General features: G+C 45.8%; 1 protein-coding gene and 1 long non-coding RNA gene across 2 annotated transcripts; one reads left to right on the top strand and one right to left on the bottom strand.

The window, feature by feature from the left end:
* Window positions 1-4,374: 4,374 nt before the first annotated feature.
* LOC144124273 (uncharacterized) lies at window positions 4,375-45,617 on the bottom strand. Its single transcript, XM_077656914.1, has 8 exons — window positions 45,558-45,617; window positions 40,909-41,007; window positions 31,012-31,207; window positions 30,005-30,153; window positions 27,654-27,899; window positions 25,301-25,444; window positions 22,746-22,900; window positions 4,375-5,783 (listed from the first exon to the last, which is right to left on the bottom strand). The coding sequence occupies exons 1-8, from the start codon at window positions 45,615-45,617 to the stop codon at window positions 5,543-5,545; spliced, it is 1,290 nt and encodes a 429-aa protein (XP_077513040.1). The 3' UTR covers window positions 4,375-5,542.
* Window positions 10,290-14,326, top strand: LOC144115803 (uncharacterized). The gene is made up of 3 exons (XR_013311553.1): window positions 10,290-10,377; window positions 12,035-12,233; window positions 13,868-14,326. It is a non-coding gene; the product is annotated as an uncharacterized LOC144115803 (long non-coding RNA).
* Window positions 45,618-72,089: the final 26,472 nt, after the last annotated feature.

Raw genomic sequence — 72,089 nt, forward strand, 5'->3', positions numbered from 1 at the left:
ATTACTATGCATCAACAGTGACGAAGTGATTGTACGCGCAAAAAACGAGGACAGTACAAAGGACACAAGAAAGGCACCGACGTCAACTATAAGGTTCATGGGAAAAAAACGCGAGAAATATATACATGGGACATAAACAAAACAAATAATTTGCATGATATCACATCTTACCTATTTTTGGTGTCCACTTTCTTTTTTCGCTTGCGTAGTAATTTGCGCTGTGCAATTATGTCGACAATGTATCACTAACTCTCCCAGGTTTCCACTGTGTCGACGTTGTGCCTTAGGCGGTGCGGGCTGGGCAGCATTGTTTTTCTTTCTTTTTCTTTGCCCACACTATTATATGTACAACTCAAGAACAAAGGGGCACATATTTTCAAAGGAGGCCCTCCAGACAGTAACGTCGACCGTACAACTTTGTGTGGCTGTGCAGCCAAGGCTAAACAAGAGAGGGAGGGAAACGGTCCTTTGTTCCCGTGCCGCGCATCCTTATCCCGAACAAAGATACCCGACCTCTGATGCCATTTGACCAAGACCGTACCCTCTTTGTCCCGGCTCTTTTTTCCTTCACCCTTCCACAACCATAGCCCAAATAAAGGAAACCCCACTCGCAACGACAAGTACAAAAAGGCTTTCTTCCCTTTATAGCTTATCCTTGGCTCCATAGCCGCAGAAAGCTGTTCGGTCGACGCGCTTGGCTGGAGGGCTGCTTTTGAGGGGAATATACTGCTTCGTTCTTGAGTTGTACCCGACTATAGTTGGTGATCCACGTCCTTTATTTGTGTCACACGCATTAGGCAAGCTAGCGAGCCGAAGTTCAACTTCCTGTGGTTGTGGAAAACCGAGCAAGGGGCAGGCAGAGAAGGAAGCATGCCGAACTACCCCAGCCAACATCTCCCCCCACGCACGACGGGGACAAGCAGCCGGGTTTGCCATGGTTTGTTTATAACCCTTTGAAGGCAGGCATGGCGACAAAGCAGGCTTCATGCAGCACGGGTCAAGAAAGGACCTGACACATATCTCAACATCTCAACCAAAACCAGGGGGCAAGATGGGAAGACACTTTCTGGTAGCCTGGTAGCAGAATCTGAACTACTCAGAAGATGGCGGCAGTGGAGCTGCCACCTTAAGTGTGTTGATTGCTGTCCATTCACTGCAGCAAGTGTGCCAGAGACTGCACATAAGAATGTGCTTTCTGCACAGGATGATGCAATACATTTCAACAACCCTGGAGCTGAAACTACAAAGCTCTGGTTCAAAGCACTCAAAATTTCGCAGGGCAATGCTCAGTGTGCACTGCTTACAATCAGGCCAACTTTACGAAAACAAATATATGGCTGGTAGAGATACTGCAATTTTTTGTGAAAGTTGAATATAAACCAGCAACAATATAATTCTAAATTAATCTCATTAATGTATTTTTTGTTAAGATACTAACTTGTCCAAAACCACGTATAACCATGGTTTGCAAGAACTGAAGTTTAGCACAAACATCGTGTTTTGCAGTATATTTCATTGCATTAGTCATTCAGGATTAAAACTTGACTAGTTGGATATCAACCAGAAGCTTTACACCCATACAAACTAGGCTCTGAAAAATGAAGTCCGGTCAGCTGACAAGATGAGCATAACCTCGGACTATGTGACTGAAGTGGTGTTGACATCTGCCAGTCGGAAATGACGGAAGTACTAGTACACTGCACAGCAGTCTCAGAACTGACCATTGCAACTTATCTCTGTGTTGCTTTCGAGCCCAAGTTCGTAGCCTCCATCGCACGTGCTCTTGTCCGCGCTCTCACGTGGTTTAGTGTCCGACTTCTCTCTTCGAGTGCGATAGTTCTGCATGTTTGGTTGGCTCGCCGCTTGCTTGACATAAATGAAAATGAAAACAGACGCTTTCTCCGAGACGGCGATAACAGGCGATGATTCCAAGCAGACATGTCATACACGCTACGTAATCACTGGATGCTTACAAGCGACGCAACGAAATAAGTGCGTACATGTTTCATCAGTGACGACCTTCTTTTGGGTGTTCCTTGTGCATGCATAACCAATGCATAACACGGAAACATTGAACAGCATGCATACATTCCTACAGTGGGCTAATGTAGGTATAGCACGGATCAGAACGCAAATTTTTTTTTAAAGAAGCCAGAGCCAGTGAACAGCACCGCATTAAGTTTATGCCTCCACATATTTTATCGCAGTTCATTCCAAATGGGAAGACGCACAGGCCACCTCCTCTCATCAATGCACGTCGACATTTTCTTTTCGTCCGCCGTAGAAATCTGCTGTTTTTTCTTTATCAACACACGCAACCCGCAAGAGCCGGTTATCTCAGTAAATGTCAACTCAAGTCATCAAACAGTAGCTGGGCTCACTTTTCCAAGCATGGCTTAGCCCAGTTTCCAGAGTTCAATATGCAGTAGCAGTTTTTCTATTGGGCTTAGCCAAATCTGACAAGTTTTGAAGCCTCAGTAATTTAGCAAAACAAACCGCAACACACAATTTCTGTGTTGTGATTTGCATGCAAAGAAACTAGTGGTACTTGCAAAAGAGCCTGTAAGGTTGTTGGTGCAAAGAATGTGCACAAATACTACTTGTGAAATGAAGATGTATTGGTACCAGCTGAGAATACAGCTGCATATCAAGCAGCAGAAAGTACTTTCTCGCATTCCGATTTAGGACGGTAGCCACAGCCACACACACCCACTCTCGATGGCACACTTCTAAGCAAAAGAAAACATCGAACAATAAAAGTAATGATAATGTTGAAATGCTTTAATCTGAGCTAGAAGGTGGACATTTTTTGAAGATGTGAGTGGAACAAAAGGATATGTACAAGACAGAAAGTGCACAACTCTGACTAGTAACTAATATTTGATGCTGGAAGAAATGCACATATATATGATTTTAACACATGAAGTACCACTTAATGATTTTATCAGGAGATCTCTCACTTCACTTCATCCCATGTATGTTGGGCTTTTGAGCCCCGTGGTCAAAAACCCATCCTGCCATATTGATCAGCCCATTCGAAACTCGTGAAAAGAGAAATTGTGCATTCAGTTTTATAAATGTTCTAAAGAAATCATGTCAGCACAGGCTGGAGCAAAGTTTCCACAACCAAGTAGATCGCTTGACACAGGCCGGTTACCCTTCAGAAGTTTTGGTTTCAGTTGCAGAAAAACTGCAGAAAAAGTTGGTCTGATGTCAATAGTAAAATTAAAAAGGATAAAAGGAAAAGAAGTTGCCATTGTGCCATATCTACATCAGGTCTCGCACACCCTGGAGAGAATTAGAAAGCATGGGGGGGTTTATGTTGTGTTTTCGGCACCTATTCGATTGTCCAGTCTGGTTAAGTTAATTCGGCCAACAGTGAACCACGCGGCTGCATGAAAAGGCATGCAAAACAATTTGTCCCCTGCCCGGAGGGAGTCATCTACTCTTTGCCGCTATCTTGTGGGAAGCAATACGGCCGATGCATCAACGAAAGAATAAAGGAGCATGATTATAATCTCTCATGTGACCCCATAGTAGGCCATGTAGCCATACACTGTAGAGACTGCAAAAGTGATGATGATGACGAAGATGGCATCAATGCCTGCAAGCCATTGTACAACGAGTGTGTTGAGATAGGTAGGAACCGCAACTCACTGACAAGAGAAATTATAGGAGCACACCATAGCAAGGCTCCCGGAAGAATGTATACGCGCACCCTCCGTATTGCTGTCAGAAAGAGAAAAAACGATACCTCGACTGCGAATGCTGACACGCATGTGCTTAATATATAGTTTTTTTTATTTGTGACTTGTATCCATTGCTTTCCATTTCTGGACGCCAGTCGGGTACTTATTCCGACTGGCAGTTAATAAAGATATCAGTTGTGAGTTAGCGCTGTATTGTGTCCTTCTTCTACGTCCCGTTCGTTGCACTGTAGTCGCGGAGTATCGAAACCACCTCGCCCAACAACTTACCTTGTCGAACATATAAAAGTGCCAAAATTTGTTTTGAAGTAAAACTTGCATCATGCAGTGTTCGCATTTGGAGTGCAAGTCTTGCACATGAGTACGAGTGCTTTAATAATAAGTGAAGCTGAAGGCTCATATCGGTATATTTCAACAATGGCAAACAGCCCCTACTTCGGGTGCCATCTTAATTCTGCTACTATTAAACACTGACATCATGCAGTTCAATGTTGCACCAGTAGTCTTGGTGATGTGTGGCACAATGGAATGCCCCTTCAGCAGAGTAGAATGTTCAACTTCGACATTCCATGTGCAGCCATGTTGAGGCATAAAAAGATGACCGCACACAGGAAGACAGCTTGTGGTGGACGAACCACATTTATTGGACGTCCCGGTAGCCGCGGCTGGTGAGCCGGCGGAGCAGGCTGTTGACGTTGTTAGAAAGGTCGGTTGCCCAGCGCGTTCTCTGTTGCGCGAGGCAGATCTTCTTCATCAGCGCTCCCCCCTAGCGCGATGCACGATAAAAGAAAAAACAGTATGTAAAAGTTTGTACAGGTTCTCAAGTCCAGGACACAGTTAGCTTTGTGAAGGCTGGGTCAGAGCTGGGGAAGGCTGTTGGGCGGAAGAGCTCTGGCGGTCGAGCCTGGCTGCCTCGCAAAGGGCGAGGGGAGCCAAAAGATGAGGATGAAGGAAGCACAAGGCAGGAAAAGTCATCGAGGAATGGGAGGCGAGCTAGGCGTTCTTCAGTTGGACAGCCTACGGGTGGGGCCGGCGGTTGGGGGGTAGTTTTGCGCTGGCTCAGTTGGTGCGGGCGAAGATATGGCATGGGGAAGACATTTCATTTCATTTATTTTCTCCTTAAGGGCCCGAGGGCATTACATAAGGGGGGGGCGAATTAACATGATGTACAAAATCTTGAACGTGGAAAAATGTGAAGAGCAAAATACAAAATACAATGAAGGCAAGCAAAAACAAAAGCAAGGAAAAAATACAGTAAAAAATGCAGACATACATCTAAGTCAAATAACAGCAAACAAGCAAGCGCAAAAGAAAATTACACCAAGGCGCAGAAATGGAACCAAACTAAGTAACAAAAGAGTACAAAGGGTACAGTCTATTCAGGATGGCTGAAGTTTTAGTTTATTGCGGAATTGTTTTCTGTCTGTGCATTCGGCTATGTTATCGGGTAAGGAATTCCATAAGACTATTGCATAAAAGTGGACATAGAAGTGGAGCCGATGCCTCGGCCACGGGCAATGGCGAAACAACGGCGGATGGCACTGAGCATGAGGTCTGCGGGGTGAGGCATGTGCTGCCTTGTTAGGTAGTAGTCGAAACGGGCGACGGGGTGTACCGGATAGCTGCAAAAGTGAGCTCACCGGGTCACCAGTTTGTTGCGCCCATCAGCATGAGGCCGGCATGATGAAGGAAAAATGATTGCTTTTAATGGCTGGAATGCTAGAACGTCTGATGGCATGTAGCCGAGAGGCACGTGACACTGGCACGAGAAGTGAGCTCAGTTCGGCCGCACTTCGACGACTGGTGCGCAAGGCCGCTGCTGCTGCTACAAGCTCTTAGTGAGGGAGGCACCTGGTTGAGCAGATGAGTGCTCGCACTGGCACCCGGCCATCATGTGTGGGGACCCACACTAGCTGACCACCGCCAGGTAAAACTGTCCCACGTAGCTCCATTCTGAAAGTCACGCTAGCTGCAGTGGCTGGAAACACAGGCCGCTGGCAGCCATAGCACGGAGTGGCCTTGCGTAGCACCTGTAACATCCTTCGTGGCACATCCTTGGCTATCGACTCCAAATTGCTGCAAGGGACCAACCAGACAATGTCAGCATTGGCTACCATGACAGAAACCTTGAGAGCAGAATAGTTTTTTGGGTTACTAAAGTTAGCAAGAAATGAGGCACACACACAAATGTACTTCAGCACTGAATTAAGAGTTAGCTGCAACTCACCTTTTCTATCTGGAATAAAGCATAATAGTTAATGTTCACTTGGGTGGAATTTTTAATGTCACATTTAGAGTGGCAACCTAGTTCTTGCAAGTGCCACCCACACGACTCCAGAGGAAGTAGGATTGGCTGCAAGCTACATGCAAGTGGCCATGGTATTAACCAACACTTTACACAGCCGTGCTGTTGCCGTGAGTCATCTCTCTCTTGGGATCATATCTGCCTGAATAAATTCCACAGGAACGCCACATCTAAACACAAAGGTGGTCATGCTGTTACGGAAGATCTGTGCTACTCCAAGTGTTTCAGTCATGTCAGCCACAGTAGACTGAAAATTGTTGGCCTCAAAAGATCTTTACAGAGGTAGCCATTCATATCTGTATCCAGGTTAGAAGCCACATAGTCTCCATGACAGCTAAACGCAGGATTTCTCATTGCTTTAAAGGGACAGTGAGGAGAACTCTATCAAATTTTTTTTGTTAGCAGAATCTGATATTTCGGCATTTCATGGCTTTGTGGCTGCTTGTCCGGGAGCGAAAGATGCATTTATTTCAAAGAAATTGGATTCGAAGTTGAAAAAGTTTTTCCCGCCGCTCCGATTCAGACTCAAGAACTCTTATGACGTCATAGGACGGAGTGACGTGAAATGTGACGTAAAAGCAGACTCCGTGATTTCTGACTGGCTATCGGTGCGTTCTAGCAGCTGCCGAAATGAAAGCTATCGCCGCCGCACGTTGAAGGCATCTATCGGGGTACAGTGCTCTAGAACCATGGAACCTCCATGTCTAGAACCTTGGGCACTGTAATCGGGGGTCGGTACCGTCACTTCGTTTACGTTTGCATCGGCGTCTTGCCAGCGTGGTGGTGGTGGTAGTGGTTTTTTATTAAGATAATAGTAAAAAGGCATGGAGGCAGCTAACTACAGGTTTCAGGGTTTGTTTTGAGTCTCTGAACTAGAAGCTGCACATTTAGCACTCGTCACCGAAATCAAGGTGCATAGGGGAATGTTTCTTTTTTTTTTAATATCTAGTGCCAATCAATTAGTTTTTTTTAAAGAAAATTACTTATAAAGCAGCATAAAAAACAACATATATATATATATATATATATATATATATATATATATATATATATATATATATATATATATATATATATGCGAACGAGTAAACACATGCAATGTGAATAACGCCATAGACTTCCATAGCGTTGGCCGGGACCGCACCGGCAGAATTAAAATTAAGCGGATTTTCGAATTACGGAGTTCGAATCAAAGAGCTTTTACCGTATACACAGAACGGTCCAAGAATTCCGTGCAGCTATACTCAACAGCTGATTTCACACTTAGGTGCTCCAAAAGCATTATTAAATTTAGTCAATGACTAGCCACAGTGACGACTGTAAGCATCCATGGTCTTTGTTTTTTTCATTTTGGGCATTGAAGACCTTTGTACTGAGGCCAGTTAAAGCCACCCTTGAAGCGCTGGAGGTACTTTTTCAGGCAAGTTCGCCCTGGCAGAACCATAATAGATTGTCCGCGGAGATGTTCATACAACTTCGGGCTTCGCATCCTCATCAGCTAGCATACATTCCAAAATCCACTCATCATCGTATCGCGTCCCCTTGTGTGATTTTCATCTTGCAGCAAGGAAACATGTAACTCTACAGCCAGCTGCTGCTTTGAGGGAAGAGATGTAAATTTGCTGTTAAATGTCTCTTCACTAAGAGCCTCATTTCGCTCTTTCATGTGAGCCACCTGTATCCTTGTATTTGCCAATAGTTTCTTAGTTCTTGACAGGCTTCGAGAAATGTTCTTGGACTGTTTCTTTTCATCAGATTTCCTGGCAATTTCACTTGTGCTTTTCTTTTTTCTGCACGCTTGGTTTTGAGCCAGAATCTTTTGGTACTTGCAGAAAGTGCAGGACTCACCTTCGGACCTCACAGATAATAAACACTTCTCAGCAAAATCATGCCTTTGTAGGAGATATGCTCTCCCGAGGCCGGCTTTATGCCGCATGCACCACAAAGATTTGTCAAGGCAACTTCTTTGATCAAGGTTTCGGCCTCTTCGCAAGTTAATTGTGACGATGTGTTTTGACTTTTCCCTTCCACTGAGGTAAACCGTGGCTGCCACTGATTGTCCATCAAGTAAAGGCTTCGCAAATGCTACTATCTTTTCAATGAAGAGGTTAGCGAAGTTATTCAGCCTCACAATGGACGTACGCTAATGAATCGACTGGCACGGATGGCACTTTCATCCATGTCACTGCATGGAATAGCGACGTTGAAGAACGGATATGCGGACGATCGTTGGTGGTTCGCGGCCGTTCACCAACATTTTGCACTTCGCCAGCAGCGCTTCCTTCTGCAGAAACACGGCGTGGGGTGGTGCACTTCAGTTACTGCAGCTCCGCTATTGGCGCCAGATGCTTCCATGCTCACCGATTCAGCATTCTCAACGGCTGAGCACAACTCGGAGGCATTCCGACGCAGCACGCCTGTGACGCTTTGCTGGAGGCTCTTGTTGGCGCAGATTTCTTGTTTTTCTCTTTGCTGACACTTTAGGCAGAATGTGTTCTGGGTAATGCGTGAATATCGAAGGCACGGCGTCGGGTTTCAGACGCGGTTTATCGCGGGGAAGCTCGCTGGTAACACCATTTACGGTAACTGAACATGCGCTCGATAACTGCTCTCAAAATGTTTCTCGCAAACCACACCAGCTGGCGTCAGCCTTGTGTCCTCTCTTTTGATGTTTCTTTCCCATTCTGCAAGCCGCGTAGCATCAGATGGTGCAGCAAACATGGAAACACGTTCCTTGTTCGAGCGGTAACCGCTTTTACACAGTGGCACAAAGCAAGCCTTCTCTTTGCACTGTAGCTTTGGCATCTTTTTTTGCTGTCACATGTAGCTCCTTAAGTGATGGGTACGGGAAAAAACATTCGGAAATTCAGTCCACGATTTTACGGCACGCTGAAAACACGCGCCACGGATACACGCTCGCCCGTAACCGATGCAATCACCGTAGAACTGCAGGGAGCAGCGGATGCGATGACTTGCATGCGTAAGCACCCGCACAGGACAACAAAAACTGCACCTCGGTCAACAAAAGTACGTGCACAAGCAGGTTAATCGCGCACTCACAAGACCATGTTAATTGCTGCCTTCCGACGCGAGAAAACCACGTCGTCTGCTGCGGCAGTACGATGGATGGATGGATGGATACGGCTGAACCCTTTACATCGGGCGGTGGCTCAAGCCACCTAGCCATGTCTTGTGAAATTTAATAATAATAATAATTGGTTTTTGGGGAAAGGAAATGGCGCAGTATCTGTCTCATACATCGTTGGACACCCGAACCGCGCCGTAAGGGAATGCATAAAGCAGGGAGTGAAAGAAGAAAGGAAGAGGAGGTGCAGTAGTGGAGGGCTCCGGAATCTGAAATTTTACTCCTGTCTTGCTTTTAGCCACCAATCAGATAACCTTCACTTGGTTACTTCTAACCTCTTAAAATCCACTTTCCCTTCACTATCCCTAAACCCCAATGCCTTGGGTAAGTCAGCCCCGCTGCCTTCCACTGTAGGGTGAAGCCCTTTACAGAAGAGTATCAAGTGTTCAGCCGTTTCCTCCTCCTCTCCGCACGCAATGCACAAAGTGTCTATCTCCTGGTACCTGACTCTATACGTCTTAGTCCGCAAAACTCCAGTCCTAGCCTCAAACAACAAAGAACTTCCCCTACAATTATCATAGATATTTTCTTTGACAATTTCCTGTTTAAAGGCCCGGTATGTTTCCAGTGCCGATTTCGTCAGCATCCCTGTTTTCCACAAAGCTCTCTCTGTTCCTTTAACCTTTTTCTTAACCGATAAATGCTGATTTGCCGCCTTACTGCTGTCCAGATATTTGCTTGTCAATTTTCTAGTTCGCTTTCTCCATTTCGTGTCAACATTCTTTATATACAGGTATCTGAAAACTTTCCTAGCCCACCGCTTTTCCTCCATCCTTCTCAATCGTTCCTCAAATGCTATCTTACTGCTAGCCTCTCTGCTCTCGAAAGACGCCCATCCCATATCCCCCTGTACCCCCTGATTTGGTGTATTGCCATGTGCTCCCAAAGCTAACCTCCCTACTCCCCGTTGCCTAATTTCCAGCCACCATCTCCCATTGCGCAGTGCTGGCGCTCGGCACACTAGCCAGTATATTCTAGGCACTATAATAGTAAGCCCCTCTAACTATACTTACGTAAAGAGCGGACACTCAAGCCGTTTTTGCAACCGAGCAAAAAAAAAGGTCTGACCACCCGCCAGGTGGCTTGTTCACTTTCACTCTACTTCAAAGGTCGATAGCTTATCACATGTCCACCGGGTTCCATCCAAGCGTTGCGTCGGTCATGTGCCGCCGGTTACGCCCACCTCACCGCGCTTTTCAACGCGTCGCCTCGTTTTTCCGGCAAGTTGTTTCCTTTTCCCTGCAGGATTAATTTTGATGTTTCTTGAGCTCAGAACATTGTAGCAAGTCGTTTGTTATGCTGCGTGTACGCATTATGCACGTGTAGCATATAATATGAGCCGTGAGCCATCCGTTTGTCTTTTCCGGAACTGCATGTGAATTACTTCGAAAGCGTAATTTTCCAAAAGACACTCGCAACACGTTCGGTTTAAAACAAAATTTATCGATGGCTCACCCGTATCGTAACACAAGCCTTTTATATGACATGGGTCGAACAGTGTAATGCACATTTTAAATCGACCACGTGAAAATACCATTGTCACATGGGAAGCGGGCAGTTTTGATCGTGATCGATCAGATCCTAATCGGGCCTCAATATGCCCCGATCGCGTTTCAGCCGCGTTTAGGAATAGTTGACTGCCATCGGAGCATCGGAATCGAGCTGCCCGATTGCGTTCGAAACCTACTACGTGCTTTTTAGGTGTCAGAGTGCTAGGAAACGAACAGCAAGAGAGAGAAGCCTAAAACGTAAACAGAAATGCTTGTTTTAGACTGCAGTACAAGAAATGATAATGCGTTTTATTCAGGCATAATTTCTCATATATGTGTCAATACCGCCGACATGATGTGTTTCAGAGAATTCCAGGTGATCGGCATTGATAGGTATGTTTCTTAGCCATAATACCAAACACGTTTTGGCGGGCTAGTTGGTTAAGCATCTTGAACAAACAGCGCGAACAAAGTCGTTCGCTTTCTTGTCTTTTGTGCTCGTCTTTGTTCGCGCTGTTTGTTCAACATAATACCAAATTGAATATTTTTTTTTTCTGGAAAAAGTACTATACAAGGACTCTTTTCTGCCAACTTTGCAAATTTTGTTGGGTGTTTCGGACCTACTTAGTGACATCTTTTGCGCTAGGGCTGTTCTACTCCCGATCCTTGGTCCGCTATAACAGCGATCATTTTCCATCGCGATTGAAAGTCGGATCCCGGTCGAGGACTCGATCACAATCGAAAGTGCCCACGGGAAGGGGTATAAGAAAATCGTTGCGGATACTGCGATCTACGCAATCTTTACCACAGTGTGCGATCACTGTAGAATGAAAGTTTATCTCTGGTCCGTACCGCATATAGGTACGGTCTGGAAGAAAACCAGAGACAACCATCGACAACAGTCATTGCTTTATAGACAAAAAATCAGTTTACGTCAGCTCGCTTCCGCAAGGGATTGAAGCTAGTTAGAATTTTTCATAAACGATATGCTTGCCTGCAATCATTATAAATAACTGTCATCAGCGAGTTTATTTTTCTTTTCTGTCTGTTTTTGCTGCGATATATTTCTCTTTGCCGTTTGATGACTGCAACAATCTTTACAGTCTGTACACAAGCCCACAATAATATGCCACGGAGCGGATTAAATTACGGGTGCTACTGCTGCGTTTCATGGTGTGGGAACAACGGGCAAAGACAAAGGAAGCCGGGGACGAAGCTCTTATGCATTCCTCATGACAGCAGGTGATTGACGCCTGCTCTGTGTACTTTAAAGAAAATATAAAACAGTGCTGCCAATCTCTTGTTAGAACCGGCTACTATGCGAGTTTTTTTTAGTCAGCCAGTGAAGCGAATAATTACAGTTTATACTGCGCCATAATTATTTCAGGTCGAAGGCTTGGATCGAGTGTGCCAAGAGGGGCGACCTATTGGAAAAGTCGCCGACCCAGCTGTATACGCCACGTACCGCACCTGCGGGGACCATTTCACCGCAGATGACTTCATGGACCCCGGGATGACTTCGCTGAAGAAGATGGCTATTCCTACTGCTCAGTCTACAGGATACTCGGATTGTCAGCTCGCTGAAGGTAATTTTCAGTGTGCGCTTCTCGTATATTTAAACGCTTGACAAAATCGCCCGGCCAATGAAGCCTTGAATTGTATTTATCAGCTAAGATTTATGATTACCACAGGACCCACTCGATATAATCCCAGCGACTGAAACGTACATTTCTCAATAAAATATATAGAATTCGCCTTTTCTGGCATGTACGTTTCATCAATAGAAACTTGGCATTCGCTTCAAGAAATCAGTGTCTGGCAGACAGCTGGACAAATTTAAAGCCTGATGTCTCATTGTTTCTAATTGCTGCCAATAGAACACAGGGTTCACTTACATATATCCGTCGCTAAGTTCAGTATTGCGCTGATCATTCATTACATCTTTCCTTCCCTTTGCTAGGTTCGATAATTAGTAAAGATATGGACTTAATTCTGTACATGTAGGACAATGCTTGTAGAAAGTTTTACTTATTTATTGTTCTCGAAGGCGACTGCAGCCTTTTTCGAAGAGACGATTTACGTTGTTGTTGTTTGCCATTTGTCCATATTTGACATGTTTTAGAACAAGAGCGTGCCGCACGAATGTGGATTTTTTTGCGTGGTGTCTACACCTTGACCAAAAAATCGCACTAATCCCAGTTTACGAACAGTGCAAGCTTACTATTGCGTTACTATGATGTATTGAATATGTTGTGCTTGTATTTCTGAAGAGTCTATGAACATATCGCTCAAAGCTGCTGATGTGCAGGAATCGAGCACGCTATATGTGCCTTTTTAACCCCTTACTTGTGTCTAGCTATATTGACAACTCCTGTTGTGTTCTTCGCACGGGTGATGTTTTGGATGACAAATCCGCAGAGCATATGTGCAATATTTTTGTTCGTGACATGGTGCCAACGGCTTTACCATAACTTCTTTCTTATTGCTTTTTGTATTATGATGCATTTTATAATTGTGTGTGATCCAGTATTATTTTCTGTACAGTTCAAATTGCAAACAAGCAAAAATAAACTCTGTGTGAAAACCACTCCCTTCTCTGTCTGCAACTGAAAGAGGCGGCTCAATGACGGCACAAAATTAAAGTAAGAACAGCTCTGATTGCATTGTTCCAACCTGCATGAACTAATTCAGCTTGCGCAGGTTCTTTGAGAAGCGTGGTGATATTTCCAGTAAAGGTCAGCAATCCGTGAGTGTATTATGTCTTATGTATGGCATGCTTAGAAATGAAATATAAAAGCACTTGTGCTCCACTTAGACGATGTAGTTGAATACTTTAATAGTCAAAGGTAAATCAGAATCGAAAGCATTGCTATCTAAACCGAAACTGAAACAGAGCTGAGGCACATGCCTAAAATCTCCGAGGATGAAATTAGCGGTGTGACCACCCGCTCGGGGCGCTGGCGGCTGTGTAGTAGCTAGGCCGGAGGGCCCTATTGGAGTGTACGCTCTTTACGCATATATGTTTCTCTATGGCTCAGCCGCGTTGGCCTTGCTGGCCTTGCATACGCCATAGCAGTTTAGTTCGTTTCGTCGCCTGTTTTGGAGTGTCTGTAGCAACGTTTTCTCATGCGAGGTCGAGGTGCCTTCAACAGCGAAAGTGGCTGTAGACCATCACAGCTATGCAGTGCGACACAGCGATGCGCCGCTTATTACATTGCAGGCTATGTGGCTGGGAAGCGTGCTTGGACAACTCATTGTGAAGCTTGCGGAGCAGCATGTCTCTGTGATAAAGGCAACATTCCCAAAGAACTTCCACCTGAGGGAACTACTGAGTGGGACCTTGGGGGCATTTTATAGCCGTCAGTATCATTTTACAGTCTTGTCAACGTCCTTGAAAACAAACTTATAAACACATGCGTTCAGCTGAATGCGCTTGCATGCCGAAGCTGCGGCAGAGATGCTACAGTCAGTTGGTGATGTGCCAAAAATTGGTTCTTCTGAGCATACTGTTGCGCTGACGGCATGAGTTGTGCGTCTTTATTGCCTGACAAGGATTCGCTTTTTGCTTAACGGTATAAGTGAGGAGAATAGTGTGAAAAAAGGAAAACACTGAAACGTACCTGTGTGTTGGTCAAATTCTGCAAAAGTTTTCCCCCTCACTTTTAAATAAACGATTTCATTATCAGATGTGTTGCTTCATTGTCTAGAATCCTCGGAGATTGCTTACATACAGGGGGCAAGACTTCGAGCTTATTTTGTTATTATTTAATGCTCATTTACACAATAAATTTTATTTTTATTATTTATTTAACAAAGGATAATGCAAACTGTCACGGAAGTTGTGCTGACGACGCTCCAGCAGTCAGGAAGACAACGAAAAAAACATCCAAATGAAACTGTTTAAGGGGCTCACTCGCGCCCACTAAAAACTGAATGACTCGGCGGCGGTGATAGCCACAAGCGTGCTCGGCGGTCATCGAACTGAATGCCTGCAGTACTTAGCCGCGCTCAATTTAAAGCTGCAAGGAACAAAAGTTAAGGAACAAAAGCAACTATAACAATCTGGAAAAATGTGGAAGCATTTGCACTGGCCACGATCAATGGAAATAAGTCTGGTCGCATCTCTCATTACAAGACAAAATGATAAAGCCGCGTGCCAGTGGTTGTGAGTTCGAACGAACAGTGAAAATATTCACGGCAAAATAAAACGATTTGAAATGGGAAGCTTTATACGCACGAGGAGTGATCAATTGCAATAAAAAAGTTTGTGCACAGTTTATTTAAATTCTGCTAATCATGATCATGTGCACGGGCCAGACAGTTGACTTCTGTTGGGACATGACTGGTTTAGGTTACTCATATACGAAATACTTTACAACTGGCTACGAAGCCAGGTAGCTCAGCCCCACTGTGCTTTGCATTAAGAGTCTTAGAACTGAAGTGTTTCAATTGTCAGCAATCTGATCCAAGTGCCAGCAACTGGAGACAGGAGGCGCTGCCCCCTCTGGAAAAATGTTGGGACCCCCCCCACCCGTTTCAGGGTCCCTGCCTACATGAGCGTAAAGATGGCATACATGCTACAGGTTCGCAAGCGCCATCAAAAACTGGTTTGTACGTTGGTTTTTGTGGTTGGGGCGCCTTCAGCCAATGGCGACTGCCGTTTTGAAGTCCTGTGGCACACAATACAACCTGTTCTCCTTCTCGCCGTAGTGGCTGCGTTTCGATGGCGGCGCAATGCAGAAAGTCAGTGCACATTAAAGAAACCCAGGTGGTTGAAATTATTCCGAAACCTTTCACTACGGCGTCCCTCACATCCTGGTACTGGGCAGCGTGTCGAAATGTGCATGCACAAAACGCGCTTCAGTCCAGCTGCGCAATGCAAACTGGGCTTGTGAAGCAGCATGTTTTCAAGGGAATAATGATGCGAGCTGAGTAAACATTATTTTATGGTAAAGATTCATTTTTTGGCACCCACAGTAAACGCGCGATAAGTGAAACGGGCTCATTCTCGCCTCAGTGGTAAAAATTTAGCCAACGCGATGCGCTCATTTCGGCTGCGCGCTTTACTGCGCCTCTGCCCTCAGCGCCGCCACAGGGCATCGGCGCGCTGTGGGGCCATGCTTCCCCGGCCGCTTTTCACACCTTTCCATTCTAGCCACCTTACCGTGGGTTCGATCCCAGACGCGGCGGTCGAATTTCGATTGAGGCAAAATTCTAGAGGCCCATCTACTGTGCGATGTTAGTGCATGTTAAAGAACCCCACGTGGTTGAAATTTCCGGCGTCCCTCACAGCTCGAGTCGCTTTGGGACGTTAAACCCCCATAAACCAAAGGGACGAAAATTTTCAGACTCTTATAAGGGGCATGCCAGAGTCCACAGAAAAAATTTCTATCTTCTCCAGTGATCCATTATGCTCTCTCGCAACCTTGTGACGACTGGGCCTCCCGTGTTTGCTCGCACTCGTCGCCTCGCACTGTATCGCCTTGCTGTCACCAAACGTGACATTGGGCACATGCTGGACCTTGGCTTCATGTGTCTCTCCCTCCTCCAGTCCTTGGGCATTGCCCCTCCACATGGTGTTCAAGAAGAGCGGCGACTGGTGACCGTGCACTTAATGAGGCCACAGTCCCTGAACGCTACCCGATTCTCTTCTTATTGGCATCGATCTTATCGGCCAGCTCAGCCAGGGATTCTAGGGTCTGAGACAAACACGCGCTCAGGATCATGCGCACCTGCGGAGGCACGAACTGCAGGAAGAGGTCCTGCAGGAGTGCGCTGTCGTGTGAAGTAGCCACATTTGCAGCCAGGGTGCTCGTACGACGCAGCTGCTCGGTAGGCTTGCAATCTCCGAGGTAACGAGCTACTGCAGATGACGTGGCTCCGTTTCAGAAGTGCACTGGATGAGCGTTGCCTTAAGATGATCATAAGGATAATTGGCAGGAGAACATAGGATGTCGCGAACAACCGCAGCAGTTGTAGGCGTGAGTGCACCAATGACGTGGCCGAACATGGTCATCTGCGAAGTGACGTGGTGCTGACGGAACAAGGCCTTGATGGTCAGGAGCCAAAGTTCTGAGTCTAATGACCAATAGTTTGGGAGCTTGAGGGCGGAGACTGCGAGCTCACGATTAGGTGGCGTAAGAGGCAGCGGAGTCTGTATACGAGCGGAGGAATCCATGGCCATGGCTTGCACGATGAAAGGCAGCCGGGGTCTCGAGCTCCAGGCGGCGGTAGGCCTAGCAAAGTGGTTGAGGCAAGCGCCGGTCAGGAGCAGAGAGTGAAGAAGCGAGGTCACCAAATTTGTGGAGAAGTATTGACACAAGTCGTCGTCGGGTCCCCACAAAATATATCTGACAGGACCTGCTCAGTCAGATGGGAGCGGGACAGCATACCGCCGCCATTCCACTGTGCAGCCATGAAAAATCGGATCTGCTCGCACTTGGAAGGTGTGCTCTGGCATGTCGTTGTCTTTGGCAGCCGGACCACTATACCGCGCTACAACCTTGTATGTGCAAATTGAGGGTCAGAAGGTCTGAATGATATAGTTCTTTTTCCTAGCATATGAAGTCGCTATGTAACAGAATGAGCAGTTTATGCATTCTGATGTGTTAACATTTGCAAAACAAGCAAACCAAGACAAACTTACTGAAGCCATACCAGGGCTAGTGTACAACATGGAGGCATCAATTTTGAAAGCGATTATTTTTGTTCATTATGCATGCCCGGCTTGATGTTTTTACATGACTTTTCAGATTCCAGCACATTTTATTTCGTCGGTGTTTGTAGAAACTGCATTCTATATACAATGGCTCAAAGTCGCATCCACAAATGCGGATGCAGCACCTCACTGGGATTTTCTCTGCATACTGAAAAAGTTCACTGAAAACCTATCTACATATTTGTGGTATGATTTGTGCATCTTTCATGTAACTGATTTGTGTTACACCACTTGTGCTGACTGCCAGGTACTGTACCCTGCTGAGACGTTGCAGCTTGGGTGATGCAGCGAACTCGTGTACTATTCACGTGCAGGAATAAATTATTTTTATTACATTGCTGTCATTTGCTTTAACTTTCTAAGAAAAGATATGATTCATGTGCTAAACAGTGACTTGCAATTGATGCTTATATTCAGTTGATACAGAAAAAGTAACACTGCTCCCCGCATGTATGCTTGTTACAGAGAATACTTATTTCTAGCCTGTGCCATGCTGTGTTCTTCTTACCTCCTGCACAAACCCCCAATTTAAGGATAGCACAGTCACCTATTAAAGAACAATGACAGCACAAATGTTAAGAGACAGCAGAAGAACAAAACTATTTGCTGCACACCCACATTTCAAGGCAGGGTAAAAACCAGAAAGACAGCAGGAAACTGTGGGAAAAACTGTGGGAAAAACCGGAAACCATTTCTGTCCGCCCATGTGGCCAGTTTATTTATTGTTATTTGTATTTGTCTTTCACATGCTGATACATTGGAGGATGTACAAGCTGTTTGAAGGTCGTCCACAGAGACCGAGTACATAACGGACCTTAGGATTATTTTCGTAAGAGAGTTCATTTTCACAGCGAAGAGAGTTGTGCTTAAAATACATCCCTGAGGTACTCTGTTAACCTGAATGAAATTTCTCGAAAGGTTTGTACCCAGGCGGACATGAAATGAACGGTTAGATAAGAAGTCTTTTAGGCAGTTCAACATCTTCCTCGGATGCCAAGCTTGGCAAGGCCTTGAAGAATCCCGAACCGCCAGGCCATATCATATGCCCTTTCTAAAACGAAAAATACAGCGAGACAGTGTTGCTTATGAACGAGTTTCTCAAACAGTATTTTCAAGACGGACTAGGTGATCTGTTGTGCAGCATTCCTTTTTAAAACCACACTGATGGGCATCAAGATGTTCACAGGATTGAAGGACAAACGTTAATCTTATATTAAGGACACTTTCAAAGGATTTTGAGGGGCAACTAGTCAGGGCTATCGGTCTATAACTGCTAGAAGAGGCTGGGGGTTTTTCAGGTTTAAGGAACGGTACAGTGATAGCTTTTTTCCAGGCTTCAGGTATTTTCCCCCGAAACCCATACTTTGTTAAAGAATCTTAAAAGTGCCTCAACAGCAGGCTTGGAAAGATGGGCAAGCATTTCATAGTGTATTTGGTTGGGTCCTGGAGCAGTTTTCTTACCGGCAGACAGTACAGTGTTGATTTCTTGGAGTTTAATAAGACCATTGTATTTTTCATTAGCACCTCCACTTGTTGGGAGCCTTTGTTTTTCGGCTATATTTCTGTGTTTTAGAAATGACTGCGTATAGTCTGATGAACTGGAAACTACAGCGAAGTGCTCCCCCCATATGTCTGCCTGTTCCCTAAATTCGTTTGTGTACCAGGTGTTGTGAAAAGAGGAATTGTGAAAGGTGAGTAGCGGCCATTTAATTTTCGAACTTACTCCCACATTTTTTTGATGTGGTTGAGCTGTTTATAGAAGAGACATAAGTTTGCCATGATGTTTTCTCAGCCTTGCGCCGGATACCCCTCGCATGTGCTCTCGCCTTTTTGAAAAAAATAAGGTTCTCATGAGTTGGGTATCCGCGAAAGACTTCCCAAGCTTTATTCTGCAGTTTTTTTGCCTCCTTACATTCTCGTATGTACCAAACTTTGTGGTTCTGGCACACCACTCCTGTGGATTTTGGAATCGATACATGTGCAGCAGAAAGAATGCATGTCGTGAACATTTCATTTATCTCATCTATGCTGTGGTTTTCTAAGATTATATCCTGTAAACTGGCTTTTTTTCTAAACAATGCCCAATCAGCTAAATGTATTTCCAACACCACGGTTTTGTTGGAATAACTGTTGGCGAGGATGACAGACCTATTATAACAGGGAGATGATCGCTTCCATATGGACTGTTTAAAACACTCCAGTTAAAATCGCTAAAAACAGACGGTGAACTAAAAGACATCTAAAACACTCATTTTCCCCGAGGATGGGGAACAGTATATGGGTCTACCCGAGTTCAGCAAACAGACATTAGTGGACAGAATAAAATCCCTGATGAGCTGCCCTCTAGCGTCAGTTTTCTCGCTTCCCCAAAAACGAGAATGTGCATTAAAGTCGCCAACTACCAGGTATGACTCTGGTAGCCGCTTTAAAAGACCCTCGAAGTCAAGGAGCGTTATTTTCAGCTGTGGCTCAATATATACAGAGCACACTGTAATGGTTTTATGTGCAAGCAGAGTGGCTGCTACAGCCTCAAGTCTTGTTCTTAGTTTAAGCTCACTAGCCGGGATACTGTTTTTCACTATAATTGCCACACCTTCTGACAGCCTGCTCGCCTGTTCTCCGTCGCAGCGGAAAACAGTATAATTCTTAAGAAAATTATTGTTTTGAGGCCCTAAATTTGTCTCTTGTAGACATAACACCACAGGAGTGTGTGCTCCTAGGATATCTTTTATGTCACTGTAGTTATTCGTAAGTCCTCTACAGTTTCATTGCATTATGAAAGCCATCTTAATTTTGTTTTTCTATGTAGTTAAAAACTAGATCAAGTTCTTTATGGCCCCTTGATTCGAGGCCTGTCTTTATTTGACCGATCCAGAGAGCTCCGCCGACCACCCGACGTGGATGGCACGGGGCTGCCCTAGGTCGTGTCCATCGCCTCTGCAGAGGCGCTGGACGACCGTGCAGAGGGCACGTGGACGTTAGAGTTGGACCTCCACCTGTGGGAGGAGGTCTTGGGGGCCATAGACATGGGGGTCTGCGAGGCCTCTTTTTGGGTTGGTGGGATAGTGTTACCTACTTCACCGGGGGGCACGGATGGCCCTGCTACAGGCTCACTGCGAGTGGCCTAGACAGGTGCCGAAGCCTGTTGTGGTGCGCCGCGCCCACGCACCACATCTGGGAAGTTTGTTTTTGCTGTGAAGGAGAATGTGCTTGTGTGTGTGCATCACCTTCTTGCCTTTTTTAAAGAAATGTTTTCAGTAGTTTTGAGTGTGATTATTGTTTTTTCTTTCTTTCAGGACGGACACGCCCTGGAATATGCAGCATGGTCTCCCTCACAGTTTGCGCAGCGTGGGGCGCGGTCGCAGTCATCAGAAGACTGATCTTTTGAAGCACATTTTGCGCAAGTTTTACGACCGCGGCAACTCACTGAACCGTGGCCGAACCTTTGGCAGTTAAAGCATCGTCGAAGGTTAGGAATGTAGGGTTTCACACTTATTTTTAGATAACCCACTTCAATTGAGTCTGGGAGAGTACTGTGTGCAAATGTCAAGACTATGGGAGAGTACTATGTGCAAATGTCAAGACTATGTGCTTTGTTGGGATTTCTTTGCCCTCTTTTTTTATTTTTATCCTGTGGACATCAACGACGTTTTGTTCAGCAAGCCCTTCTCTGATTTCTTGTTCAGTGAGGTGGAGGAAATCATTCTCTGAAATTACACCACGGACTGTACTGAGGGATCGGTGGGCAGATATGGATACAGGGATGTCACCCATGGACAGAGTGTTGGAAAGTTTTGAGTGTTGGACGCTATCTCGGAGTTCCAGTAAGAGGTCTCCACTGGCCATTTTTGTAACCTTGTAGCCAAAGCCCAAGGCACCTGTCAAACATTTTTCTACAATGAATGGGGAGATTATTCTAGCAGATTTATCAGTTTGCTCACTATGAATCACCTGAAACTTAGGGAAATTTTGTTTCTTTTTTTTCATGAAATTCTGAGTTACCTCGGTCCACCCTCTCTTGTGAGGGCGATCAGTTGCTGAAAGAAGGTTAGCCATAGAATAAGTGTGATTTTGGGCTACGGTGCCAGCCACACACCATCAAGCCCAACTTGGGGACGAGACAGGAACTTGCAAGCAAGTCCTGTCCACGCCAGCTGTACACCCTAACTATAACCAAATATGATGCAACTCAAGGTAGTTAGTCACACAAGGTTAACCCTCGCCGCCAGGAAAATAAGGAAAAACCAAGAAGTGAGTAGGAGAAAGGAGAGCTGTGAGAAAGAGATAGGAAAGTGAAAGATGGAGGGGAGGATAGGAAAAGGCGACTGCCAACTTCCCCCGAGCGGGTCAGGCCGGAGGTGCCGTCTACAGGAAGCTGGGGCCAAAGTGGTGTGTTGCCTCCGCTGACGGGCGTTAAAGATCCAAACGCTCGGCCTCGGCTGAACCACCAGGATCCCCTTTTCCCCAGCCACGGCGATGCCACGCACGGCTAAGCACGGGTGCTCGGGTCCATGGTGATGCACTGTTATCATTCCCTTGCGGGGATGTCCCTGCGGATGCTCGGGAACCCGTGGTGTCGCCACTCACTAACGCCTGCAAGCTGCAGACGCCCCCCTGCGGGGCCTCAGGCAGAGTGCCAACAACTTTCATGACATCGTTTTCTGGTATTCAATGTTCTGCTGAATATGAGAACAGTTTAAGCATAAACCTTTACAAAAAAAGCATGTGCGGTTCTTGCTTCCTGTCATTTGCAAAATTTATTGAACAGCATGCACTAATTACAGGTTGCTAAAGCAATTACACTGCCTCGTAAAAGTCGCAGTCGTCCCCGTAGAATCCACTAAGTTCCGTTTGCACTGTCATCCTCCAAATAATTTTTTCTATTTTTTTTAGTCCATTAAGTTTGGGGGTGAGCTTCATAGACTTCACTGCGGGCCTTTCACAGTGGCTCCAATGGTACTTGGCTGCTGAGCTCGAGGACGTGGGTTCAATCCCGCCCACAGCCACCATGTTTCAATAGACGCAAAACACAAGAGGTGCCCGTGTGCTATGTGATGTCAGTGCAACTTTAGGGAACCTTAGGTGGTTTACATCACTCTGAAGTCCACCACTATGATGCCTCTCTCTTTTCTCTCTTCCTTCTGTCCTTCTGTCTTATGTCCCTTCCTCACAGCCTAGTATGGGCGTCAAATAAAAAGTAAGACAGTAACTACACCCAATCCTTTCCACAAAACCAATTTTCATTTTTTTTAACTGTAGCCCAGTTTATTGAACAGAGAGAAACACTCTTGCAGTGCTAATCTAAAGTGAGTTGTGAAACTTTCAGTGGAGCTTCTTCATGCGGTAAGTCAGGATTTGTAAGAAAAGAAAAAATTCTTACCCTACAGCCACAACAGCTCGGGCCGCCAGCTCAGTCAGAGGCAAGGGTACCTGCCATGAAGCTGCAGTGTGCTCCATGGGCTGTCCAGCAGTAGAACTCAAAGGGTTACCCCAGATAGAGATCCAGCTCAGCTTCAGCAGGCTGGCTGGTAGCAACTGCAAAGTTTACATATAGGTATCACTCATCACAGGCTAAAGGATTTCAATGAAGCACATCTTTAAATGCAGGGGGCTGCTTTTAAAACTGCAAAAAAAAATGGTCACAGAGAAGGGTAGTGGAACAAAAAGAAATATACTACAACAAACACCAATGCAGTGAGCTTATTCAGGCCCAGAAATTTTGCCAGTCAGAAAATAAGCACTATACTAAAGGTAATATGGACAGTTAAGTGGTAATTTTTTTTCACTACGATGCAGATGCAAAACTCATGATAATGATGCTCAAACATTTTGAAATAAAAATTGCTTGAGATTCCTTATGCTCGACAGAAAAGGTTGGCAAATTGGACTGTAACAAGCTTAGAGATGAGAAAGATTAGCTAGCATACTTTCTTATTGCTAGTTTGTCTTTTTTACAATTCAACATTGAGAAGGGACAGTGGTAGTTCCTTTTCTTTCTATGTGATTATTGCATTTGTGGTCATTTGTGCAGTCAACTGATTGAAACAGTGCAGCATAAAAACTGCATATCCAATGTATTCCTTTGCAAAAAGAGCGGTCAGCAGTCACTGAAAAAGATGCCCTGTTTTTTTGACGTTGATAGAAGTAAGCACGCTTTTCACTGTCATGGCCGTCATTTTTGAATGCTTCACCCCATCTTAAAGAGAACCTTAAATGATTTTGATGGTCATATTCTAATGCTTGGTTTATGGGGGTTTAACGTCTCAAAGTGACTCGGTGCCACAGTGGAGGGCTCCGGATAATTTCGACCACCTGGGGTTCATTAACGTGCACTGACACTCCATAGTACACGGGCCTCTAGCATTTCGGCTCCATCCAAATGTGACTGCCGTGGCCGGGATCGAACCCGCGTTTTTCGAGTCAGCAGCAAAGCGCCATAACCACTAAGTGACCATGGTGGCCCAAGGGTCCATTTTAATTTCCAATCCCATAGTTGCAAAGAACCAGGGACATACGCGTTGTTGACGAAGGTTTTAGGGAAGCGTGGTTGCCGCTTCATCTAATAAATGAAAAGCAGTGCGACACATCATCGGCGATGCGAAGGGAGCATTGCTTTTCATCAAATTGGGCACTGAAGAGAGCATGCAGTATACACAACATGAGGAACATTCCTGAAAGAAAGAAAAAAACGCTGTGCACATAAAACAAATCAGTGATATTTTACCGAAATGTGGTCACGTGGTGGAGTACACTAATAATGGCAGGGTTTCATTGCACAATGGCACCTAAGTTAGTTTTGTGATTTTCACTGCCAAATTAAAATTATAAATCCTTGCTTCTTTGCTACTGCAGTGCTCAATCCTTACAATATGAGGCAAGAACTTTTCATTTCCACCATAATCTCATGACACTTTCTTGTCGGTGTTCGGTCCCTTAGCTTAAAAATTTTTCTGGTGCAGTGATGAGTGATGAAATACTGATCGCTAGTGCACTTTTCCTAGCCTCAGTAAACATCATTTCATGGTCCTTTTAAGATGCACTAGGAAGAAGCCACAGTGGCAGCTATTTGCTGCTACTCTTTTGCTGTTCGTGTGGCGCACCTCCAGGGTCAGCTAGCTCTTGCGCACTGCCGTTTTCGGATGCTTCGTCCCCATTGCATTGGCACATTACGGAGACGCCGCTCTGGTGGCCAACTACAACTGGGCTTTTGCTGATGCTGTGTGTCCGCAGGGTCAGCCCGCTCGTCTGTTTGTGCACGTTTGTATGGTTGGTTGAATGTACCATACGATCAGAATTGGAAAAATTTTTAAGATACTTACCGGGAAATCACATTATCTGGAAACATATTAACCAGAATAAAAACAGCTAGTGTAACCCTATGAGGCATTTATATTACTTGCAATTTTGAGCATATGAACTACGAAATTATCTTAACCGGGATCATATCAGTGAAGTTCTACTGCATACACAACACCATCAAAGCCTATCATGTACAAAATAAAAAAGAATTGTATGTACCAGTGAGTGTGTGTCTGAAACAGAGGCACCATTCTGACAAAATCCGCCAAAGGTGCAATTTCATTTTAAGCATAAAAGTGTAATGATTTGTGCACGTGGTTACACACTTACATTTTGTTTCGCTGCTACGCTGCACTGATGTTACCACTGCATGCGTGTGAACACTGTAGAGACCTTTTCACGACAGCCGAGACTGTGGGGGAGCTTAATCCTCAACTCTTTCTGTACTACAAGCACCGTCCAGTGTACAATATGGCAGCACTCCTCGACCTGTTTATGAAAAGGTCTATAGCTTCTAAATGAAATGTCTAGCTGTTAGCCAATGCCTGTCCAGCCCATGCTTTCTGTCTCTTGTTGTTGCACTCACCCTTAGATGGTATACCCTGCCTGCAGCAGGCACATCAGCAAAGAACTTACCGTGAGAGCATTGCTGGTTAGATCAAGCATCCATAAGTCGGGCAAATCACCAAGGCCATCTGGTAGCTTGTGAAGACGATTGCGTCCAGCTGCCAGGGACATCAGCTTGCGTGCATTGCACAGTGTTTCTGGTAGAACTGTAAGCTGCACAGATGAAGTTTAAGGGTCCTGTGTTATGCTGTGACACAATTATAGTTCAAAAGTCTAAAAGCATTTTAAACACGACAAGTAAGGCATAACACATAAGGGGCTTCAATAATCAACTCCACAGTGTTACACTAGGCACACTGTAACTCCTAGTCCAGAAAAAATTACACTACACACCAAAGTAAAGAGGCGATTGTGGAAGCAGTACCATGATAGGCATCTATAAGCTTTATAGATTTCATTTATGCATTTCATTTCCTAAAGGTTTTTTGATCCAAAGCTGAATACACATACTATATCTTAGAATGAAATACATTTTACAATTGACATACATAAATTTTTTTCCTGCAATGCATCTAAGTGACATAACACGTATGGCACATCCTATGCAACACATATATGCGCACACATATACTATTATGCGTGCATGGAAGCACGCACAGAAATATCTGCCCTGTGCAAGAGGGCACATTTAAAGGGATATAGACAGGAACTTTTTACGGGATGGAGTTTTTCCTTTGAAAGATCCCTACAACCACAGTAATCATGCTAAGCAAATTAACTGCGAGCCAATTTTTACAACAAGTTTGAGTTAAGGTCAGTGCCAGTGTGCAACACTTGTGTGACATCACATTCAGCCTGCTGCAGCATTGGTGAACGTGTGGGCTCAAAAATATAATATAAGAAGAACTTCATCTGCTCATGCATCCACCATGCAAGCAGCCTGTCAGATTCCACATCATGATTTTTGTTCTGTTCAGATTACATTTCAGTAATCTGAAATTTCAGTAATGATCAGTAATCAGATTATATTTCAGTAAAATTGACAGTTGATGTCAATTTCTGTGCAGAAGGAAATGTTCAAGCTGCTCATCAGCCAATAATGAAAATCATATTAAATTACATTCCACTGAATGCTAGTGATTGAGACTTGCTGGGTGGTGTCCCTATATGCTGAGGAAACAACCAGTCCATCCCTTGTCGGTCCTTGAAATTCCGTGTCTATATCCCTTCGATGCTTCTTCAACCTGCTTTAGAAGTTGGCTTTTCCTGAATACACACATTGCATTTGGTTACCAAAGATTGTGGCTTTCCAGTTTGCAAGGCAGTAACACTGCCACGTGGCATGACTGAAGATTGAGCCATTTGTTGAATCTTTCTATTGCCGCATTGAATGGCACTAGATCTAAATGATTTCCCAGAGATTGTGTTAACAGTAAAGTTATCGTAAATGCTTTATTATTGCAGTCAGCGAGCCACTAAAGAAAAAAACATAACTTGGCTGAACCTCTGCTTTTTGCCTCAGTAAACTAGCCGTTCCAGACATAGTACAGAACTACTGCATGATCAAGGAAACCAACCACACCTTCTTGGTGTCAGGGAATGCTACCAAACGATGCACTAATGTGTGAATGAAGCAAAACAAGGTCAGCGATTACTTCGCTGATTACATTTACTAAAGATCTTAACTTGTTAAATAAACTACTCTAACTTACACAACCATGTTCATTTAATACCATACAGTATTTTAATTTAATGTAACTGAGCCATATTTTGGACTGCTCTTTCATGTCTACCTGAGCTAGGGATAATGAGGTCTGACTACAACATTTCTTTTCATGACTGATGGCCTATTTCATTCACCTAACCTGCAGGAACACAACAAAAAAGGGGGGGGGGATATGACTTGATGAACCAGAGGTGTTTAACATATGGGCCATCACAGGACTGCCCCGAAGTCGCTTGCCTTAGCATCAATGTAATCCAAGTAGCGACTTTTCCATGCACACATGTACAGAATCATGACCAACAGTTTGGTTGGAATCCAGAAGACAAACTAACATGTACAGATGGCACAGAGTAAGTAAGGCTTGTGTGCTACCTATTAGTGATATTCACTTGTTAAATATCTTTACATCATAAAAAATTAATGAGCTAAACCGATGCGAGCTAGATTTGTCTTAGCGAAGCCCAGTGCAGTGCAAGAAAACTAACTATAGGAACAGATGATATGCTTGAAGTCATAACTTCCTGAACTGAGAAAATTGTAAGTCATGCAACAATTCTGCACATACGCCTTTCCCAAAACTCTTCAGTGAACCCAGCCCCCAGCAATTTCATTTTCCCTCTTGCCAAAGGCAGTTCTTTACTGCTATTCAACCCAATTCCATCATTAAGAAACCAAAATTCTTGAAAATAACTTCACCTGGTTGTTGGAAACATCAAGGCACAGCAGGCAGCTGCTTAGTCTGTTTTCAAAAAGTTCAGGCTGCAGCTCCGTGATACGGTTCTCTGATACTGTTAAGAACCTTAAAGGCAGGTTGCTCATTTCGGTCGGCAATGCATATATCCCGTCTGCCTTCAAGTTCAAGACAGAAAGGTTGGCAAGTGCCAGTACGTCGCTGCCAGGTTGGACCATGATGCAGCCCTGAAAGAAATGACCCGTGTGCGTCTTGGTATGAATGCCACACCTTCAAGATGGCTTACAAGTCCCACAAAGCTAGCCTTACAAAAGGTGACAACATGACAACATAATGGTTTAATATCAGTCAAGGCTGTCATATCAAAACACACTTATAGAGTTATAAAACATAAACAATAGGACAAGCAGGTTGTGCAAAGGGTCCCACGGCAGCATGTAAATAGCTACACTTGAGTAGTTTAGAAAAGACAGCTACAAGAAGGAAAGCAACCATCAAGCAATTTTGTACTGTTGTTGATAGCTTTTGTAGCTCTGATTCATCAGTTTGATAACTGATATTCAGAGACTGCCATTACCACACTGTTCGGCCTCTGAGTATGTGCGGATGCCTTTTGGCTTATGCAACGCGGCATAGACTTTTCAGCGAACTGTCAACGAGGTTACGCGAGGTCTCGACTTCGTGTTTGCTTACATCGATGATCTCGTCGCAAGTTCATCTGGTTCTGAGCATGAAGTTATTCTGCGCACCCTCTTCCACCGGCTTGATGAATATGGGCTCGTCATGAACCTCAACAAGTTCCTCTTTGGCGTAGCTACAATAGAGTTCCTAGGCCACCTTGTCACTCCACAAGGTATTCGGCCTCTCGACAGCAAAGTGAAAGCCATTCAAGATTTTCCAGCTCCACGTCATTTAAAAAGCTCAGAGAATTCTTGGGCCTGCTGAACTTTCAACGCCGCTTTCTCCCAAAGTGTGCCTCTTTCCTGAAGCCTCTGATCGTTCTTTTGGCTACCAAAAATGATTTTGCTGCACCTCCTGAGTGGACTGAAGACACTGCAGCTACATTTGCTGCTGCCAAGAAGACGCTCGCCGACGCCACTTTGCTCATATATCCAGTTCCTGGTGCTCCACTGTGCCTCGTCACCGACGCTTCAAGCAATGCCGTCAGCACAGTTCTCGAACAGCACGTCTCTAGTTGGCAGCCTCTTGGTTTTTTCTCACAAAAGCTGAAGCCACCTGAGAATAAATACAGCACCTTCGGCTGAGAACTGCTCGCTGTGTACCTCGCCATCAAGCAGTTTTGCCACTTCCTGGAGGTCCAGGACTTTCACATCATCACGCACCATAAGCCCCTGATGTTTGCCTTCCAAAGGAACCACAGCACCTACACTGCACTCAAGATCCGCCAACTGTATTTTATCTCCAATTTTATGGTGGATCTCCGTCATGCTGCTGCTGACGCGCCTTCCTGTGTTAGTGCCATGGCGTTCGAATCACCACTGGACATGAAGCACTGCACAGTGCAACGGTTGTCTTCACTCCTCATCTACGTTGCTGTAGTTCGTCGAATGTCCACTGCCGTTTTCCTCCCAGTTCATTACGTGCGAGACATCCACTGGCTTCTCGCGCCCCTACGTACCTTTGGCTTTCCGTCGCACCACTTTCAAAAAACCACACCGCATGAGCCACCCTGGTATTTGTGCAGCACAGAAGCTGATCACATCTCACTTCCTTTAGCCAAGCATCGATGTCGACCTCTGCCACTGGGCACGAACTTGTCTGTCTTTACTGCCAGCGCGTCAAAGTTCACCGGCATATTGTCACGCCTGCCTCTCCTTTCTGGCCGCCCGACGCGCGGTTTTCCCATGTTCACATAGACACTGTTGGACCTTTCCCGATATCACGTGGAGCCTCTTCTCTACTCACATGTGTGGATCGTTTCACCCGCTGGCCCGAGGCATTGCCCATTACTGGCACTACGGCTGAGACCGTTGCTTCAGCCTTCATGGCCTGCTGGGGCTCTCGCGCTTCGGCTGTCCGCCTGTCATCACCACTGACTGTGGCCGCCAATTTCAATCGGCCCTGCTTACTGCCATTGTCAATATTCTGGGCGTCCGCCACATCCATACACCCGCCTACCACCCTTTGAACAATGGCACGGTGGAACGTGTGCATCGACAACTGAGGGCTGCCCTTACCACTTAGCAGCCAAGGGAACGCCAATCTGACCACCTTCCTTTCATCCTCTTGGGCATTCGCTCAGCACTGAAGGCTGACCTCGGCAGCTCTTCAGCATCTCACTGGGGAATTCTTCTTCCCTTCCTCCCCTTTGTTAATCGATGATGCTTCCACCTACATCCGAGACCTGTGCAACACATTTTGCCACATTACTCCTGTCATCTCTGCCACCCGTCATCCTCAGTTCGTATTCGTCAGCCAGGACCTGGCCTCCTGCACCCATGCCTTCATCTGCCGTGACCACATCCATCCTCCCCTCACGCTGGCCTACGATGGACCGTTCCGTGCCCTCCATCGTGCGCAGAAGACCTTCACGTTAGACGCCAACGTCCGTGAAGACGTTGTGGCTGCTGACCGCCGCAAACCAGCCTACATTGCCACTCCTCTACCCGTCGGCTGTCCACTCGCTCTCGCTTTGACTGTGCCACCATTGTGCGCAACTTCCTCCAAGCATATCCGCTGGGCGCATCCTGTGACTTCCGCTCTAGGGGGGGGGGAGCCCTGTAGCGCGCCTTGCGCCGCGCTTGGCTTGCAGGCCATGGCACACGGTGACGGACAAGAAAGAGGAAGTTGGGCTAGGTGGCCACAGCGTGAGCAGCGCAACTTATTCTGATATCTGCTTGAATTCCATAAAAAAATTACTGAAGGTACATTTTCACAAAACAAAACATCATTGAGAACGAAATGAGTTAATTGTCTAACCAGCTTTCATTTTTAAGCATGTAAATAATTAATACAAGCTTCACCAGTTATTTCATGAACAACCGGCAGCAAAATAAGCCGGGGCATGCGACAGGCGGCCAGAATCAGATGAAACTGCATCACCGCACCGTCTGACGTTGCACTTCTGGGGTTGAGACATTGAGACAAAACTTGCCCAGCTTGCTATCTTGCTTTGACTCGGGAGCGTTATCTATTCAAAGGCACTTGCATATACACACAAGTGACATTCTTGGGAGCCAGTGTGGGCCCACACGGTGAACATGTCGTGTGCCAAGTGTCAACTAAAATGACAGTTAAATTTGTTGCCCTCATCACATCAGTAGTAGAAAAGAAAAAAGCATAGCCTAGCTTCCCAGAGGGCATGACTGCAACACAAAATAAAAATGCAGCAGTAGACTCAACTTGCCTCAATCCTCAAACTCTTCAGTGTACTTGGGAATCCTTGAGGTGGATATTTGTGCTGGCTGTTCACAACTAATGCCTCTTGGGTCCGAGTGACCTTTGAAGGGGGCCTCGAGAACACACACTGGTCAAGAATGTCCCCACGTTGCACCTGACGTAGCAAGCAAAGGAACTGGCGTAGCTCTGAAATGTCAGCCTGTGTAAAGGAAAGAGAGAACCACTGATTCTAATGCCTGTTGAGTCAACGTTCAAATAAAAACGGCACTGAAACATCCTTGGCTACACTTGCCTTTTCTCTGTCTTTTCCCTTCGGTGCTAAAGAAGGAGCATAGCACGTGTGATGCATAGCCTCCTCAGCCGACCAACAGCCATTGCTGTGTGACTTTTCATACATCCTTTCCTGATAATGTGCTTATGAAGGATGCACTCCTCTCCACCTACACAAGAAACCTGGCCAATGCTGGCATTTAATTTGCAGAAATAAGAAGAAAACCACCTGGCATAATACAAAGAGTGCTCAATAAGTTTTGTATTGCCTTCCAGGCTGTAGGTTCTTTAGTAGGTGATAGAACTGAAAGATGTTACATTTATATTATAGTCTAAAATGATCACTATCCCAAGAGAGCATCATTTTTTGATATTGTGCCCACCAGCAGTGATGCACTTCCGTGCCCAGTACACCAATCTCCAAATGATGTCATAGAACAATAAGGGTAGCTGCTTTGGCTCATCCACCTTACAGCCCAGACAGTGCGCCATACAAATTCTTTTTCTTTCCCAAGATGAATGAACACCTGAAGAGTACACACACAGTGCTCTACGAAGAGGTCACCAATGCACTGTGCCACTGGTGTCACCAACAGCTGCCCTCACTCTTACAATGGTATGCATAGAGGTAAAGTGCATAAAGTGCATAAGAGGTTGCTTCAAGCCTCCATTTCAGCCTAAAAACTTTCAATTTAAAAAAAAAGATATCAGGACGCAAAACTTGCTCCACACTCTTCATGGAAAGTGGCAAGTGATAGAAAGAATCACAGCGATGGACCCACATAAGCGCTTCAGGGACTGTTTCAAAGGCAACATTTAATGCTTGCAGAAAAGTGCATGGAGGCAGGGAACATGAAACACAAGTAACACTTGTTGCTGGGCTAGTTGGTGCATAGTTCTATGTACAAACATTAGCACAAAATAAGAGACAATCACAAGAAAGGTGGACAAGACAACGCGCTTGTCTTGTCATTGTCTCTTATTTTGTGCTAACATTTGTACATGGAACACACTTGCAATTTCTTGTACAGCTATGGCTGGCCAAAACTGACAAACAGCAGCTTCATGCAGCTCCTGCTCTGAAATGTTCCAGAGTACAGGCATGAAAGTGTACTAGCCACTTCATTATCAGTTTATACATGGGTCACCAAAAACTAGTTCAAAAATAGATCTAGTTGCCTCACTCTTGCTCACTTCTCCAGTTTAATCTTGTTCTGGACAAACCTGAGGCCAGGCGTGATGCTAGCAGTGGAATCATAATCAGTTTAGCAAATGAACTCTCAACAAGAAATGTTACAACTTCTGATTAAACAGATATGCTTGCAAGTATGACTGAATACGAAAAAGTGAAATCTGCCAGAAAACTAATTATTTTACTTATGAGTAATGTCCTACAAAGATCAAGCACATGGGGTAAAAGAGACAAAAAAAATTGCTCGTAACATAGGTAAGGTACTGATCTGAAGAACCAGGATTTCTCAGAAGCCACACACGTAAGTAGTACAGCATAGCAGCATCAGATATACTGCCAGACAACAGGATGATATATGACAAGGAGTTGGGAGCTTTGAAACCATATCTGACGGATACAATTTTTAATCTCATGAAGAGAGTAACAGATGACATTAATGCTCCATGCCAGTCATGGAGCAGGCATATTTAGAAAGCCATGCTTCTGGTGACCAGGTGAGTCTCATGCACTCGAGGCTGATGAGATGCTATTCACGTACATCATCGTTGTTGTGTGCTCTTTTGCACCTGATCCATGTGCACCTGAACTGTGCATGTGTTTCATGTTCATGGAGTTTTAAAAGCATTGGAATTCCTCAAAACATGTCACCTACTGGAGATCTTCAAGGAACACAAGCAGTACTGCTGCTTTAAGGTAAGTAAGGCTTTTACAGAAAGCCTTCATTTCTTCATTCTCTTAGATTCATTTTTTACCATAAGATTTCATTATAAATCTGCATTCGTAGCACTCCCATGACTGTTCTATGACCTGCTAACAGGGGTCTCAAGCATGCAGCTCGCTGACCGTAGAGGTGCCTGGCACTGGGGTGCTGGAGGCACCTTGCCAGTAACACATTTGTTTCTTCTCCATCCATGTTGCAACTCCCTACTGCTGCTCATGGTTTTAAGCTGGCCAGTTGCTCACTGTTGTTGACCTGTAAGTCAGCGGCTAGAAATTTTGTGTGCAAGACCAGGAGTTGTAACTTCCTACCTTCACATATCACAGGTTGTGAGTCAATGTTCTATATTCACTACATCCGAGGTGGCAGAAAAATTGAAGTGCTCAAAGGCATGGTGAGAGGTATGCTGTTTCATAGATGATGGGGCTCGTAATCCATAATTTGGCTCATTACACTCTTCTGATATTGAGCTTTAACTTAGGAAGACGATCTCAATGTTCATACAATGAACGATAATCTGACAGCCATCATTACGGAGTGCGCAGGAGAAGTAGGCGGTAGGACAGTGTGACAGGATACCGGAAAGCTATCTCAGGTGACGAAAGATCTGATTGAGAAACGCCAAAGCATGAGGGCGTCTAACCTTACCGACAGAATAGAACTGACAGAGCTATCGAAGTTAATAATTAAGCGCAAGGTAGGCAACATAAGGAAGTTTAATATGGAGAGAATCGAGCGTGCTCTAAAGAACAAAAGTAGCCTAAAAGCAGTGAAGAGGAAACTAGGCATAGGTAAAAACCAGATGTATGCATTAAGAGACAAGGAAGGCAATGTCATTAGCAATATGGATAAGATAGTTAACGTAGCCAAAGAGTTCTACACAAATCTGTACAGTAGCCAATGTAATCAGTGTTAATGAGAAAGACAGTAGTGCACAGCAATGCGTCATCCTGCCAGTAGCGAAAGAGGAAGTAAAGAAAGCCTTAGGAGCAATGGAAAGGGGAAAAGCAGCTGGGAAGGATCAGGTAACAGCGGATCTGTTGAAGGATGGAGGGGACATTGTGCTATAAAAACTAGCCACCCTGTATACGCAATGCCTTATGACCTCGACCGTACCAGAAGCTTGGAAGAATGCAAACATTATCTTAATTCATAAGAAGGGAGACACCAATTACTTGAAAAATTACAGACCGATCAGCTTACTATCCATTCCATACAAAGTATTTACTAAGGTAATCGCTAATAGAGTCAGGGCAACCTTAGACTTTAATAGACTTTAATCAACCAAATGATCACGCAGGCTTTCATAAAGCATATTCCACAATAGATCATATTCACACTATCAGTCACGTTATAGAGAAATGCGCAGAATATAACCAACCTCTATATAAAGCCTTCATTGATTACGAGAAAGCATTCGACTCAATGGAAACCTCAGCAGTCATACAGGCATTGCGTAATCAGGGGGTAGAAGAGCCATATGTCAAAATACTGGAAGACATATATAGCAACTGCACAGCTACTATAGTCCTCCATAAAGTCAGCCATAAAATTCCAAAAAGGAAGGGCGTCAGGCAGGGAGACCCGATCTCGCCAATGCTATTCACCGCCTGTTTACGGGAGGTATTACGAGGCATGAATTGGGAACAGTTGGAAATAAGAGTAAATGGAGAATACCTAAATAATCTGCGATTCGCTGATGACATTGCCTTGCTGAGTCACTCAGGAGGTGAACCAGAAATCATGATCAATGAGTTAGACAGGCAGAGCAGAATGCTAGATCTAAAAATTTATATTTGGAAAACCAAGGTAATGTTCAACAGTCTAGCAAGGGAACAGCAGTTCACAGTTGGCAGCAAGAGCCTGGAAGTTGTACTTAGTCTACTTAAGGCAGGTAGCTACAGCTGATCCGGATCATGAGAGGGAAATAACTAGAAGGATAAGAATGGGGTGGAGTGCATATGGTAGGTTCTCTCAGATCATGAGTGGCAGTTTACCAATTTTCCTCAAGAGAAAAGTGTACAACAGCTGTATCTTACCGGAACTCACCTACAGGGCAGAAACGTGGAGGCTAACAAAAAGAGTTCAGCTTAAGAACAACGCAGCGAGGCATGGAAATAAAAATGATTCGTGTAACGTTAGAGACCGGAAGCGGGCAGAGTGGGTGAGAGAACAAACGCAGGTTAATGACATCCTAGTCAAATCAAGAAATAAAGAGGAAGAAATGGGCTTGGGCAGGGCATGTAATGCGAAGGCAAGATAACCACTGGTCCTTAAGAGTAACGTAGAGGATTCCAAGAGAAAGTAAGCGCAGCAGGGGGCGGCAGAAGGTTAGGTGTGCGGATGGGATTAAGAAGTTTGCAGGCAAAGGGTGGATGCAGCTGGCAAAAGACAGGATTAATTGGAGAGACATGGGAGAGGCCTTTGCCCTGCAGTGGGTGTAGTAAGGCCAATGATGATGATGATGACACCCTTCTGGACTTCACCAACTACAATACCCTGTCGTATGGTGTATGGTTTTTATTTGTGTTGAAGAAAACTATCCAGAAAAAAAGTGAGTGTGCTTGTCGCTCATACAAGTGTTAACTACTGACTGAATGCAAATAAGTGTTCTCTTTCATATAGCTGCTACCTATACTCTTAATGATGAGACCAACCTTTCAATGCCAATGTCCAAATTGAGAATGCCCACTGTTCAAGGGGCCTTGAAACATTTTTTTGCACACTGTAAGCGATCTGTACTTATCGTTACATCCCGCACCGATCACCATCTTGGCAAAACACAGCTATCTTATGTATAGATGAAAACTTATACTTTTCTGCGCAGAAAATAGTCTTACCTTTCCCTTGCCATTTCACATTATACCATTGTTTTTTCACCAATAAGGTGCTTTTCATATCCATTGCTTTTCAGTAGGGGTGTGCGAATATTCGAAATTTCGAATACGAAAGGAATATGTTTCATATTCGGTTCATATTCGTATTCGAGAAATGATATTCGTGAATTTCCGAATATTCGAAAATTCCCGAATGCTCGGCAGCGATCGTATACCGCGCCGACTTTCGTTAATTTGTTTGTGGCAAAAGCGCAATGTCTGGGCAAAAAAATTATCTGAATATAGAGTTTAAAGTTCCAGTAAAGCAATATAAAGGCCCTGTTCTCTCTCTTCTCCACCCTTTATCGCGTGGAGCGATCGCATTCCGATGCCGCTAGGCTTGACCTTGTGCGCAATTCCGCAAGTGGGCTTTCCCACATACCACACGTGCTGCGAACAACATGGGGGACGACTCGCTTCTAACAATTTTAACGCGAAAGCGCGTTATCCTTCCGTAATATGTTATTTAATTAATGCCCACACCAATGGCATTCGTTCTGTCATCTTAACTCTCTGAGCGTGACCACCGCCATGTTATTTTGGTCAACTACGCTATGCGGGAAAGCCTACTTGCGGAATTTCGCGTGAGGCTCCCGAGGCGAGTTGAGGTGTCACAACAGGGCAAGCGATCCTGTAAAAACCCCACCTTTTCCATGGTGCACTGTAACCCATGCACCTCTTAAGTGGGCGTAACGGCAGGCGTGACAACGTTCGGATGGCCCCTGTCACTAGGTAAAAAAAAAAACCTGGCCGTGTAGTTTTGGTTTCTCGCCCGTGGCAATGGTAACTGTCGGCCCGTGCATTCGCCAGTAGTCCAATCTCAGCACCGTGCCGCTTTCAGACGCTGACTGACGCATCGCTGGTCATGTTTTTTTTCTTTTTAGAGGCAGTCTCGCCATTCCGACGCCAGTATGTGTTCCCCGACCCCTTGCTTACATTTGTGTTGTTCTTCTAGCACACTAAAATGGGCGACTCGTCTAGGGCTTACAGGTGTTTGCACAATAGAGCCGCCTCATAAGACTACCGCATTGTCGGTTTTTTTTTTTCGAGGCTGCGGGGCATTTTATAAATCGACCTTTGAAAACACGGGCATTTCTGTCAGTTCTTTGAACTCCTAATTAATGAGGTTTTACTAGCCATCATGTTATTTTTGTTTCCAGTCTTGTCATGTTATGGATTTCATTTGGCCTGACCACATTACAGGTTGGATGCTGTTATGCTGTTCAATTAAGCAGTATACATTTCTGCGCACATCATGTTTTTTTTATACGATGCTCAGGCAGTCTAGTTTTGTTTATTTCAGTTGCAAAGGCCATACAATATTTTGAAAAAAATATGAACAACAATGTTTGCTTGTTTATCTTTTCTGAATTTATTTTTAGTGCTGACCAGATATTCGATATTCGAAGCCATTTTTTCTTCATATTCGTATTCGATTCGTATTCGAAAATTTCAATATTCGCGCACCCCTACTTTTCAGTAACAGCTAGGAGGTGACTACTGTTAGCTAGAAGGGTTCATTCCGCATTACTAATAGCAGCTGCTAATGGTATCAGAGGGGCAGAAAAGCACGCCAAGCATTCCCGCTAAGTTGTCCAGCTCAGCCTGTAAAAATCACATTGTACATACAAAAAAAAGCACAAAAAAGCAGCCACCAGGTGGAATGCCACAAGCACCTCACAGTGTCAGTGATGGCATGTATGCTACACTACAGTAGGAAGGGAGAGAGCAGAGGGGAAGCCTAGGAAATTTTTAGTTATGGATAACAAATAGACTTCGAAGAACTCTTGTGGTAATTTATTCCACAAGTGGTAGCCCTCAATCGTACCCCACATATTCAGCAAATTTAGTAAACTAAAGGGTTTTAGCATCAGTGGAGACATACCAGACTAGTGAGGCACCTACTGCACATATGCAGTGGCAGATATCATGTGCAGTGGCCAACCTGACCACTGCACATATGCACCAGACACCTGGCTAGTTTGGTATATGGCTATGCTAGTACATCGCCACAGTGCGATAACTCTCTGTTGTGTTTCAGGACCCCTTAAAGGCAACATTGGCATATAAGTAGCACTGAATACAATAACACCAACCTGTGTTTCAGGAGCTATCAATTAACAAGCACCGTTAAGATTCATCTGCAGGAAAAGCCTTGCCTCGAGTGACATCTAAAATGAAGTTCACAGCCATGAACTCACCAGTAATTACCTATGAAGACCTTTCTCATATGGGATTAGGGTGGCTGTTGGCACCTACACAGTGCCTCAGTTTATTAGTCTGCAGCAGAAAAAATACACTTTAAGGAAGCAATTTATGAGCAGATATTAGATTTAACCCAACTTTTATGGAACTTTCTGTGGTTCAAAAATTGGAAAAAAGTGAGTTTTATCTAGAAATAAAGAGGCGTATATGTGCAATGAAGCACTGCAAAAAACAGCTTTGACGGTGTTAAGGGAAGTGAAGGGCATTCAAGACACAAAAAGCCAGATAAGTGTTAATGATGCACACAGGAGCCAATGTCTTAAAAACCTATGCTAGACAAGCCTATGAACAGAGTTTGGGCTGTTTGGTATAAACCACAAAGAGCGGATAAAAGCACAGCAAAATCAGTTTTCTGAAATTCGGTTTTAACTGAAAGAGATCAGCATTCTTGGCATGCAAAGTCAAGCTAAAGCTCACTGTTAATCATCAGTTACACTCATAGGGAATCCAGGGATGTGATGCTACAAGGGAATTGCTGGATAGGCAGCATAGTCGTGTGATTTGAGGTACTGCTCCATTAGCTTGCATGCCTCTGCAGACTGGGAAGCCCCACCTCCTGGCAACCTGCTAGCTAAGCACCAATTGCTTGCTATCATCACCCACTTAAAGCAGTTAGTCGGTTAAGTAAGTATATCAACTGCGTGTATGACACTGACATTAAACCGTGCTTGGGCATCACAGAAAAAAATACCATATTCTGGCTGCAATGACAATTGAGCAGCAGTTCCATTGCCGTCATCAACATGCAGACCATGTGATGCCGCACTCTCTCGCTCAACCTAGCACAATGACTCAACGATAACATGTCAACCCAGTTCTTAGATGTAGACTTCCATCTGCGTTTTTGTCTGTCGGCTATCTCATTTAAATTACGGCCCTTTTTTAATGATGATAGCAATGCCGTCTACAAGCTAAGCTCCAAGTACTCTCATTTGCATGATTCATCATCATCATCAGCCTGACTACGCTCACCGGAGGACAAAAGCCTCTTCCACATCTCTCCAGTTAACCCTGTCCTGTGACAGCTGCAGCTACCTTATCCCCACAAAATTCTTAACCTCATAATCTCATCTCCTTTGCAGTTAATATAATTAGTGGTAAACAAACTGTTCATGCTGACAAAAGCACCGAGATAGATTGTAAATGACTTTTGATCACATAAGATTGTCACATTAGATCACTAAAAAAAGTCAGTAACTCATTTGTTGAAAATAATACCGGCCAAAAAAAAAACCAAAACGTGTTCTGAAATAAACACTGGAAAATGTTTGCCAAATTTTTTTATATAAAAACTAGAAAGTCCAAACCCCCTGGGACTATGTGTTGAAAGGGCACCGCGATGTTTTCCTCAGTGCTGATTAATCTGATTAAATGGATTCCTCATGTGTTCCAGAGACCAGAACAAAAAGAATTATTGAATTCGGAGCATTTAAATGAAAGTTAATCCACTTTGAAAATTTAAAATAAAAAGATCAGGCAAAAATGCATTTCGCTAGCCTATTTTACTCACCCAGTGCTGAGATTGGGCACTACCAATCAGAACAGCACCTAGCACACAGGCAGTAGAAGCTTGCATGCTGTAGACAGGGCCGGGGTGACTAACTCGAGAGAGGAAGCTCCCTGATGTTTCTTTGTTGGTAGGATTGCAAGGCTAACACTGCTCCTTCCACCCCCTTTCTATAACGTTGCCTCCTATCTCTTATCTGGCTTTCCTCTTCACATTTTTGGGCAAGGTGCGTGGACACACTGGCTTTCTTTTTTATTTTGCTGCCTTCTCAGTGTGGTTTGAACTACAGCACTTGTGTCCATGAAAGTTTTAAGTGAAATGGAAAGTGTTGCACCTAGCTTCGTACTTATTAGTTTTTGTTCCCTCTCCCTGCTTCTTTTCAGTTTTTGTGTCATGCAAAAAACTTACGGAACTCAGAGACATAATATTTTTATCAAATTAATGAGTATAAAGGAACAACTGGTTCAAACTGGATGCCCAACCAACCGAAAAAGCCGCACTCAAACTCGATGCCACCTCATTTCCACTGCCAAAAATGGCCACTGCATTTTGACACCGCCGATTTGAAACAAGCATTTCTGGAGAAAATTTTAAATATTAATATTACGATTTCAGCGATATCTTTGGGCATTCAGGCATCACAGTGTCCCTTACTTTGCATACAAAGAATGATGAACTCAAGCTTGATTTATGTCGCAGGGCTCCTTCATGAACACCGCATCCTAGTATTATTCAGAAAAACTTGATAACTCCCAATATTATGAAAATTTGCACTTTAACACACAACTTTTCTTTCCCAGGCACCCTTGTCACTATGTTTTCTCAAGCAAAATTCACAATTTGATGGGATAACTAACAACTCCTTTGGGCTTTCAGACTGAGATTTGTCCACATAAGATGCACTGACTTGTGGTGGTCCAGAGAAGTCTGCACTCATATAAAGCCTGCAAATTATAAAGCCAACACAAAAGTGCCATAATGCCCTGCAGAAATACACCTACCTTGGTAGAGATAATGATGGTGAAGGTACAGTATGATGGAAGTTATCGTCATTCCTCTCACTACTACCTACCTCGGTAATGAACACATCATGCTTTGGCCGTCTCATCTGAATAGTAGCATGTCCTCTGTACAGAAATGTTGTGAAGAGTTTTTCAATATTGCCGTCAGCCTGCAAATAAATCAAAGTTCAAGGTCAATAAAGCAGAAAGTAAAAAAGCTCCCAAACTTTCCTCCTCCCTCAAGACAAGAACTGACAGTGATTGCCATTACTGCATGCTGTCCTCCAACAAGTACACCCATTTTCACATTCCTAGGCCTACCATGATAATATAACTATAGGTGGCAAATTTTGAGAGTGCCCAGCCCCTCTGATACCAGCAGCCCTTGTAACTCAGGTCAACATGGATCCCTTTTTTATGGCTGCCGGGTGAACATGGGAGCTTTCGGCTGCAATGGCCACCACCGCACCTCTTGCTCACAAAATTTCTTTCCTCCTGTGTTCAAAACACAATCTTGTGCACTCATACAGGCCAGCAGGTGGCTACTAGGCCTTATAATGGTGCTCTTTTGGTATGTCAGGAGTGTCTAAGCCTAAGCAGAGTAATGATGATAATTTAGCCCAATCAGAGATATTTGGAGTGGCAACAATGCAAAACTAGCCACATTGAATGGCTATGAAGAAAACCTAATGGCCTGTATATTTTTCATAAAGGCTGTCCTTTCGTTGTGGCCATATCATACCACAGTAGAAGCATCTTTTTACATCTACAACATATATCTTTTATATCTACGCACTATGTCTTCATAACAACTTTGAATCTAACACCACTAGTTGGAAAGTTCTACATCGCGTGTTAATAAGTTCACCGAATAACTAGCTAAAAAGTAAGTCTTTGAGCTCATATTTAACTGGCTATCTCAGCATGATGCACTACACAAAATGTGATTCAAAGCGTATGCAATTTAACCTGCTTGTGCTAAAGAGGGGAAAAATGCCTGCCAGGTTAGTGATGAGTACAAGATCTGAAGACAAGGCAGCACAGTGCACCTATAAATAATGCTAAACATTAGCATTGTGTGCTAGCCCCTCGAATCAGTTCTGCCTATATCACAACCGTTTGCAGCGCTGTGAAGGCTGCAGCGATCTGAGCCAATCAGAACGGTATGCACTGCAAAAACGTGTTCGTCCATGGTCCCCGCGACTGGTGGCTCCACACTGGGATGGAAAGTGCACCAATGTCCACCAGCTACAAACGCCATGTTCACAAATGGCAGCACACCACTTTGCAGCAGGCCTCCTCAGTGCTGTGTTTGTGCAGAGTTTCAGTGATAATTTGACCAGTGAATGAAATGCTCCCCATACTTTCAAAACGCTATCATAAAATATATTTTCAGTTACTGCAATAACTATTTCAAAAACAGTCACAACACTGCAGAAATATTTCAGGGGCTATTTGCTGTCTTCCTTGATCCAGATTAAATGAGAGCGGTCTACGTTTCAGAGTGCTGCAAATCACTTGTGGGACGAAGTAGAGCTCTCAACTGTTATGCAGCAAAGCAGTCTACTACCATTTCTAAATAATTATAATGTAGAGCTGCAAGTACTGATCACATTTATCACTGCCTAGCACAACTTACAACTACTGAAATTTGTGAAAAACAGTGCAGTGTTCCTTGTTTATAATGTGACTGTCTACCACACAATGACTGAATGGCTCAATCCTTTACTAAAGTCACATTTGTGGTGTAATGGGCGAACCACTTAAATGAGTGCAGCCAACAACTGCTTCACTGAAGACAGCATAAAGGCGCGCTCACATTAGCGGGAAAACGCGCAACGCTGGACGTTTTCCGCGTGCCGCTTCCCGCGCAAGCCGGTTTTTCTCCCGCGGACAGCCTGCTCTGCCGTCCCGCGGAGCGATGGGTTCGGTACCTATTTTTCCCGTGCCGGTGACCAGAACAGGCAATGGGCGCCGACCGTGAACCGTGACGTCGGTCCCAGTTCAGTGACCCCGTCGGCGGAGGCGGAGGCTGCGCGCGTCCGGCCGGCCGGCCGGGCACTCGGCGGCTGCTTTGCCAGGGCGACGGGAGGGGAGCTAGCAGGGTGCGCTTTCCAGTCTTCTCTAGTGTCACGTGACTATCCCCTTCACTTTCTGCTCGTTCGGGTCCTCCCTCAGCGCCTCCTCTCTCCACATTCCAAGACAACCGCAGCGAGAAAACGCGCGCAGTGTGAGCGTCATTCTGAGGAGCTGTGAGGCAGCGTCGACGTTGACGCTGTGCCGGCGCGGGAAGCTTCCCGCTAGTGTGAGCGCGCCTTAACACGTCTCAACTCCCTACCAATACAGTTAAGTGTCTTGAGCAGCAGACAAGTGCTTCCTGTGTTTTGCTGTACTACTCAACTAGAAGTTGGAAAATTCAGCAAATGAAGCCAGAACAGACACTTTAAGGTGTACGTTTTGATTTCACCAAAACTAGAAATTCCTATAACTAAGCGCATGCTCAGGACAAGTGTGCTGAACATGGTTATGGGTGGATGGTCCAGACACCAATGAACCATACGATGTTTGAAATAGCGCAGGTATTATTCTTGCTCAATTAAACCCATTTTTCACTGCGCTTTGCAGTTGCAACTGCTCCTTGGCAAAAGTTGTCGTGCACATAATTTTAGAAATTTTAACTCTATTCAAACATCACATATCTCTTTTCTTCTGTGCACTTAGTCACACTAAAAGCGAGATTAACTTTCTTTGGATGCAAGAACCGATTTTGAAGAACTGCATGACCACTTTTGTGCCTAAAGCAAGATAAACTTTATATCTTTGCAGCTTCTTCTCTCACTTTATAGAGGTTTATATGCAAGAGCCGGTCACCTGTATAGGGCAGGGTATGTTGCTGGGCGAGTTGGTTTAACATTGTGAAGACTGAAGCGCTGGCAGACGACGGACGAAGGGAGGACGAGACACAGTGCGCTGAACTAACAGGTAGATATTTCTTTTTTTGCCAAGACTTATTTCGTCCCTTCCCCCGCCCCTCTCCCCTTCGCTGCCACGTCTTGGTTTCGGTGTGAATGGGGGTGTGCCTGATATGTTTGGCCAACCGGAGTGGGTCGGACACCCATGTCTTTTGTTTCCTGCATGTTGTGGGTTCAAAATGTTCCTGCGCGCTGCCCCTGCTTTTTCGCTTTTTTTTCTTTGAATGGCGCATGCGCCCTGTAATCACTGGCTAATCGTGGGTTACTGTATAAAAACGTGCGGATCGCCTTCCTTTGATACTAAAGTTGTTAGTTCAGCGCACTGTATGTCTCGTCCTCCCTTCGTCCGTCGTCTGCCAGCGCTTTGCAGTGTTCATCGATGCACGCGAATGAAAGATTACAGCCAAGGTAAAGAGAGAATAACTTTCTACGTTCACGCAGTTTTCTTCCACAGAATGACTAATTAAAGCAAGAACTCATTCGAGACGGATGCGCCCACATCATAATCATTGCCTTACCCTGTATTTTGGCCCATTCGGATTTTCTGCGGTGCCAAGGTGCAAAACTATGGCGGGCTTGGACTTCTTTCCTTGTGGCTTGAGGTAGAGAGTGATCACCGAGAAAGGGCCTTTAAGGCAATTCCTGGTATGATTGCGACACAGCTTCGGTACACAAAGGATATGGGACTCGCAGTCTAGCCTCATCTTGAGTAGAATGCACGAGAACTACGCTCCAAAAATGCGGTGGCAACCAATTTCGTGCAGTGCCGTCTGCACGGAATATCCGTCTAGCAATAATAATAATAATAATCGTCCGTCTAGCAGGCGACGAACGATTCTGCTTCGCCAGGGTTGCCAGATGTGCCGTGGCTAATAATTTCCGCGCGACAACAGCGCCGTGCTCTTCTTTGCCCTGGGCATCTCAACTTATCAGCAGCAACCAACACCGGCACAATTTACAATACTGATCGAAAGGGATAGCACTCGGACGCAGCTGCATGAAGGTTGCAGAAACGTGGAAAAAACGTGCAAAGCGTCTCAGGTATATATTCTTGGCTAAAAAAGAGGAGCTGTACAATAGTTGCCAGACAATTTTTTATATGTAGCTGATTTTAGACAAGTTTTGAAATCAGGTGGTGGACTTTTTGGTTGAAAAAATTGACGTTAATCCTGAAAGGAAGCGTGGCCGCTCACTACTTGGTTTCGGAAAAAGCGTTTTTCAGCCGTAAATATGGCTTTCTGAGGAAAGTGCGATCACGGAACATGTGTAGAAAGAATTGAACTTCTAAAATTCCAAAAGAAAAAAAAACGATTTTTTTTCTAATTTTACCTTACCCTGTGCCCTTAAACGTCGGCCGGGCACGGCGGCGCCAGCTAGGGCGCTCTGACTGGCCGTGTTTGCGTGCTTCTTGAAGCCCGTCTCCGCGGGCGCGGCGGATGTGAGCACAGCCTCAAGACTGCAGAGGGCGTCGTTTATGTTCATCGGTGGGCAGTGTTTACGCGGTGATCGAGGTGGCACGCGGCACCCCGTAATTGCATAAAGGCGGGAAAGCTTGACTTGTGGGCTTCCCTGGAATGACGCATTTGTTTACTGCCGTGTGTGCTGTCAACAGAAATTACCCAGGTGGCAGGGATCGTTGAATGCGAAGTACCGGTGCATTATCAAGCGCTGTAGTATTGATTAAAAAATAGTACTCATGATCCATCACCTGCGGCAACAGGTGAGGCACTTAATATATGTGCACTTACTCGGCCGACACCATGTAAACTGGCGGCGAATACAACTGCGAAGGCGAAGATGGCAGACATGATTCCACATGTGAAATAACCTTGTGTCCCTGTCGTACACACGCGTAGCAGTGTGGCTCTGCAAATTACAGACTGTAGACCACGGGCGGCCGCGCAATAGTGTTACGTGCCCCGTCGATGCGCATCAGAAATGAGTCGTGCCAGTGGTTTGTGAGTTTAACGTCCTAAGGCTGTACGTAGATTGTGCGCAGAGCCGTATTTGAAGGGCTCTGGAATAACAGATATTATATTTAGATATCCGTATGATAAATACGCCATCTGCTGTAAATATGACCATGTGGCAGAAGCGGCTAGGCAAGCGCGACACCGGTAGGAACGGCAAAGCGTTACCATATTGGTCGCATTAGCCGCACGCCCATGCTAACACTATCAAAGCTCAACATAATAGGATTCATTAATGCGCACCGAAATCGCGAAATACGCTTTCGTATTTCGCACAAATCTAAACGCGGCGCGATTCGACCTGTGACATTGGGGTGCGCAGCCTAGAGCCAAAGCCATTAGCTGCATTCGATTCAGCTGTTGTTCACTGCACCGCCTGCACCGGTTCGAGGTGCACTGCACCAAAGGCCTCGATTCCCAGCGCCCTCTGCACCGCCGTCCGCGATTGATTCGGGAGCAGCTTTGGTGCAATGAACCGCGGCACCAGCCTCCAAGCAGGTGCAAAAAGGGAAGTGCACGTGCAGACGGCTTTCAGCAGACGACGCATGTTAGCTCGTAAATATTGAACATGAATTGAGGGACGTTTTCGCTGCCGTCGACGGGTTCGATGTCATTCTGCGAGAAAATGGCGCTGAAACCTACGCGAGAGCAGCAACTTTCTGTGTTTTGTGCTGTAGCTGCCATGTTAATTGTGACAGGCCATCCGTGTGCGTGCGAGTTCACACGAAACTTACGGCGCAATCACGGTGTGGGCTGTTGGAAAACTGCGGGCAGGGCGAATCCGAGCGTGTTTTGCTACAACCGGCACCGGTACCTGTGCCTGCTGAGTTAAGCATGCAGGGAGGTGCTGCTGATTCGACGCTGTCTGGCCATTCTGCTGCGGCTAGTACGGGGACGCCGGAGCTAGCGCTAAGCAGCGGTGAAGCCGTCTGGTACTGCCGAAGGACTGTTTATTTTTTTATCAATGCTTTTAAGGAGCTAAATTAGCGAGGCGGGTTCTCGGCGGTGATTTCCGGGCGCCCTCCCATAGGCGTCGGAAAATATGCAGGGGCCTTGAATTCAAGCGCGCCGAAAGGTCTTCGAACGTCTCTATGAGTGTCTGAAAAGCCTTGTGAATTTGTGATTCAAATAGCTTGCGAACACGCTTTTATATCACTTCAGAATTCGACTGCCGTCGGTCCAAGCAAGTGAGTTGCGGCATGACTGCATGGAGTCGGTTCCGTCGTATTCACTATGGGAAGAGTAGAACTACTCCATAACAAGAACTATGCGATGTCGTCATCATCCCAGGACCATGCGCCTCGAAAAACCGGTCGCGCCATCTCGCGACAGCCGGCGGCGCGGCGGCGCGTAACTCAATGGCGACGAAAAATAAAAATTGATATTTCGTCGCGCATAACAGTTAGAAATTAGCTCTCTCGCCTAGATGTTAAATGCATCTTAAAGTTTCATTTAGTCGAGTTTCATCGATGTAGCTTACATATTGCGTTTGCCATGAGCAATGATCTATGACAGCATGGAGCCTATGGCGAGGTCCTGAAAAATACCCCACTTGACTTCAATTTATCGCTCACTACAGCCCTATTTTAAAATATATCGACAAGCTCTAGCACGTTCACGTAGGGTAATGTCCTACCTTTAAGGAAGTATAAGGTATTTTTCATTTCAATGGCGTAAAAGTCTTCCTGCGCTATTTCACTATTGATCATGCATCATCAGCTTTTTCATGAAACGTGTGGCGCCCTCTCTCGGTGCGTTGGAAAGGCACACGTCCCTGCTCGCGGCCAGGCTCGAGTAGCGGAGGCGGCTCGATTCCGGCCGTGCCCTGCTACAGTGTCCCTGCTTTAGTAGGTTGCTTTGGGAGGTTGAGCCTGCCGTACGAATGCGCAGTTTTAAAAAAAGTGCCCCCATCGGAGGGAGGCTATGGCCATGGGCTGCTACATAAAATGCTACAAGAAAGCGTGTGCCTTCTATGAGGTATATAGAGGAAATTATAAGAAGACTCTTTTGCTTGACAGGTACATTTTTCATTAAGCGCGTACAGTGACCACACCGGCATAGGTGATAGTGGAATTGCGTACGCAATAACAGTGCAAAGCAATGAAGCTTCTAGGTACTTTCGTTCAAGCAGTGAAATTTGTAATTCCCGGACGCTCATACTTAGAGCTCACTCACCGATACTTGTATATGGTTCTTGCACTGTGCATTCAAAATTGTAAAATCGTGTCTTAATGTCTACATTTCAACACTCATGTTATTAGCCTCAATAGCAGAAAGCTCTTCCAATCTTTTGTCGATGTGGTGCAAGTGCAGCAAGGATGCGTTGAAGTGAATGTTGCATGTGTTGCACCTAAGAGGCGGCAAACCTGATGCTGCGTTTTATGCCAGTAGGTTATTTGTCCAATGTAACAATTAGTAGTGTGGTAGTTCACATTTTTGTCTAGGTTGGTAAAGTGCTTCTCACGATTCGATCGTTCGCCGTCGAGAAGGGGTTTACCATTGCTGTAATCGATGCTAGTTTCGGCAATTCTGTCAAAGATGTACGTGAAGGATGAACCGCTAACGAAGACTTCATAGAGTGGCATGCTGGGAACTATTCTGAAGAGTGTGCCATCAGTTCGGCAAGCCAGTAACTACGCCGTTACCCAGAGCAGCAATCAAGAGTCAAACTCTAGTTAAATGTTCTTGATTATAATTTAAATCTGCTAAGAAATGAACAGAAGTTATTGTCGGATAACACGATGTTTAAAAGATTACTGGTTTTCTCCAGTACGGTGACTCGGCGCTCCACCCAACCCGTTTGTGCAATGCGCCTCTAGCGCGATTCATTAGCGACAGGACGCTACATGCTCGCGGCCCTGAATATGCAGTGAATTTACCGTGTTGCGAATATGTGCAACAATACCCATAAGCACTTTCGCACGAGTGGCGCGAACATATTTTTTTTTTGCATAAGTTCCAACCTACCCTCGTTTTTTTTTTCTGCCGCTCTCCTATCTACTTTTCGCTATCCTCTCTCTTTGCTTTTAATTCCACCGGTTGCAGTTCCAGTGCTTGAGGGATTAGATAGCAATCGCTGGGCCGGCAACATTTTTAGCTTCCTTTTTGTATTCTCGTCAGCTGTTGTTGCCTCTGAAGCTGTTGGCAAACTACTAGTTCTTGGATGTGTGACTCCCGGGGAGTTAAGCCCCAACTCGATGGGCACATCCTACGCGTACGCGCAGAGCGCCTGTGCGCCCAGCGCCGCGTCGCGACGGGCGTCGCAAGTGGTGTGCACCTCCATAGCCTGTCGCTGACTCGCGCTCGTGCGCGCACTAGCACGTTGTTGCTAGACCTCATAGATTGGAACTGGCCAAAACAGTTAGACTGCCACTTGAAATCTTTAGATTTTGAAAGTAGCAAGGGATGTTATGTAATATATAAACTGAACTGCAGTTTTAATAGTAGCTTTTCATTCAAACTGGCACGTATTTCAGTGCTTATCGCGGAGAGATTTCCACCGCTTCTGAATGTGGTGGACGTTCTCTGCGTGATTGAAACATGAGGAATCTTAAGAACATTACAATCATGAAGTGCTCGTCATGAGCAATGTGCCTGCTTACCTTCGCATGGTGTTCCCGGCATTATTTCCGCCGCCACCTCCTTCCAGGACGCTGCCGTAACGAGCTTATTTTTGTGGTGTTTGTGGCTGGCAAGCCACAGCGAGCGGCACCTCTCAACAGCAGCGATTAATTTTTCATTGCTTATTAGGTACGACATGTCTGCGCAGGGGGCTGTCGCAGCTCGTTGACAAAAAAAAATCAGTCGGCGCGCCACGGAGGCTCATTCCGGATATAGCGGGAACTGTGCCCTCTCATTGGCCACAAACCAGCGAGCCACTTCCGGCGCGTGCGCCAGCGCGCCGCCACGGCCGAAAATATCTGACATGAACAGATATCTAGCAACGCGCGCGCCTGCGCGCGCGTCTCGCTTTGCGCATGCGCAGACTGGATCCAGCGTACGCCCGTGCGCGTAGGCGCTCAGCCGGTACGCGTAGGATGCGTCCATCGAGTTGGGGCTTTAGCGCGGCTTTTTAAGCGCACAAACCGCGGGAGTCAGAAGAGGGAGCCGTTTCCACGGAACGATCCAGCGACTTTTAAATGTGCCATGCATCTCCATGTTCCTGGTGCTGGCTCCCTTCCCCTGTCGAGCGGACGGAGAGAATTTCAAGCCGTGGAGAGGAGGGGTTGAGGGGCGATGAAAGAACAACTTAAACCGCGAAGAAAAGTTCGGGGAACCTGAAATAGCTTCAAGCCATGAAGAAAAGAGCCACCGAGAGCCCGGCGATACTTCCATTGTTATAAACCGGACCCCCTTCCAACGCGTACACGAGCGCCCGCGCGCTGATGCCGACATCTAGCACGGACGCCTCACCTAGGCTTGCTGGCGTCTCCTGCAGTGCGCATGCGCAGACCGGTTTCGGCTTACGCTAAGAGCGCGGACGCTGAGCGCGTACGCCCAGGAAGGGCCATTCGAGTTGGCGCCTCTAGGCCTTTTTTGGGGTGGGATGACTGTCTTTGAAGTGGCACAGGAGGCCTCCGATAATGATGTCCGGCTTGTGTGTAGTTTGCATCCCTTCCTTTCTGAGAACACTGGCCAAGGTTTCGCAGACACCCTTTACGTACTAACTGCATACGCGTTTTTGCCACCAGCGTGTCCTTAGCATAAGCATATCGAGTTGTTTTCGTTGCATCCTTTTCAGTTTTAGATGATACATCGAGTGAAGAATCTTGGGTATCCATTGCCTAGAAATGTTTTCTTTTGCTGATGATGAGTTTTAATGGCGCACTGGCAACCTCGCACCAAGCGCAATGGGTTGAAGTGTTTTCTTCAACACAATATTAGGTGGAAGACCATTTTCCGAGCACTTCAACTCAAAGAAACCAAGCGCCAGGCTTCGAGAAAACTTCTACTCATTGGAAATCAGTGGGCACACGGCGACACTGCGGAACGAATCACACACCGTCCTCGAGCCGCATGCTCAAAGCGATGTGTCATTGCTGTTGTCGCTGATTTTAAAACAAATATGCAAGAATTGGGAATCGTCTTAACCAAAACTTGCTTGAATTCCACCCTACCCTTAGGGCACAATTTTCAGCACTTTTCCTCCCAAAAAGGCTACGGGAACAAGACGCACAACACGCAGCATCAAACGGATGAAGAACGTGGAGAGGCGGTAACGGAAAGGGCCAAGGATGATTTGAGCAGGTGCATAGGTACGGAGAAATTTTTTTTCAAGAGCTACACGGGCAGCCGGTAGCAGGGTGGTAGGGTGGTAGTGGTTTATTTAAAATACCATAAAAGGAAGGTAAAAGATTTTTGCTAGCCCCGGCATCTGCCATCACGTGCGGCGGCACCTGAGCTGGGGCAGCGGAAAGAAGGATCGCAGGCAGGTGGGAGAAATGAAATAAAAGAGGTGAGGGGACAGAAGAAAGACATGGGGGGGAGGTAAATAGTACACTACATAAAATAGATATACACTGCATAAAAACATTAAAAGTGAACACTATAAATGCAAAATAAATATACTATATACTATATTTACACAAACAGTCAAAAAGTCAGTTGTCTTCGCGGCGCGCGTGTGCTGATGACGGGAAACTCGGCAGTCATTGGTCACACGCGCGCCGCACTTTGCACACAACAGCTGGTGTGGGGCACCCAGCTGTTAGAGCGTCCGAGGTAGGCAGGGTGGTAAGAGGGAGGAAGAAAAGGACAGTGGGGAGGGGTCTCCTGCTGTGCCTTTGCCTGCCTTTCTTGTTTTTTCTCCTTTTACTTTTCCTCGAATCGTGGAGCGCAGTCCATGGTTGCTTTTTGGATGCGCTATGTTTCTGTTCCCTATGGTGCGAAGCACGAGCTGCACGACATAGTCGGCGCCTCTGCGAAAACGGCCCGGAAAGGTCATGGACGCACTCTTGCCTCCAGGCTGTCACAAAAAAAAACTTACAACCGCTAATGTGTCAGTCCTGGCAAAGGGTTTCTCCACACGACCCCTAACTATAATTGACCACCCCGCGCCTCTGACAAAAGTGAAAAAACAAGCCTCGCAACCAATATGCCCTATTTCTTTCTCCCTCCCCTCCCAACTATCTATCACCCGTATCACCTCCGGTATTCACTCCCTCTGGCCTCTTATCTATCCATTGACTGCTGCGCCATGTGCTGTCTGTTGTTATAGCCACAGAGCGATGAAACTACTTCCAAAACGTCAGATTTAAAGGTAAAATTTATTTGAAAAGGTACTTGTTGCATAGCTAGAGCTATTTCAATGGGAATTCTAGCATTGAAAGAGTGTCGCCCAGTCCAATCAGGCGTGACTGCGTGCAGACACGGCACATCACCCGTGTGGTGGCACGTCGCATGCGACCTTACACATAGCATGACATGTGAGGTCGATCGAGGCGAGACATTTTGTACAGCGTCAAGTCTAAGTGGGATTTCCAGGACAGACCACCACATTAGCGGTGTCTGCCGTGCATATTGCCAGCCACTCCACCGATCCCAAAGCGATTCCCTTAAAAAGTCTAAAGCAAGCGCCATTTGGCCAGGTTAAGTAAAAAGCGGTGACGCATGCCTCGCAAGCACGAAGTGCTATTTAATTAGCTTAGGTTTAGACGAAGTTAAATTACTGTTTCTGTCTGAGGCAGTGTGTGAAATCTTGTAGGTTGGTTACCTGTAAAAATGTGAATACAGAACACAGGCATAGAAGCGGTTGCGCTCGATAGAGAAAACGATAAAATAAACCTGGCTCAGCATTGTACATAGCGTTGGATTAACGAAATTCATCGAAAAAGTACTCGGAAAATGAAGAAAGCCGCCAAACTTAATGTTGACATGAAGATCGTTTCAAAAGTCAGCAAAAGATAGCAAACGTTTGGAAATTATTTTATGCTAAGCGATAATTCGAAACGCCTGGCGATGTCCACGCTACGCTGACAAGAAAAATCTACAGTGATTGTTTACATCCCAATCATTGCGAAAGCACAGATTTGTGATGCATGTAGAAGACAACGATGAGCGGGCAGTGCCGCGGTACGGAGCAGATGGAAGTTGACGAAGACGACGCACTGCAACGTACAGAGTGCGGGGCAGTTTATTACGAGGCGTGTTCGCGGGCGGCGATAGTCTCATTTGTGTACCATCACTGGGTACAACTTAGGACTTTTATGAGAGAAGCGACTTTCCACCGGACTGGTTTCCTCTTTGAGGCGGTGTCTATCTTTGCCGGCTTTTAGTTGTGTTGCCTTTTGTCAAGCTACTCCTGTGCAGCCACCAGCTGAGTGCTTAGTAAATAATATGTACATAGCCCCTTTATATGCATACATAACCTCGGGCAGTAAGCACCATAATGGAAATAAAATGCGCCGATCGATATCCAAGTAGTCTCGCGCAGTGGCCTTTGTTCGCGTCTCCGCGGGTTCGACTCCCATTCGTGGATATTTGTGATTGCCTTTTCTGCCTCTTTTTTTCTATGCTCGGGACGGAGTGGACATACATAGGCAAGAGATGATTTTTCTAGGCTCTCAACCTCCGGATTAGTGCTTGCGCACTTATAGCTGTCGATGGAATAATTTTAGACAGCCCGAAGGACAGCTCAAAGAAAGCATTTGTAGAAATTCGCGTACCGGGCATGGCTACGACTTGAGGTGAGAACGTATCAATAGCATGAATGATTAGAGCTGCATTGATAGAGCATGCTGCTAGCGGTGGTGAAAAGGAAGAAGCGGATGGTTTGAGCGGCCATCGCCCCTCACGCTCTCCTAACAACGTACCTTAATTCCCTGATCCTTATGAACGATAGATATATATGCTGTATTCCTAGTTGTAACGAGGCTAGGTGTAACGAGGCTTGTAAATCTAGTTTTGACGAGGCTGAAAACGAAGCAAGCGAAGTTAGTTTCTTTTCGAGCTGAACGATTCGCGGATGAGTTGTCGTCACGTATGATGCTATCGAAATGAACTGCTGACGTAGCGGTGACATTTTTTTTTATTTTAAAGTTCTATAATTTACCTATTACTGAGCGTAGTTCATTAGGACGTGGTTGCATCTGAGCCCTGACAACCTGAATGTGTTCAGCGGAAAAAGGGAAAAACAAATTATTAGAGCTTTCAGTATATTTGAGTTTCTTGCAGGAATGTTTCGACTCAGAGAGTCAAGGAAAACTATGTTATCACGACGTGAATTTTATTTGATCAAGAGCCGACTAAAATTACCTGTTGCAGTTGAAATGATTTCATCTGTAAGAGTGAAGACTCGGAGCGGGTGGTAGGCCCTTGGGGAAGAATTACATCTGCAGTTAGCATCAGCAAGCAAGCCATTTAAATATATTGAAATAGTTCATAGTAACCGTTTTGATCACAGGTGGGTACTGGGAAGGAAACCAATAAAAGAAAGCGTTTTTCGCTTTCAGATTTAGTAGGAATGTACGCGTATACTAAACCGTAAGCACCGACCAGAAAGACATGTAACCAGTAACGTTTTTTGGTTCTTACATTTTCCGCTTCGGTTCTATTTTATGCATTATTTGGGCTTGGTATTTGTTATTGCGCGTTTCTCTTAGTTTTATGGCACGGCTGTGCCTTGAAGCTTCTACTTTATCACCGCGCTTTTCTTTGGCGCGCCGGGCATCTTCCCGGGCGTTTGCTAGGAGCATGCTTTGTTTGAGTCGTTTATTGTTCGTAACTATTTCTTTTTGTCTTCTTAATGCTGCATATTCACAGGCTAAGTGTACTTAGCTGTGACGGTTACGGGTCTTCTCATGTGTGCATAACTTTAACCGAAAGTTTGTCTTTATGTTGATTTGTATCTGCTGAGCTGTTGATTTTCTGTTAATCGTCCATGACTCCCATGATTTTTATGGAAAAGCCTAATGTCTATACGGCACTCTTGTAATAAAAGGAAGTTGGTGCTGCATGTGTGTGGTGTAGTCTTCGCTGCAGCATGTCTCTCCACGATGGCGATGCTGTAGGACTGGAAGATATATTTCCAGCATGTGTAGAATTATTTGGTGATCCTAAACATCTTCACAAAAACAGCGCGTACGAAAGTGCGGATGGCAAGGGCACGCTGCATGCTATGATCCCGTCAATATAGTTGTTTGAAAATACACAGACATACTATCGGTTAGCAAAAGACAAAAACCAACGCAAATTTGGCTGCGGCACAATGAAAGACATTTAAAACTAAAAAAAAACTCTCATTTACGGCAAACGTTATCACGACTGCGGCTTTCAAAACCACTGAAGGATTTCTGTGCTAGAACAGGCTTAGTTAGGCTTTTTTCTGGGCGCTGTACAAAGTGACACTGAAAGGCACGCACTAACGGTGCTACTGTTTCCTAGTCAAAGGTGATTCGGCCAAGTCCGGGAAATCAGCATCGAAGGCGCAGCAAAGGTGTCTGCATTGGTGGAAGGGGTGGGTGGACAATTTTCAATTCTCAGAAAATAAGAATGGTTTAGCCGGGGCGAACACATGTGCATGTGCATGGAAGAAACACACGCCAGAAGTGGAAATGTTTTGCATTCCATACGTGAAAGGCGTGAGCGAGACGCTGGCACGCATTCTCGGTAAAGAAGGGTGCTAACAACGCACAGTCTATTGAGTGGCTTTACCACTACCACCATCGGACGCCTTCTCCCCCCTCCCCCCCCCCCCCCAAACGGCCGTCACCCAAAAGAAAGGGCCCAAGAGGTTGTATACCAAATGTCCTGCTCGGTCTTCCCGGAATCGTACATAGGGGAAACGAAGAACTTCGCCGAAATAATGAGGCAACACAAAGCGGACGTCCGACAAATGAACCGTGACCGCAGCGCTGCGGCCGAACACTGCGAGGCATGCGACCACCGAATGGACGTTGACGGCACTAATGTACTGGAAACCGAAGCTAACCCGCACAGGAGGCTTCTACTTGAGTCGTGGCACATCCAACAGACAGGGAAGAATGTTAATCGCTCCCTGGGGACACTTCCCGCTTCTTACATCCATGGTTTGCAGCCACTGACCCGGATGTCTTCAACACGAGGGCTTAAAAAGCCGAGGTTCGAACCATCCGAGGGTTTGTCGACAGCCCGGCGCCGAGATGCGGCGATTTCCCTGTTAATCCCCGTCAGCAGAAGCGTGCATGGCGAGGCAAGCGGGCGTAGACCGGCGAAGGCAAAGACCGAGCCAGAGGAAAGGAGCCAAGACGTTTTCCCGAAACCGCCCGCCCCCCTTCGCCTGTCTAAGGAAACCACGGCAGTGATAGCGTAGCATAGCGCATGGTCAGCGCGGACGCGGCAAGCAGACGCCGCGTCTAAGCCGCGAAGGCGTCGAAGTCAGTGGATGGAGCATACCAACGGGTCCCGAGAAGCGGGCCTGCTTAACGAAACGCTGAAGTGTGTTCAGAGGCAGCAACGACAGGCTGGCGCCTCTTTCCAGATTTTGCGGGGACGCCTGTCAACAGTCGTCCCGAAGACGAGTAGTCTACTACTCGCAGCGGTAGCGATCGGTTGAATATCGGTAATTGGCGTAAAGCTGGGAGCCGCATGGGAATGTTTTGATGTATTTTCATGTTTCTCTTTTTACTTTTTAAGGGAGAGAGTTTGAGTAATACTGTGGAAGAATGGGGCGTGGCACGTAAACCTGTTGGCCCAAGCATTTCGAGGGTTCATTCCCGGAATTACATTTTCTTATAGCAATTTAGATGTGCTGTGTATTTCAGGGAGAGGGTTTGAACCTTGCCGAAATTGGAGGGCGTGCCATGAAGTTTGTAAACCAATGATGGGTTAGTTTGCTGTTGATTGGGCGATGCAAGAGGTGGGCCGGGTTTCTAGGTCTTTAAAACCAGGGTCCGGAGCCATGGGAGATCGTTCTGAGCTAGATTTAGATCCCTTGCATCTTCGGCGGTGCCAATGAAGGAAGATTTTCCCTTAGCCAGTTCCATGTAACCGCCATCGCCCCCCATACACCTTGCCCTCGTCTCCCGCATCCTTTAAGCTCCTCAGGACCTGGCTGTCTCGCTACTGTCTGTCATCAGCTGCATCTGGTTAGCCAGTTCCCTGCGTCCATTGACTTTCTTCTGCTGAAGTTTTGATGTACCACCTGGTCGAGAGAGTCATTGCCAAAACGGTAAGTAACAACCTTCCCAAGCCATTTCTTTAAGCACCTCGGTCCATGTTACGTTTTGTGTTTGTTTGCATGTCCTGATTACATAATTCAGGGCGGTCTGTAGAGCTTGTTGGTAACTTTTTTTTTAATTCCTACAGCATGACAAGCGTAGAGCTTACATGCGTGTGCAATCACTGTGGATTTGGTTTGTGTGGAAGGATTGTCACGGAAATTCAGTGTGGGGTCATCGTTTCGATTAACGAAGATAAGAGGCTTAGGCAGAATTGGCAGAGCCCCGTGTACTATGCGTTGTCGATGCATGTTAAAGAACCCCAGGTGGTCGAAATTTCCCAAGCCCTTCACTACGGCGTCTCTCATGGCCTGAGTCGGTTTGGGGCGTTAAACCCTCATAAAACAACGACCATAAAAAATGTACACAACGACCGGTCGTTTATGTTTATAGCATGCAAACAGCTTAAGGCCCTTGCTTACATGGTGCTAATTGCGGTTTACGTAGTGCTCTCATATTTTATTAGGTAAAATTACAACATTTGGCCAGAAAAAAGCAGTACAGGGAGACGTCGGAGCAAATGTATTATTATTCCAAAGGATATGCAAGGCACTGCAGATAATTTAGCGAAGCTTAAAAAGATAACATGCAAAGGTCCGAATAATGCAGAAATACAGCAGGCGCCTTCTGCTGGACATAATATTTCTCAAGTACGTAATTAACAAGTAGCGCTATCTCTCTTGTTATTCATAACTTTAGCTCAACATTTTCAACATAAATGTAGACCAAGTGAGGACTTTATTTACTAATGTACGCATGCCAGTGTTACCGGATACGTTGTCATTCACAAGTAGACATGATGCAAAGCATGCAAGGCGAGCGAATTAAAGAGGAATCGCTCGTGGGCGATGTAAAACGGTATAGCATATATACCTACTGACTGAGGAGTGAAGCGGCAAGATTTGACACATAAAAAAAAAAACCTGCAGCTGGTTCGCTTTCCCATCTCGAGGAATAAAAATAAGCGCACAACAATATGTTTGGATAGAACAGATGACAACCTAAACCTTGCAAGTGCAGAATATTTGCAGCGCGCGCATTTGTTTCTTCAAGCTTTCCTTAGCATTAGCTGAGCGACTCTGAATACCAGGTGTTACCTGGAAGACGTTTCAAAAATATGCGTTTTGGCTTTAAAATATGGCTTTTACGGCACAGTATTACCAGTGTGAATTGTTTCCGGTGAATCTTTTTAACTATTCAGCTGGTTAACTAGATTTTAATAATTAACTTTTAACAATTGCAGTTAGGCGCTTAGTCGTAATTTTAGATTTGTAGCCGGTAGTTAGTAATAGCCATATAAGTTTTTAGAATTTCCAAAACATGGTTACCTTTGGCCATATGGATCGACAAAATTTGGCTGTTTCGACTAGTTACGCGCACTGGAAAGGTTTCTTTGCTTGCATGCTTTCGAAAGCGCATGTATTTTGGCGCTAACTGGTTCTTGAAAATTGGCTTTTGAGGAGAGGAAATGACACAGTAACTGTCCCGCCTATCTCGGCGGGCACCCGAATTGCACCGTAAGGGAAGAGATGAAGGAGGGAGTTAAAGAAGAAAGGAACAAATAGGTGCCGTTGTGGAGGGCTCCAGAATAATTTCGACCAACTAGGGATCTTCAAAGTGCAGTGATATTGCACAGCGCATGGGTGCCTTTTGCGTTTCGCCTCCATAGAAGCGCAGCCGCTGCGGTTGAGTGCCAACCCGGGTACTCCGGCTCAGCATATGAGCACCTTAACCACTGAGCCATCGCATGATGTCGCCAAATTTTGTCGAGCCACTGCGATGGGGGTAATCGCGTTTTCGAAATTCTAAAAACTGATACGGATATTAGTAACCTACCTCTAACTGCAACTAGGCGCCTAACTAATAGTTAAAAGTTAATATCAGAATTAGTAAACCAGCTTCCTCCCGGTTTACTGCCTGTTAACTACTGGGTAACTACCGGTTAGCTACAGTTTGCGGGCACTGGTATACTATGCCGCAAAATCCATATTTTAAAAGCGAACGCTTTTCCTGCTTTCGTCGGAGCGATTTCGCCGTCACCTCACGTTTGATCTTGAACGTCCTTGCTGCGCCGCTGCCATAGCAACCCAGCAAGTGACTTCGCCGCGCCGCCAAGCCTAGTCTTCGCCGTCTCTGCGCAGGGGCTCCACAGCCGTGCAGCGGCTGCTGCCTGACCACGTTATCTAGCCGAGTATCAGCTGGATAAAAAAATATTAGCTGTTGCTCAACTACTGCTGAACCTTGTTAGAGAGCGAGAGCTGTGATGTATCGTGCAAGCAGACGCGGCTTAGCGTCTGTAGCGTTGAGTGCGTTCCGCACACTGGATGAGCAGTGCGCCCAACCTGCCACCCTGGCAGGTGGCATTTGAATTAATGGCTGATCGCGAGAGGTTGGTCAGGCTGCGGCCTATTGCTGCAGTACCGCGTGTCTGCCACAACCTTGTCAGCGCTAATGCATGCAGCCCACATCTTTCTCTCACCACCATCACGTACCTCAAAGCGCTATTGAGGCGCCCACTTACACAGGTGGCCAGTTATATGCGCCCTTCGTTTCCACAAAATCACCAAGAAAGTTGTCAACGCCAACACCAATGAACACAATGAACGCCGACGACTTTCGCTTTGTTAGCTGAGCTAATCCGAGAAAGCTTAATTTTGATGATGACTTAGTCTTCTCTGTAACACCTGGTATGTGTTACTGCTGTTATGTGTATAAGAGAGCCCAGAAAAATTCAAACCTTTTTCTTTTGCATTTGTTTATTGATGTTTGAAAAAATGTTGTTAGCTTGCATATAAATAAGCTGCGAGGAATATAAACTTAAGAGGTGTCTTGATCCCGTTTTCTTTAGGTTTTTAGGTTTTCATTGACTAAAATGTGTTAGAGAAATTGGTAAAATTGCACAGTAGGAGGCCCCAAACCGCGGCAGTCAGGGACACTTCCTATAACAAAATGTCTCCGCAATTGGTATACCGCCAGTTTTCACTCGGACTCACAAAAGGGACGACGAAAGGCGCGAGTGGACTACCTGCGCCGCACACACCGACAGGCACGAAATGCTGTATACGTCGACGCAGCCATGTACCCCAATTCCACGAACGCGGTGGCGGTAGTTTTGGACACCAACTTCAAGGAAATCGCCAGCGCCTCTCTACGCAACTGCTCTCCCACAGTAGCAGAAACGGCCGCAATCGGTCTCGCCATCCAGCACGGCGATACCACGCGAAACGGACTAAAAATTGTTACAGACTCCCAGTCGGCGTGTCGGCTCTTCCTCACTGGCAGACTTCCACACTCCATCGCTCCCATTCTGACTACCCCACATGTTAAAAATTCCACATGCAAGCACCAAATCACTTGGGCTCCTGGGCACGAGGGGCTCGAGGGAAACGAGGCCGCGGACAGTCTAGCTCGAGATACACCAACCGAGCGACTAACCTCCCCGACGTCACCCCTCTTCCCTCTATGTACGGCGAACGCCTCCTCCTTCTCCGAACGCAAAGGCAAGTCTATCCCCCACCACACTCGAAGCTAACGGCGGCAGAGGCGAGGGGCTGGCGACAACTACAGACGAACACCTTCCCAAATCTACACAAATACCATATCATGTTTCCCGATAGATACGACGGAATCTGCCCCTGGTGTGGCGGAATTCCAACAACATACCATGTAACATGGGGCCGCTCCGGTAGCAAGCCCCCCGAACTAGACAAACATCAATCCGAGGAACAGTGGGAATCTGCCCTGCTCAGCTCCGATTTGGTGACCCAGCGTAGCCTGATATCCCAAGCAAGAGCAACTGCGGTGGACATTGGGGTCCTGAAATAAGGACTCCACCCAAAATCTGTTTTTTCCCGCCTCTTTATCCTACCTTTCTATGAATAAATGTTTTCTACTACTACTACTACTACTACCGCCAGTTTTGAACACTCGACTTCCAAACTTAGTGATGATGCCAGAGACAAAGCATTTTTCATAAATATATTTTTTCGCGTTAAGCGGGCAGCCTGAGTCCAGTAAGGTAGATAACGTGGTCAAGATTTTGAGCAAACCCTTCAATCCTCAGTAACTTAAGTCCTCTAAGGCACTCATTTCGTCACAAATGGATATGTTAACATTTGCATAAATTACCATTCAAGTTCATTGGCTCTTCATTTCGTAGTGACATATCTTTCCTTTGTCTTTTCTTTGGTTAACTTGTGCTTCGTTTTGTCGTTCCTCGGCGTGTGTGAATTTTCTTGCGCTAAATGTTTCACCATGCCATCTTTTTTTTTACAGAGCAAGGGATACCTTATAAAATGGAAAGGATATTCCAAGTGGCATTGCTCCGTTGAACCAAGAAAAAATCTGAACGGCGCCTGTCTCCGGGAATTTAAGCACCCAAGCAAGCCATCGCCACAACGACTGGAAGCTGCTGCTGAGGAATTAATTTACGCTGTGCAAAAGAAACTTTCCAACAGCCGTCGATCCAGCGGGCTTGTCAAGGTGAACATAGACCTGGACATCTTTAGATGCGTTTTCAGTAGGAAAGGAAGGCCGCTCGAAAGGGGTTGGATTGTTTGCAATGAGTCAGACTTTTCAAAGCTGAATCTTCCCTTTGGGTGGCATACTCGAGAAACGAAACTTGGCAGTGTAGTGGCAATTGAGTTCCCAGTGCGTGTGAAGGCTGCTGTGACACGACAGAAAGCTTGCAAGCTCTTTCCAAACGGCTATTCTGTGGAAAGTCTGCAAATGTTCCTTGTGTCGAAGGTTGTTGCATGCAGAACCTAACCCACAGAAATAGTGAGCCTTCCGCCTTTCACATATATGTTGCCAGCAAACGTTTTGGAACTTTGTTTTTTTTCGATATAGTATTGATTCTTGCATTTCAATTTGGGTTGTTTAGAATTTCTTAAAAATGAGTTCGGGAGCTTTGCGCTTAGAGATTTCTGAATGTGCAATTTCATTTACATTGACAAATAAGACAGTTCTGGAAATCTTTAGCAACAAAACGGTTTTGGAGAAATCTTATTTTGAGACAATAACATCTTTTATTCCACTTGGCATGTCCATCCCAGAGAGTTTAAAGGTTGCAGTAGAGACAAGATTTAGAAGCCTCTGCTCCTCGGTAGATACTCAGTACAGAAAAATTAATGGCCGAGCAAAAGAGGGGTTCCTTAAAAAAGAGCGCCATGTAAAAATTCCCTTCGATAAGGAAAGTTCTGTTCAAAATTCAAATAACAGTATCAAGGACATCATTATTCAAGCTTTACAAGAAGAAGTGAAGCGAATTGAGGGTGTATCAGAACGGTCTCTTTCTGAACTGCGTAAGTCCATTCAGGATTTTGAGGCAAAATGCCTTCAGCTGCAAAAAGAAAACAAAAGCCTGTCATCACAGGCAAAAAACTGCCGCTTGCTCAACAAATGCGGAAAAAGGGTCGGGGAAGGTTCGAAAAGCACCGATAGAAGAAAGCTGCATTCTGTAGGCAGCGTGATAGTTCAAGGGCTAGAAGAAATTTTGGAAAGCTATGGCTTGGACTTATGCCAGTTGGTTGTGGAAGACCTTCGAGGGCTACTGCACGAAATTACTTTTTCTGACATTGACGGAATCTCCGTGGAGCGAGGAATCAAAAAAGAATACCGCAGTAATGGTAAAACTGACTATCAGGATCTTTCTTCCCCCGAGAAGAAAAGCGTCCGTGCAATCACCGCGCTCTTAGACAACCACTTTGTAAGCAATGTTTTTTGGGAAAAAATGTCTTCAGCTGTCCCTAATTTACCCTCGCTCCGTGTCATCAATTCATACAGGCAAAAACTAGACGAAAGCACTGCTGTGTTTAAAACCCTAAGAGAAGCAGCTGGCGCTCAAGTGTCTTTTGTGCACGAACTTGAAACTGCCGTTGCGGAGTACGCAGTGAATAGAGGTATGACAGGAGAACAGCTCAGGTCGCAGCCAATTTTGGTCAAAATAGGAGATGGCTGTGTAGTCAGCACACGAACAAGCTGGACAACTCTATCTTTTCTCCTGATTGACAGCAGCCGGAGGCTGCAGAGCCATACCTTACATCACCTGCTCACAGTCGTCGAAGTCTCTGAAAACTATTTTCAGATTAGAGAAAGTTTGAAGGATTTGATAGACGAAGTTAACAGTGTTGTGAAAAGGGGCAGTGTCAGCTTGGAAGGACAGGTAGTTCCCGTCATAGTCTGTCTGGGCTCAGATCTAAAATTCTTGCTCATGGTTCAAGGATTGCATTCAGCGTCTTCTAGGCACCCATGTCCTTTCTGTCGTATTAATTTAAAGGAACGAAGCAGAGCTGGGGCAAACACAGAGGAGTGTAATAAGCCGCCTCTTCTGCGCACTCTAAAAAACATGAGGGAGGACGGCATTGTTGAAGAATTCGGAATGAAAGTCGTTCCCCTATTCAACATTGAACCTGCATTTGTGGTTCCAGACATTTTACACATGCGCATTAGAGTCGTTAATCGCCTGGTTGATGGATTGATTGTCGAAGCAATGGACAAAGACAACCGCGATAATGTTACGAACTTAAACACCAAGAGCACTCACGTGGAAGCAATTGTGCAGGCAATTAATAGCTGTGGTGTAAAATTTGAACTGTGGCAGGACGAAAGAAAAGGAAAAAATTTCACCTGTATTCCAGGAGACTCCTGCGAGCGCCTGCTCGAAATGCTGCCAGAGAGGCTCACTGGAAAACTCAGCCCGGAAACAGAAAAAAAAAATCATCTCACTTTGGAAAATGCTTAGTCGCATTTTTGATCATTTTGAACATAACACGACCGGCGAAAGCATCGAGCAAGAAATAGCCAAATTCCATAAAACGTACTTAGAACTTGGAGAACGAAAGCATAAGGGTTACGGGGCTGAAAGAATGACGCCATATATGCATATTCTTGTCTGTCATGCCTCAAATAAGCATAAAGAATTCAAGTGTTTGGGGTGGTTTTCGAGCGAAGGCATTGAGAAAAAGAATGATAATCTGAAGCATTTGCATTATGCAAGATCCAATAAATGGAATGCGGCCGCCGATGCGCTGAAGCTGGCAAAACGCCTTGAGAATAGCGCGCACGTAACAACAAGTCGAGCGTACAAAAAACACGATCGTTCATACTGGGTTGAGGGTATGATTGAAGAGAGTCGCACAAATAGGGCTCGAAGCGCTCCTGAAATGGAGCGCGAGGATACACCTCCCGCTTGCATCGAGGATATGGACGCGGTTGAACTGCGGACCGAATTGAAAGCTGCTGGCATTTCAACGAAAGTAAAATCAGTTCCCAAACTGCGTGAAATGCTTCGCAAAGAAAGAGAAAAACGATGTTTTCAGCAGTCGACTTGACTTCTATTAGCAAAAATTGCCTGCAATTAGCAATTGCCTGCTCGCGATGTTCCACAAGTCTGTATGCCTCAGTTTTTATCATTTCTTACTTTTTTAATGAAATATTCATCAAAAATTTTTGTAGTGCAGTATGTGCACACTTGCAGCTTGAACGGTTTACTATGTCTCTTCACTCAATGCTAAAACTCGCATTCTCGCTGGTACGACTAAACGAGAGTGAAATGCTTTGTTTGTGCTTGTGGCGACTTATATGTGCAGTAAATGTTCTTCGTTCTTCGCCATATTTGTGATAATCTTCCTTGATGTGCAATATTTACACGCTGTATCTGTATTCATGTATGATATGTTTATATTTTTTGTATCGCGCCACGCTGTGTTGTTTTGTGTTTTTTGGGTTTCATCAAGATTAGGCCAATTGTCTTTTATAATTACTGCAGTGCACGCTTGAAATGCCTTCGCAGTGCACCTCTGGCTGCCTATGTTCCCTGCGAAACGGCGCGGTTCATGTGGCTGACCTCATTGTAGCGCGAATGTTGCACCTCTCCTATCCTCACAACCAGCCCAGTGATGTGTGGCGGTTGCAAGTGGTACACGTCTATGTAGAAAGTGTAAAGTTTTGCCATACTTAATATTTACTACCGACACTTTCTCAAGCTGGTTCTGTGCATAAGTGCATTGTGTATTTCTAGCAAACTGTCGAAATGCATCGTTTAGACTTTTTCTGCGCCATGATGTGATGCGATAATAAATGTATTCTGTCATGTCAAGTAAACTGCCGCTTTGATTTTTTGTACGAGTTTTTGTAGCGATTATTACGGCAGCATTTCGAGCCTTCAACGTGGCGGCACCGCCACCCTGTGGCTGCGTTGACACCCTGTAGATGCGCCGCCACCCTGTCACGTGGTTGGTCACGTGGTGCGGCTGATCACGTTGTTGGTCACGTGTTTGGTCACATGACCAAGTTCCACTCGGGCAGCTGTAGCTATCGCGTCACTCCAGGTTTAACCAAAGCTAAACCACCGTTATTTTTTTTTTTGCAACTTGCACAAAAGGACAGGAACAAAGAATTGAGCAAAACACTCAACAGGTTAGGAAATTCGGTAGGCTGAAGAAGTTAAACTGAATGTACGCATTGCTACATTTAATTTTCGCTATTTTCAACTTCACTCCTGAACCTAATATGGCCTCCTTTTGGAGATTCTCATTTGCGATGGCATGTTCTATCTGCGGCCGCCTCAGCATTCACAGTTGACGGCGAGGGGACCGAATTCCCGGAGGTATTCAGCGTCGGTCGTAATCGAGTCACGTCACCATGCTGGGTGAGTAACGTCATGTAGATCCGGGCGTCAGGGTACGTTAGTAAATTTCAGCTTTAACATAATTGATGTGTCTCCACTTGGATCCCAATTTAGATCAGTTACGAAAAACAACAGAAGGAACGAAGAGGACCGGGTGGGACGCATTGCTGCCGTTATATGATCTCTAATCGTCTTTGAAACATTTGTCAGGCAGTGCTTTCAAATACGTGAAAAGGTATGTTTGGCGCATCACAGCTCCAGCTGCTGCTGAGCGAGTTCTTACAACGTGAAAAAGCAATGCTTGCTTTCCGATCCCTCATAGTTATGTCACACCCAAAAATAATTGTGGAATCTCCTTCATCACGCTTTTCCATAAGCCGTATAATATTTCCATGCGTTCTGGTTCATGGTTTATCGTCCCAAAGCGACTCAGGCTATGAGGAACGCCGTAGTGAAAGACTCCGGAAATTTCGACCAGCTGAGGTTCTTTAACATGCACTGAAATCGAACAGTGCACGGACCACTAGCATTTCGCCTACATCAAAATCCAAGCGCTCCATAACGATCGCAAAGTACAACATTGATGACTTGACTACACAACTCCTCATTGCGGCAGCACTATGAGCAGTACTTTTGAACAAAGAAAAGAAATCGCGCTGAAATTAAGAAATTTGGGGAACACTTAGCTCCACCTTGTTGGTATGATGCTATAGCATTAACAGGTCTTTTCTGTGGCTTGGTGTCCTCTGCATATTTTGTATTCGAAATTTCAGGCTATTTCGCATGGTCTCATGACGTAACATTTAGCCCGGCGAGCAATGAGCACTCGACCGTATAACCAGCCAACAGCCACCCGCTAGTGCACCTCCCATCTCGGACATGTGACGGCGCTTGGTCATGTCATCAGGTATCGTAATCTAGTATCTTAACCCCGCTCAGCCACAGCGTTTAATGCCGGGATGCATGAGGCGTTTTTACGGCGTGAGGCCGGCGATTTTCACCCGATGGTGAGCGCCGCCACCAATGTGGACCTACCAGATAATTTTCGCACGTCGTCCGACGACGGTTGATGAGGCGGCGGCTGACGCGAGCGAATAGGTGCGCAGAAAGCCCGCTCTTTTCCGATATGACTGCTTGCGCACGTCGCCGTCGACGAGGCCGCCATGGCCGACGAGCACGTGGCGACTTGGGGGGCGGGCATGGAAACGTGACTGTCTTGAAGATAAACGATTCATCAAGCATAGCACGTCTTTTTTTTTTATGGGGACATGAATTACTGTCGTATGAAAATGGGCGCGCGCGTTTCCTCAAGGCCGGTGGAAGAAAACCACGCGCGCAAAAAGCCTGTGTTGTCTCGAGCGTGTGGTTCTCGATATCTGGACATGTTCATGCGGAGTATTGTGATGAAAAAAAAAAATCCGAGGGATCTGGTTGCATGTTACATTCTCGAATTTCCTGTTTACATTATCCCTACGTCATAAGACAGGCCGGTGATCAGCCATGGAACTTAAAAGCTTCACATCCTGAGCCGGCCCTCGCCCTCCTAACCAAGCCAAACTTGCGACAAGCCAGTGGGAGCTCCGCGTTTTTTCGCCACTGCATGCAATGGACTCTACCGTGGCGCGCGCGCGCACACCCACACACTCAGCCCAACACACACACACACACACATGCAGAAAAAGGCAGTGAACTAGGGCGCCAGAAAGTCACGTGCATGCAGGCACAATTCCTATACAAGCGCATCCCGAAAATGGTTACACGTTTAAATGGTATTATTCAATAATTTGTACGCTGAGCAACCTGTCACCATACTTGTGTATAAATGCAGGAAACACATGTTGTGTGCAAGCAGCCTAGGTAAAATGATCAGCGCCGTTCGTAAGTAGAAGGCAGCATATTTTCATTTTTGCGGAAGCATAGCAGCTCATAAGGAGGAAAATCAGGCGTTGTCCTCCCCAGAGGTTTGGAAAAACCACGTGACCTAATCAGAAAAAGAAAAATTAAGTTCCGTAAATAAAATACTTTCCGAAATGGGTTCCGCACCCACGAAGGGAACCCGCCGCATTGGCTCAGTGGATAGGGCGCGATGTCAGTGCACGCTAAACATCCCCAGGTGGTCTAAATTATTCCAGAACCCTCCACTACGGCACCTTTTTCTTCTTTTTTTTCACTCCCTCCATTTTTTCTTTACGGCGCGGTTCAGGTGTCAGCCGATATGAAAGACAGATATTGCGCCATTTCCTTTCTCAAAAAACCAATTTTCAATTTTTACTTTCAAGGTTAGTTTCTAAAATTGGTTTTGAGGAAAGGAAATGGCGCAGTAACTGTCTCACATATATCGGTGGACGCTCGAACCACGCCGTGAGAGGACTGACCTCTGGCCCACTTGAAGGTCAAAACCGTAAGCACCGCGAAATCGTTACGAGGTAGCATAGTGAAGCTTTCGCAGGAAAATAATGTTGCCGGCCGTGGCAATTGCTATCTAATATCTTAATCACCCGAGCTGCAGCCGGCGGAGGAGAAAGGGAAATGATATCGAGGAGAAATATAAAGGGGAGCGATAGCAAGGAAGCACAGGATCGAGTATTCGGGTGTGGCTCAATCCCCGGTCCGCTTTCGAAGGGGGATGCCATTCACATACCTGGCTTAATATCTCATATGGGCCCTTGAGGCTTGGGTGTTACGCATATTTTTGAAAGTATGGCGGAGTGCTTGGCGTAACGCACTCTGGCACAGGTCAGCCCGGTATTGCACTGCCTCCGGGATTGGCCCGTTGCCTACGGGCTATTGCGCGCGCTTTTCTTCTGTCTCTTTACTCCCATCTTTCACCTCCTACTATCAGCACGCAGGCAGCTGGGCGTGGCTCCGCATTGAGCCAGTAAGCAAGCCCGTGCTTTTCCTTTCGTCCTTCTGTCGACAACTCAACTCAACTCGATAAAAGGAAGCACAGGGGCTCGAGCTGGGTTTGGGTATCGTCGCCTTCATCAACTTCCATTCGGGCGGCGTGAACTGATCAGCTTGGCTGGCCATTGCATTAGAGCAGCACGCCATCGCCGCAGCCGAACACCACGCTGCAAGCTTTCTCCTTCACAGCTCGTCAGCAGACTTAATTGTTGTCCGTAATTTTTTTCCCCGTTGCGAAAAAACTTGACAATTATGGTGAGTCAGGTTATAACGGCAACCTATTTCGAAAAAATAAAAACACTGACGTGTAAACAAATGCGCAACACAAGGTTCTTACTGATGCTTATACGGCCGCTAGTTCTGTTCTGTCACCAGTCATCAGATTTTCTGTACAGCAAAACACCATTTACCATGAAGACACAGACCGTCCCACGGGGAGAAGTTGGGTGCAGCGCTAAAAAAATTCTATTCCACGCATTATGCTCTGGACTCACTGAGTGATAGCTGGGCCTTGGCACAATTCTGGACCGTTTAGCCATATCTTGTGTGATGTGCATATATACCGCCAGTAGTTTTTGACAAATGGCCCCTCAAAGTCGGACAAAGACGGGGCGTGTACACCGCTTCAACCCCAACCCGACTTCTTTCTTTTCTTGCACCGCAGTAAAGGAACAGACTAGGGGAGCCGCACAGTCAGCCCGTTTCGAACACGCTGGGTGGAAAAAAAAAACAGAAACGCGAAGGGTGCCCCCCTCCCGAGGAGCTTGGCTTGAGGGGAGGACACACAAAGCGGACAATGGGCGAAGCTTACTAGCGTCTCTCTCTCAAACCGGGAGGAAGAATGTAAGAGAAGGAGGAGGAGCTCAACTTCATGCGGCCCGTGGTGGCGGCGTTGTGAACTAGGAGCGGATGAACCAGAATCCTGGCCATGCCCGTCCAGGTCTTCTATATGTGCGTTCATGTCGCCTAATATAATTATCTCGCCCTGTCCTCCTAGTTCATCAATGTCGCTTGCAATAAATTCTAACATTTTTCAGTTGTCCTCTTTGGCATTAGCTCCTATCCACAGGTATACAAAGCCAAGGAATGTTTGCTCCCCTGCCACTTTTCCTTTTAGCCATAAATGTTCCTTGCATCCCAGTTTAACCCTTCGAAAATTCTTCCTTTTATGAATGAATGCCCCAATTCTACCCCCTTTCTGCTGCCCTCTGTTCTATTGCAATATTCCCATGCGTAGTCTGGGTTACAGGGTGGTTGCTCCATGTCTCTAAGATGCGTTTCCACTAAACCATATACCATGAATTCCTCCTGCCTTAACTCTCTTCTATTTCCTCCAATTTCACTCTATTCCTGCCCCTTGCATGTTAATTAAACCTATATTTGAATTAACTTGGCCCTGGCGCTTGTGTCTATTTCTTCTCCTATGGCTCCATCGTCCCTTTGATCTTGGTTCTTCCTTCTCTACTCTAGTTCCCTCAGAGCTCTGGGTCCCCCCCCAAAAAAGCTGTTGCCTGGCAACCTACCCTACTATCCATTCTCTTGCCAGTGACACCACTGTAGTGAATTCCATCCTGTGCAAAAGGGTGGGGCCTGACCTCGTACACTTCCCTGTTAACTTCCATTACCCCGTATCTTAGTCGTCGACTCATTAACCTAATTACACGGTTAGCCTCAACGATCCTCCTTTCCGTCTCGCAAGCCTGCCTCTGGACCTCTGGGATTGTGCATATGGTCGCATGCACACTCTCAGAAGCCTCGCTAAGCGTACGCATCCCCACTTCTAACTGCTTCTCCCCTTCAGCACATCATTGAGACCAGCATGGATAACGACAAGGTGTTCGCCATCCATGTTGCCCCCACCACCTCCTGGGCTTTGGCCATTGCATCTACCAAGCACTTCGCTGACTGGGCCTCCACCTGCACCCGCCTGTCCTCCTTCACTGTCGTCAAAACGCCTCCCTCAACCCTCGCTATGTTCGAGTCATCGACTACCAGAACCCTACTGGGCTCTAACTGTTCGCTTCCTAACTGCGACTGTTGCCCTCCGGATCGAGAAGCCGCCTCTCCCGCCGCCGTACACTATTGTCGCGAGTCTCCGTGCTCGTTTTTACCTCTCTCTCGTCCCCACTCAAAGCCTGCTGCGCTACAGCACTGTAGGATCGACGAGATTCGTCCCCCACCTGACACTGCTCCGAACCGGGGTGCCCTTCCGGCCGCGACCTGAGCGCTTCTATGTGCTCTTCTTGCCGGGCCCGCTTTTCCCGCTGCTCCTTCAGCTCGCCCACAATTCGCTCCAACAGGTCGACATTAGCGTCCTCCCTCTTAAGCGACTCGGCGACCTGACTTTCTGACTTAATCCGTTCTTCTCGTTCCACCTTCAGGTCCCCTTTGAGTTCCTTAATCCTAGCTGCTCATTCCCTTTTCAACGTCTGAACGGCCTCCTCAAAACGCTTACACATCTTGCACGCCAAGCTAGCCCCATCTGCCTCGGCTAAGCTCCTGAACTTTGTCTCGTCTAAATAGCACCAACGGTCGCAATCCTGGCATTGCACTAACTCCCCGTCCACCTTGACTTTCCTATCTTGCTGATCCATCATCTGGCCGACTACGCAACGTCAAAGCCCGCCAAAATTCCTATACAAAAACCTTCGGCACCACGCAACGTAAAAACCTGCCAAAATTCCTACAAAAAACCTTCAGCAGACACACTTCCGGTAGCCTTCCCACCCTTAACTCGGCTTAAAACTACCGCCCGACAGCATGTACAAGCGCAAATATCGAAAAAGCACTTAGCTTCGAGCGTAGTCGCTGGAGCTCCGAAAAAAAGCGTCCTCTTCCGACGGCGTCACGAGCGAAACTCCCTCGTGCCAATCTCGCCGGATGGATGGATGGAAGGTAGGAGCGTCCCCTTTGAAACGGGGCTGTGGTAGTTGCCACCATGCTCAGTTTTTTTCCGTTATTTTTGTTTAACTCTGCTGTGAGTTAATAAAATTCGCCATTTTCTTTAAGATACGTCTTCCTACACTTTAAAACTTATGTCACCTGTCTGCTTTTGAGTCACCAATCCTCCAATCGCTTTTTGCTAATTTCCACCGCAGATTTATTTACATGGCTATTGTTATCTCTAAACCCTAAGGCATCAGGAAGAGTGACTGTGCCTGCATCGACATTGGGATGGATACCATCACATTTTAGAATGAGGTGTTCTATTGTTTCTACAGATTAACCACACACAGCACATGTGTCATGTTCGTTAAATTTCTTTTTGTACCTACGCGTTCTAAGACATCGTGACCTAGCTCCAAAGAGGAGGGCACTACCTCTTCAGTTATCATAAAACGTTTCCTTCCTGATCTGCCTTTTCCAGCGTCGATATAGTTCTACACTATACTCCTTTTTCATTGAATCTATCCAATTTTTACCTTCGACATTTTTAACCTGTCGTTTAATGCTCTTTCCTTCTCCTTCCTCGTCTCCGGCAAACTTAGTGGCCAGCTTTCTAGTTCGTTTCCGCCACTGTGTGTCAACGCTCTTTCTGTACAGGTATTTAAATACCTTAGCTGCCACCTGTTATCGTCCAAT

Source organism: Amblyomma americanum, chromosome 1 (genome assembly GCF_052857255.1).
Source record: "Amblyomma americanum isolate KBUSLIRL-KWMA chromosome 1, ASM5285725v1, whole genome shotgun sequence".
Classification (NCBI taxonomy): domain Eukaryota; kingdom Metazoa; phylum Arthropoda; class Arachnida; order Ixodida; family Ixodidae; genus Amblyomma; species Amblyomma americanum.

What these genes read in the sequence shown, in the direction of transcription:
- LOC144124273 (XM_077656914.1), bottom strand. Translation starts at nt 45,617, where the DNA reads ATGTCTGCCATCTTCGCCTTCGCAGTTGTATTCGCCGCCAGTTTACAT. An exon ending in GTGTTGCACAGGTCTCGGAT is followed by an intron (nt 27,900 to 30,004) that starts GTAGGTGGAAGC and finishes ATTCATACCAAG; the next exon opens with ACGCACACGGGTCATTTCTT. An exon ending in CGAGCTGTTGTGGCTGTAGG is followed by an intron (nt 5,784 to 22,745) that starts GTAAGAATTTTT and finishes GGTCCCTTGCAG; the next exon opens with CAATTTGGAGTCGATAGCCA.